Source organism: Sarcophilus harrisii, chromosome 3, assembly GCF_902635505.1.
Source record: "Sarcophilus harrisii chromosome 3, mSarHar1.11, whole genome shotgun sequence".
Lineage (NCBI taxonomy): Eukaryota > Metazoa > Chordata > Mammalia > Dasyuromorphia > Dasyuridae > Sarcophilus > Sarcophilus harrisii.
The window spans coordinates 591039384-591109124 of record NC_045428.1 but is presented as its reverse complement, the minus strand read 5'-3'; the positions used below and the strand labels follow the sequence as shown (position 1 = coordinate 591109124).

Here is a 69741-nt window from a genome sequence, read left to right as displayed (position 1 = left end):
GGAGTGAGCGGAAGTGCTGTGGGTGCATGGGTATCCTGGGTACGTCTGGGTGCGGTGTGTTCTGTACGTGCCAGTGTGTGCGCGCACATGTATGTAGGTATCCTGGGGGGTGTGTGTGTGCATGTGCATGTAGGTGCGTGTGAGCATGTGTACTTGGGTGGGCTGTGGGTGCCTGTATTCTCACGAGAAGGAAGATGACATGTGCCCGGCAGGGGCTCAGGAGGGCGTTTCCATCTGGGAAGTCACAAGAACGGTGGCGATGACAGCCGCATTGACGGCATTTTCACATCTCATTTGGTCCTCCCAACAGCCCTGGGAGGTAGCTGCTCTCACCCCCATTTTGCAGATGAGGAAACTGAGGCAGAGAGCGCTTCAGTGACTCCCACAGCCAGGATTGGAGCTCGGTCTCCCCAGCTCTGGCCCATGAGGCAGAGGCAATTCTCCGAGGCCCTTTCTAACAACAGCAGTAGTGTCGGGGCAGCGGGGTATCCCAGGGGTTAGAGCGCTGGGCCTGGAGTCAGGGAGGCTCATTCTCCAGAGGTTGGATCCAGCCCCAGACACTTCCTGGGGGGGTCTCAACCATCGTTTGCCTTGATCAGGGACCCTCAAACTTCTTAAACAGGGGGCCAGGCCACTGTGCCTCAGACTGTGGCAGGGTCGGACTAGAGCAAAAACAAAACCTTTGTTTTGTGGGCCTTTAAATAAAAAGCTTCACCAACCCTGTGAAAGTAAGAAGGGAATAAACATCCTCACTTTACCACATCGCCCCCATGAACTATGATTTGAGAACCCTAGCCAATCCCACTGAAAAAAATATCCAAAATTAAGCAATAAAAATTTGCTAAAACAACCAGTCAGAAACAATTTCATGGAGCCACGAAAAGTCAAACCTAACCGCAATACTAAATCACAAAGGCACAAGTAAAGTGTTAGAAATCACCCACAAAAGTATTACTCATTAAAATTAATAAAACAACCATTATCTAAATTCAACCTAATTTCCATAGTGTCCCAATCCCCTACGAAACATTTATAAGCAGAAACAACAAAAGCACTAAGCCAAAAGCCAAAACAACCATTCATCTAATTTTACTTTTAATTTAATCCACCACAAATAATATAATTTCCAGCCAGCCAAAACATTTCTCAGCCAAACAAAACCACCACTCAAACCCAAAACACTCACAAGAAAACCACAAAACCCACCAGCCCTCCACTTGGCAAAATTCCCTTCCCATCTTACACTACACATGGCACAACTAAACAAAAGCAAAGCAAAACAAACACAAAAACTCTTAGAAAAACATACAAATTTACAGCACTTCCATTTAAACAATTATTACCCAAAACACAAACAAGCACACACAAAACCCCAAAAACACTCCCAAAAAACACTCCTATTACAAAAAACACCACCACAAAAAGAAACACAAAAGCAAAATGCAAAAAACAAGAAAAATTATCTATATCACCAAAAACAACATCCAACAAAACACCACAAATCACCTCCCAGGCCACTTTCAAAACCACTAACACAACACCCACCCCAGAAAAAACACGTCAAAACAAAAGCAAAAAATGCCAATATAAACCACCATATCAATGTGTAGAAACCATGCCCACACGCAAAACAAAAACAAACACGTAAACCCATCTGTCGCAAAAGCAAACACAAGCAGTAGTAGAAAAACAGCAAAAGCACTAGCTGCAAAAACACAAGAAACCCCACCAAAATGGCAGAAAAAAACCATGAAACACAATCACTTGCAGTAGCAACCCCTTTCTCCCACGTCTAGTCTACACACCCCTTGCCCCTCCCATTACCCCACCAGCACACCCCACTGCCACACACGAGGCAGCCCAAAAACTTGCCAAGGCTTGCAAACAGCAAAACACTTGCACTCTAAACGTCCAAAACACTCCACATAATACTAAACAGCAAAAAACAGCAAAACACAAAACAAAGCCCGCTCTAGTCCTTACTCCCCCTAAAAGCCCACACAAACATCACCCCATGCAACTATATTTCAAAAACACACCCAAACCTCCATCACCGCTTACACCACCCAAAAATACATCCAGCCAACACCCACTCCCTCCTCTACTCACCCCTCTCCCTCACCTCACCACCACCACCCTGCACTCCCGCACCACTCCCAGGCACAAAACACCTACTTTCGCCCCATACAGCTACCACAAAAATTTGAAACCCACTTACCCCGCTTTGGCCAATCCCCGTGCATCACGCCAAAACAAAAAACACTCCACTTAAAAATGTAGCACCACCAAAAATCCACACTTCCAAGACCAAAAAGCGTAACGCCACCCCTTTGGCACCACTCCAGCCACCTAGAAAATTTGCCCTTCCAGCAAATTTAGAAAAAGAAACACATAAAAATACTTCAACGAAACACACAAAACACAAGAAAAATAAAACCACTCACAAAAATAAAAACCATTACCCTACTATGCCCCGAAACACAAATAGCAAACACCACAGCAGCCAAAACTACCCACAAAAAAATCTCCACAAAATTTGAGAAAAAAAACACAGCCCCAGCCTGCCATGTCCCCCACCCAGCCCCTCACTCCAAAAACTTTTCGCTTTTCACACTCCACCCCACCTTGTTCACACCCCGCTTTAAGCAACCCCTAACCCCAATGAAAAATAAATTCACTTTACTCCCCAACACATCCCATTCCCCAACTCACTCTTTATACCCCTTCCTCACCGCCCCAACACACTTCACACACCACACCCCGCCACACACAGCACAAGTAAACATGCCCCATACACGCTATACGTCACACACCCCGTAAAACACCCTCCACCAACCCCACATAAGAAAATAAAAAACTTGTAACAAATAAATCCATCCCACACAAAACACCCTACATACCAAAAACTCTAAAAAAACACCTAAAATCACCAACCCCACTAATACAAAACACCCCTAACATAATATTATATAAATATAATGCCATACATACCATGCAAAACAAACCATAGCAAAAAAAGCAAAAACAAAAGCCACCTTTCATGCCGTAAAATATATACCAAAATATAGCCATAAAACACTCCATCATACCAAACAATATATATACTTATATAAACAACTATAATACAAAACCATATTTATGCAAATAAAAGCATTATAAGCATTAAATGCCATAACAACCAAAATGTATAAATATATAAATATAAACATGCCATCTTAAACCATGCAATGCCAAAACCACCAAATATAAATATAAAATATATAAAAATATAATATAAATATTTATCAATATGCATGCAAAACACATATAAAACAATGCAATATGCAAAACATATTTATACAAACAAAACAATGGCCGTAAAATGCATTTATAACACATAAATATAAACCATATAAACCATTATAAATATAAATATATATAAATATAAAAAACACTCCAATGCAATGCAAAACAAAGTACTTATAATGTAAAAATATTTATATAAACAATACATAAAATATTATAAATATTAAATATATATTTAAATATACACCATATATAATTATATATAAACACCGTAAATGCAAAACCACCAAATATAATATAACATATAAATAAAATATAGCGCAAAGCATTTATCAATACCATGCAAAACACAATGCCACCAAACAACCACCAAACAAGCCATAATGCCGCCATTGCATGCCACCACCATGCCACACCACCATGCCACCGCCATAACCGTATAAACCACCAATACCGTCTTTTACGCCATGCCATGCCGCCGCCATGCCACCGTACCACGCCGCTTTGCTTTTATCCAATGCCATGCCAAAACAGCCGCCGCCACCACCACAACACCATGAAAAACCGCCACCAAACCGCCATAAAACCATTGCCGCCATGCCGTACCACGCTAAATACCACCATGCCGCTTACCACCATTGCCATGCCGCCATAACACCGCAAACCATGCCGTACCATACCATATGCCACTTAAATGCCGCACCGCCGCGAAATACCTGCAAAATGCCGTACCATAAAGCATTTATAATGCCATGCCGGCTTAATGTGCACCACCAAAACAGCCACCGTATGCAAAACATATTTGTGTAGATGGTAAAATGAGGTGATTGTAAATGGGAGTTAGTGTATGTGTGTGACTGAGTGTGCATGAATGTGTGTGTAAGAGTATGTATGAATGTGTAAAAGTAAATGTATATGAATGTAGGTGTGAGTGTGAGTATGAATGTGTAAAAGTGAGTGTGTAAGAGTATGTTTGTATGTGTGAGTAAATGTATATATAGGGATGTGAGTATAAAAATGAGGCGTTTGTCAGTGTAAGAGTGTGAGACTGTGATTATGTATAAGAATGACAATGTATGTATATGTCAGAGTGTGTGTAAAAAAGTATGTGTATGTATATGTGTGAGTATAAGAGTAATGTGTGAATGTATGTGTAAAAGGGAGAGTAAGATGAAATTTGTATATGTGTGAATGTGATTGAGTGTAAAAATGAGGTGACTGAGTGTGTAATATAGTATATGTATATGAAAGTGTGTACTTCTGTATAAGGATGACTATGAATGTGTGTATAAAAATATAAGTGTGTAAATATATTGTATATATGAATAGCAGGTAGGTAGGTATAAAGTAGTATATGTATGACTAGTATGCATATATAGAATGACAATATATATATAAAGTATATGAATATGCACAAAAATATACATACATAATATATATAAGTATATATATGAATATGAATATGATTGAAATTTCTTAAAATAGTATGTAAATTACCTAGTATGCCCCATGTAATGTAATGTATGTAAGACTATAAATATATTTGTAAATATGATTGAGAAATATGTATAACTTATAAAAGCCCTTTAAGTATACATAAAAGTATGTAGCTACTTTTAGCAAATAACTAAAGATAAATATGTCAATGTATTAATAAATATAAACAACATGAATGTATAAAATATAAAATGCATGCCATGTACAGCAAATACACTTAGCAGAAAGTATGTGAAAGTAAATACAAGACCCTCACCTCCCTCTCCCAAAACACATCCCTCACACTCCCTAGAACAACACCAAAAACACTTACTAATATCCACCACAAAAACCCTATACTCTGTAACCCCAACCCCATGGTATCCCCACTTGCTCACTTACACAAGTGCAAGTCCCTCAGCAAAAATCCCAAAAGCCCATGCCCTCCCACTCCCAAAGCAAACCCCTACCAAAACCCCACAGAAAGAAACATACTAAAACAAAATAATCTAAAAGCAAAAGTCAAAACCTACTACCGTGGCACCACCATGCACCCCACCAAGCACCACCCAACACCACCCCTCTGTAAAACCCTACCACTTTCCCAGCTCTCCACGCCCCCACCCTGGCACAACCCCTCCCCTTCCCTACTTCCAATTCCCAGCAGCTTATCTACACGCCCATACACCCCACCCACTCCCCTTACTACAAAACTCTCACACACACTACTCCAAAAGCTTCAAAACAAAACACGGCAACCACAAAACACCCCTACAGAAATACACTAAACACTACTACTCTCCCACCCCATATTCCCAGAAAAATAAATACACTCCCTCCATGCCGTCAAAACTTACGGCAAAAACACAAACCCCTACCTAAAACACCCCTATAAAATCTTAATTCCCCACTGCATGCAAAACAAAACACCCCAACCCTGTCCTCACAAAAACCCCTTTAAATTTATATACACAAAAAACAAACACTTAACATTTATAAGCGCCTACTATGCACAAAATACTGCACACAACGCCCTGAGAAAAAGCAAACACAAAAGCAAAAGTCACACTCCAACACACCTAAAACACCTCCCTACACGCCCAGCAACACCCCCACCCCACCGCTTTGCTGAAAACCAACAAAACACTTAAAAATACTAACACAAAACTCAAATTCAAAACTACTTATTTATATTCCATTACTAACACACAGCAACACTCACTCATGCCCATGCCACTAAAACCATGTCCCCATTGAAACACCAAAAAATTAAGCAAAAGAAACAACCTAAACAAGCAAAAAACACAAAACATCCTACACTCCTCTTCCAAAAACGCCCACTCTCACTCACTCCATCCCAACCCCACCACCCCCAAAAACACTTGCCCACTTCCAAACCATTCCATTTAGCCATTGCTACACACTTTAGTAAAGAAAAACAAAACAATAAAATAAAACAAAAATTTCAATAAAACAAATTTAAAACAAACTAATAAATCCGTAAAACCATTTTAAACATAAAAAAACCATCAAAACCGCCCTCCAAAACCCCACCGTCTCATCCCCATCCAGCCGCCACCAAAACACCATCATCCCCAAACCGCCAAAACGCCACCGCCACCGAAACGCCACCGCCACCGTCTATAAAAAACTTCATAATCCCACCCCACCACCCCGCCCCCAACCCCACCACCCACCACCACGGCAAAAACCACCAAAATAAAACCAACCCACAATAAAAACTAACCCCATCCATCATAGCCACTTCGCCGCACAAACAATCCACCAAAAAAACACTACCCCACCCACCACCACCCCCAACACGGCAAAAACATCGCACCGTCGCCTCCGCACCACGCAAAACCCTATACCACCGCCACGGCTTTCACCGCGAAACATCCATTACACAAACCGCCATAAAAACTCTACAAAATCCGTAAACTCGCGAAAAAACAACCCCACCGGCAATACGCAACTACCGCCAACAAACCAACACCATCCACACCCACAAAACGCCACACCAGCAGAAAAACAAAAACACAAAAACATCCGCACCAGCAAAACACCAACGTAAACAAAAAACCGTCTAACACCACCACCGCTAAACATAACCGCCCACCCCACCGCACCCCGCCCATCCCAACCGTAGCAACTCCACCGCTCACAATCCACCATCCAAAAACGCCACTACAAAACCACTCCCACTACCGCACCATTCCGTACCCAAACCTCCACCACCTACACTCCATTTTACGCTCCGGCAACGCCACTTTCTCTTTAACGGCAATGCAAACAAAACACCGCTTACCAAAACACCGCAAAACACCACTAAACACCGCTTAACTCCCACAACAAAACCCCACTCTGGCCGTACCGCAAAACAATACCATCCCAAAACCTCCATAACATAAAACAAAAATTACGGGCCCATAAACCACTTATCCCTACAACCACCAAAACACAAAACACTCTGCGCCCTCCCCACCCCGCACAAACCACCGTCCGTCCGCCAAACCCATTCTAACCCTGTCCCCATCTCCCCACCACATCCGGCCCAAAAACAACTCCACCCACCCCCCTCACTTTCCCCATCTCCACTTCCCCCCCGTCACCACCCCCATCACTCCCACCGCCCTCCCCGCTTTCCCTTCTCCCTACCAAAAAACAAAAACAACCACTACACTTATCCCCCAACACCCCGCAAAACAACTATCCCATCACTTCCCACCCCTCCACTTTACCCTACCAAACCCTCCAAAACAACACTACTTCCATTACACCGCAAAAACAACACTTCTACTACTAAAAACTCACTAACTATCCGCACAAACTCTAAGCGCCTACACACTTCCCACCCCAAACCCAGCACCAAAACACTCCCACACCACTCCCCACCACTCCCACTCCCTCCCGAACAATATTCTGCAAAAAAAATAAAAACACACCAAACCCCACCACCAGCCATCCACCACCACCCCTCACCACCACCCCATACCACCACCACCAAACCCTCCCCTTTCCAAAACCACCACCCCACCCCACTTATCCCTTCCACCGTTTCCCCAACCCCACAACACGCCCCCTCCCAGGCATGCAGTTTAAATTCTCCCTCTGGCCCTCCGGCGTGGGCCCCTCCCCCAAGGCCTCTAGCCTGGCTGCGGTGGCTCCCACTCCCTAACCCCAGGCCAGGCCAGCCTTGAGGGGCTGGAGGGTGAGGGGCCGGGGGTGTGGAGGATTGGGGGGTGGGGGGCTGGGGGTGAGCGGCTGCCTCCTGCGGGGACCCCTGCTCTGCCGTCAGGATGACCTTGGTCTGCCCAGCTTTGCCCCTGCTGCATCACCTTCATCTTCACCCCCTAAGGCCTCAGTTCCATGAGGATGTGGGGCTTCCTCTAAAGCCCCTCTGCCCCCATGTCCACGAGCATATTCGGAAGATTTAAGGGTCCAAGGGGGCTCAGCCAACCTAATAATTTTGCAAATGTGGAAACTGAGTCTAAATGGAGGCTGTGTTCAGGGCTGTGGAGCTGGAGAGGCCTCAGAGGTGGCCCCAGGTCATCTGGGCTAGCTCCAGGGTTCCTCGAAGGCTCCAAGGTCACACACAGGGGGGAGGCCCCTCTTGGAGGCCCAGGCTCAGGTCCTGCGCTCCCAGAACGATGGCCACTCAGGGCTAAGCACCCTCCAGAAGGCAGCGTGGGGGAGCCGCCTGAAAGGTCCCCCCAGGGGTCCCAGGGGGTGGCCATCGGTGGGGGGGAGGTGGGCACCGGTGAGCACAAAGCGCCCAATGGCAGGGCCCAACGGCCCGTGTGAAGCCATGGTGACGGCTCTTGGACACTGTTGGGTGTGCCCACCTGTGTCCACTTGGGTTTAGATGGTTCCCTGGGCCACTGGTGCGGTAGGAGAGACACTGCTTGGTTGGGCAGAAGAAGCGGGTGACGGCTAGCTGGTGGGCCTCGGGGACCACGGGCCCAAGCTCACTTAGCAGAAATTCTGGATGACTAGCTAGCAGGTCAGTGGCCAAGATGGCTGCCCCCGGGATCAGCAGAGGGCATCTCCTGCAGCCCAGCGTGGAAGCTTCCTGCTTAGGGTGTCTTGGGAGCTGCCCCAGCTAGTGTGTAACAAGGGCAGGAGCTGGATGCAGCGTTCTGTGGTGAGGTCGGCGCTCTGTGGCGGGGGTCTGCACTCTGAGGTGGGGGTTGGCTCTCTGTGGTGGAGGTCTGTGTTCTGTGGTGGGGGTTGGCTCTCTGTGGCGAGGTCGGCGCTCTGTGGTGGGGATCTGCTCTCTGTGGCGGGGGTCAGAGCTCTGAGGCGGGGGGGGGGGGGGGGGGTTTGCTCTCTGTGGTGGAGGTCAACACTCTGAGGCGGGGAGCCAGCTCTCTGTAACAGGGGCTGGCGCTCAGAGACGGGGGTCAGCGCTCTGGCTCCACAACCTCAGTCCTACCCCGTGGCACGCGCAGACAGCATCCGAAAGGCCCGCCAGCCGAGCCTCAGCCCAGCCTCTCATTCACAAAGCAGGCGTGGAGGTTTCCCAGAGACTGGGAGGAGATGAAGATGGATGGGGGGAGAGGAGACGGCTGGGGAGGAGACTCTCCCCCTCCAGGCGAAGGAGGGCCCTTTCCTTCTGTGCTGGGAGGGGGTTCTCTGGCTCCCCTCCCACCCACTCACCACGGCATCCCTTCCAGATCTGCTGGCTGCGGGGCCTAGTTAGCGCCTGCCAAACACCCCGCCGCCGTTCCTGGGGGGAGACGGGCCGAGAAGCCTGGTGCTCTGCCTGGGGGCCGCCCTCCCCTGAAGGGAGAGTCTGGGGGCAGGCCTTGGGTGCACCGCTACCTTCCAGGAACGAAGTGTCTGTTCCCCGAGAGAGGTTGGAGATGTGCCTGGCTCTGCCTGGGGGCAGGGCTGATTTTAAGGGACAGAGGACAGACTTGGAGGCCCCAGAGCTCTCCAGGAGGTTCCTCTGGCCAACACCGGCCTTGGGAATAAAGCCTTGGAAAGACTCACCAGCGGGCAGAGCACTGTGGGAAGCGGAGGGGACAGACAGACGGGGCCTGCCTTCCAGGGGCTCGCAGCCTAGTGGGGTGGGAGGGGTCTCCAAGGACAACGGCAGATGCGGGCCCAGGACTCTCCTCTGGGGCCTCGGCAGCCGGGGCTGTTTCCCAGGGTCACGCATCCGTAGGGAGGTGGTGGCCCAGGTGGAGCGAGCGGCTCGATTGCCCGGCACCCGAGGGCCCTTTTCTTTCAGCTTGGCTGCCTTGCCGCCCGTCCCAGGACCGGTGGCCATCTCTGCCGCCCTTCCCGGGTTCTTGTGTCCATCTGCCTGTGGCCAACTTCCCTGCTCGGCTCAGTTTCTTCTGTAAAACGACAAGACTCTCTAGGGTGCTCTCCAAAATCCCACGTCAGGAGCCCACGATCCAGCACTGAGTTTCATTAATGCAACGATTCACTTCTACGCATATTCATTAAGCATTTGCTTACTCTGTTCCAGTAAATGGGGCCACGACCCCCTGCCAAGTGGAGGTTCAGCTCCCTGGGGGAGCCCGTCCTGTCTCGGCGTCCCCACATTCATGTGAAGAAGGGGAGAAATCCGGGCAGGCTTGATGGAGGAGGCGCCTCCGACCTGTATCTCACTTTCGCTACGTGAACACTCTCTGGTTTGATTTCCCAAGTTCCCCTCAGACTGAGCTCTGTGTCCTCTCTCTGGTTGATGGAGGATGCAGGTCTCTTTCTAGCCTCTGAGCCTGCCCCTGAAACCTCCCGTGGGACTTTGAGGCAGCAGTTTGAGGGACACCCATCTGTCTCAGGGGACTGGGGAACGCTTGGCGTGAGAGGAGTTTATGGGAAGACCTGAGGGCCGAGAAAGGAAGTGGGGAAAAGCCTCTACATCTTTGGGAAGACCAACGTCCAAGACTTAGGAGATGCTCTTTTTTGGACTAGCTTGGGCTGAGTAGACTCTGCCCTCTCTTCTTGGAGGGTCAAAAGAGCAAATCTCTGGGTCAAGGACCTGGCCTTTCTCTGGACACTGGCAAAAAGTCCTGGCCTCAACATGCTCACCCCCAAAATGGGTCCACCAGGCAGAAAGTAGAGCAAAAATGAGGAATTCTTTCTCCTTTCCGTACGACGGGCTCCTGGCCCCTTGCATCTCCTCTGACCATTGGTTCATTCCCTGCTGCTTTCAAATGTCCGAGTAGCCTTAGAAATCTTCAACAGATCCAACTGTTCTCTCAAGCTATCATCCTGGATGTGCCTTCCTTTCTGCAGCCAAACTCCTGGAAAAAGCATTCTATTCCTGTGGCTGCCAGTCCCCTCCTCCCCACAACTCTTCCATCTGGCTCCCGACTTCATCACTCAGCTAAAACTGCTCTTTCTAAAGTTACCCATGAGCCTCAGGTTTGACGGTCTTTTCTCAGCCTCCATCCTTCCGACCCCTTAGCAGCTTCTGACTCGGTGAATTACCTTCTACGCTCAGACACTCTCTCCCTGCCAGGCTTTTGTGACCTGGTTTCCCTTCTACCGTCGGGCCATTGTTCAGTTTCCTCTGGGCAGAGCACTGTGGGAATCTGAGGGTGCAGACAAGCAAAGGGGTGCTCCCTCTGGTGACCCAGTCAGCTCTCATGAACTCAATGTCAGCCCTCCTGATGACTCCCCCATTGCCCTCCTGAGCCCTGGGTCTGTAGATGTGCTGCCCTCATCACCAATGCGCTGTGTCCCAAACAGAACTCATCGCCCTCCCCCACAGCCCTGCTCTCTGAAGCTCTCTTCCCTGCGGGGAGCACGGCCCTTTGCGTTGCCTCTTCCGACATCCCGTCTCATCCCCCATCAAACGCTCCCCATCTTGCAGCGTCGTCCTTGATGCGTCCCATTGTTTGTCTCCTCCTCTGCTTTGACGACTGCAGCACCTGTCAGGCTGCTCTCCCTGCATGGGCCGGGGCCGCCAATGTCATCTTCCCCGTCTCCTTCTTTCACTCCTGAAGAACTTCCAGGGCTCCCTTATGGTCCCTCTGCAGAGTCCCACTGGAACAGACTCTCAGGAGCAGAGTGTTACATTTTCAGGGTGAACATTTACCTCAGAAAACCACAAGTTGTGGTGTCTCTTCTTTTTTATAATATAATGATTCTCTGGGAGCAGGTTTCTTGGGGAGGTTTTCTGGAGGCAGCCTTAGTATCAGTTCAGCTCAATAATCACCCCAAATGCAGCCAGCTGCAGCTGATAAAATCCAAACGTTTATTTTCTCCTTCCTTGGGCCCAGGTAGCTTTCTTAGAGGCCTGAGCTCTCCTTGGTTCCGAGAGCTGTCACTGCTAATCTTTTGCCTCCGCCAGCTTCAGCTTCTCTTCTTCCCAATGTCTCCAGCCAGCACTAAGGTGAAAGTTGGAATGAATATGACTCTACCTCCGAGAGTGGGCTTGTGGACTTCCTCCCAGAGTGCTCCGTGTCTGTCCCAGAGTCCTTTTGTGTCTGTCCCAGAGTCCTTCTGTGTCTGTCCCAGAGTGCTCCGTGTCTGTCCCAGAGTCCTCCTGTGTCTGTCCCAGAGTGCTCCCTGGCCCTAAGAGCTTCTTGCTTATATGAGCTCTCTAAAGGTGGAAACACAAGCATTGTTTCTATCAGTTCCACTTAGTACCTTGTTTCAGGTCCTGGCCCATAACATCTCTTTGTAAGATCAGATCAATCATATTGAACCATGCTGAATTAGATAATTATTGTCTCTATCAACTCTAACAAGTTAACACTTTGTAAGGATTCCAACATCAAGTGGCTTAAACCTGGGCTTTGTGTAGTTATTGTTCGGTTGAGTGTTTAGATGTAGGACAGTGATGGAGGAAGAGGACGATAATTCAGATTAAACTCCGAGGCGTATTCTGCTGTATGTTTTCCTAGAGAACTGGTTGTTAAACGCTTATTAGACTATTCCTATCTCTGGTCAGAACTGGAGGAATCAGAGCTGGGAAGGACAGCAGAAACCTTGGATTCAGCCCCTAACAGAAAGGAACATCCATGACATGTCCGGCCGCCCCTGCGGGACCTCCTCGGGGGTTCTTGGAGTGAGGTGCCCTTTCCTTCTCCAGCTCCATCTACCCAAGAAGAGAACAGGATGAAGTCACTTGCTCAGTTGTGCTCCAGGCTTCCTGACTGCAGGCCCAGTGCTTTATGCACCACGGCACCACCTAGCGGCCGTCCCTTTGAATATGGCTGCTCTGCTGGCTGAGCACCCCATGCTGGGTGTTCCTGTGTCAGGGTCTCCTGTGTCAGGGTTTCCCATACTGGGGTCTCCTGTGCCAGGTCTCCCGTACTGAGGTCTCCTATGTCAGGGTCTCCCATGCCGGGGTCTCCTGTGTCAGGTCTCTTGTGCCAGCGTCTCCCGTACTGGGGTCTCCCATGTCAGGTCTCCTGTGTCAGGGTCTCCCATGCTGTCTCCCGTGTGTCACAACTGATCTCAAAGTTCTTTAGTGATATCTGGAGGGTGTCCTTGAATCGCTTCTTCTGCCTGCCCTGGGTGAGTTCCCCGTAAGGCGGGCTCTTTGTCGGACGTGGTTTGGACCCCACGGCCCGGCTTTGCTGGGCGTTAGTTGTTAGGCCCAAATGAGCCCAAGCAGCAGGGAATCCATCTGGACTCTGTTCTCTGGGCCGCAGAGGCTGAGCTCGGTGCTCCACGTCTAGGACCCGTGGCTACAGACACGCACTTTCTCTCCCTGCACTTTCCTCTTGGCCGTGGCCTCGGAGTGAGACCATCTGCCACCGGCCAGGAGCTGATCTCAATGCCGTTGTCATCCTCCCTGAAGGAACCTGACGGCCTAAAAAGAATGGGAGCGAGCACCCAGCCTTGTTTCACGCCACTGGTGATTGGGAAAGCGCGGGAGCTTCGTCCATTATCCCATTATACCCAGGGGAGTGTGCCGGCACGGAGCCGACAAACACGCCCGTGAGCTTCCCGGGCACCCCGAATTTGCTATGAACTTCCATTAGTCATGGTACTTGACCATTAGTCATCCAGTGTCTGAGGCAGAATCCACTGCCTCTCAAGGCAACATTTCACTTTTGGATTGTTCTAATTGTTTAGGAAGTTTGTCCTGAAGATACGCCTTAACTCGTTTTGTCTTTTCTGCAATTTCATCTATAACTCTGGGCCTGTAGCTAAGGCAGCTCCGTGGACACAGTGCTGAGCCTACAGTCAAGAAGCCCTGAATTCAAATTTGCGCTCATTTACTACCTGACTGTGTGATTCTGAGCAAGTATCTTAACCTTCAGCTGCTTCAGTTTCCTTAACTGTAAAATGATAATATAAACATGTGCATAGTATTGATCTACTCATGGTTGTTGGCTAGACAGATGGCTCATGGAGGTATGGGGAAGATTAAATGAGATATTATTTGCAAAAGTGTTTATCACCATGCTTGGCACACAGTAGGAGCTCTATAAATGCTCATTTCCCCCTTTTTTTCCCTCCATACCAAAAAGAATACCAATCCCTCTGTTATATGGCAGTCCCTGGGCCTCTTCTCCCAGTCTGCTATTTCCAAACTATCTATCTATCTAGCTTTCTACTCATACAACCAAACACCCATCTATCTATCTATCTATCTATCCATCCATCCAAACATCCATCCATCCATCTATCTATCTATCTATCTTTCTATCTCTCTATTCATCCATCCAAACATTTATCTGTTTATCTATCTATCTATCTATCCATCCATCCAAACATTCATCCATCCATCCATCTATCAATCTATCTATCCATCATCTATCTATCTATTCATCCATCCAAACATCTATCTATCTATTCATCCATCCAAACATCTATCTATCTAATTATTCATCCATCCATCCATCTATCCATCTATCTATTTATTCATCCATCCAAACATCCATCCATCCATCTATCTATCTATCTATCTATTCATCTATCTATTTATCTATCTATCTATCTATTCATCCATCCAAACAGCTATCTATTTATCTATCTATCCATCCATCCAAACATTCATCCATCTATCTATCTATCTATCTATCTATCATCTATCTATCTATTCATCCATCCAAACATCCATCCATCTATCTATCTGTCTATCTATCCATCCATCCAAACATCTATCTATTTATCTATCTATCTATCTATCTATCCATCCATACAAACATCTATCTATCTTTCTATTCATCGATCCAAACATCTTTCTTTCTTTTAACAACACACTTTCATCTGTTCTCCTCAAACATCCATCTATCTATCTATCTATCCATCTATCTATCTATCTATCTGTCTATCTATCCATCCATCCAAACATCTATCTATTTATCTATCTATCTATTCATCCATCCAAACAGCTATCTATTTATCTATCTATCCATCCATCCAAACATTCATCCATCCATCTATCAATCTATCTATCTATCTATCATCTATCTATCTATTCATCCATCCAAACATCCATCCATCTATCTATCTATCTGTCTATCTATCCATCGTCAAACATCATTTTATCTATCTGTCTATCATCATCTCATCCACAGACATCTATCTATCTTTCTATTCATCGATCAAACATCTTATCAACACAACACAACAACACTTTCTATCTATTCATCCATCCAAACATCCATCTATCTATCTATCTATCTATCTATCCATCATCTATCTATCTATTCATCCATCCAAACATCTATCTATCTATCTAATTATTCATCCATCCATCCATCCATCCATCTATCCATCTATCTATTTATTCATCCATCCAAACATCCATCCATCCATCTATCTATCTAACTATCTATCTGTCTATCTGTTCATCCATCCAAACAGCTATCTATCTATCTATCTATCTATCCATCCATCTATCTATCTATCTATCCATCCATACAAACATCTATCTATCTTTCTATCTATCTATTCATCTATCCAAATATCTTTCTTTCTTTCTTTCTTTCTATCTATTCATCCATCCATCTATCTATCCATCTATCTATCTATCTATCTATCTATCCATCCATCCAAACATTCACCCATCCATCCATCTATCTATCTATCCATCCATACAAACATCTATCTATCTATCTATTCATTGATCCAAACATCTTTCTTTCTTTCTATTCATCAAACATCTATCTATCTATCTTTCTATCTATTCATCCATTCAAACATCCATCCATCTATCTATCTATCTATTCATCCATCCAAATATCTTTCTTTCTTTCTTTCCTTCTTTCTATCTATTCATCCATCCAAACATCTATCTATCTAATTATTCATCCATCCAAACATCTATCTGTCTATCTAACTATTCATCCATCCAAACATCCATCCATCTATCTATATCTATCTATCTATCTTTCTTTCTATCTATCTATCTATCTATTGATCCATCCATCTATCTATCTATCTATTCATCCATCCAAATATTCATCTATCTATCTATCTATCTATCTATTCATCCATCCAAACATCTCTTTCTTTCTTTTTTTCTTTCTTTCTTTCTATTCATCCATCCAAACATCTATCTAGCTATCTAACATCTTTCTACCCATTCAAATATCTATTCATCCATCCAGCACTTATCTATCCATCTAAAAATCTATCCAAAATCATCAAAGGATATGAAGAGACAATTTTCTGATGACGAAATTAAAACCATTTTTAATCATATGAAATGGTGCTCTAAATCACCATTGATCAGAGAAATGCAAACTAAGACAACTCTGAGGGACCACTACACACCTGTCAGATTGACTAAGATGGGAAAAGATAATGACAAATGTTGGAGGGGAGGTGGGAAAACTGGGACACTGGTGCATTGTTGCCTAAGATGATTGCTGATGAGGTGATGGGGAGAAGTATAAGTAGGCCTCCTATTTTGCGAATATCTTGTTCATCATTAAGGCGGTGAATGATAGAGCCGGAGCATAGGAAGAGTATTGCTTTAAAGAAAGTGTGTGTACAGATGTGTAGGAATGCTAGGTGTGGTTGATTTAGGCCTAGTGTTACTATTATTAGACCAAGTTGGCTAGATGTGGAGAAGGTTATGATTTTTTAAATATCGTTTTGTGTGATGGAGTTGTGAATACATCCAGCCATTCTGGAGAGCGATTTGAAACTATGCTCGAAGAAAACTATGCATACCTTTTCACCCAGCAATATCACTACTGGATCTGTCTCCCAAACAGATCCAGAAAAAAAAGGAAAGTTATCTGTACAAAATATTCATAGCAACTCTTTTTGTGGTGGTGAAAATTGAAAATTGAGGGGATGGCCATCAATTGGGGAATGGCTGAACAAGTTGTGATATATAATTATAATAGAATACTATTGTGGGGCTTTAAATCACTATTGATCAGAGAAATGCAAATTAAGACAACTCTGAGGTATCACTACACACTTGTCAGATTGGCCAAGATGGCAGGAAAAGATAATGACAAATGCTGGAGGGGATGCGGGAAAACTGAGATACAGACACATTGCTGGTGGAACTGTGAACAGATCCAATCATTCTGGAGAGTAGTTTAGAACTACACTCAAAAAGTTGTCAAACTGTGCATATCCAGCAGTGTTTCTACTGGGCTTATACCCCAAAGAGATCTTAAAGGAGGGAAAGGGAGCCATATGTGCATAAATGTTTGTGGCAGCCATTTTTTGTAATGGCAAGAAACTGGAAACTGAGTGGATGCCCATCAATTGGGGAAGGACTGGGTAAGTTATGGCCTGTAGGTCATGGAATATTGTTGTTCTATAAGAAATGATCAGCAGGATGATTTCAGAGAGGCCTAGAGAGACTGACAGGAACTGATGCTGAGTGAAATGAGCAGAACCAGGAGCATGTGGCAACAACAAGATGATCAGTTCTGATGGACCTGGCTGTTTCTAACAATGAGATGACCCAGGCCTTGTTCCAATGGTCTTGTAATAAAGAGAGCCATCTGCACCCAAAGAGGGGACTATGGGAACTTAGTGTGGATCACAACATAGTATTTTCACTCTTTTTGTTGTTGTTCGCTTGCATTTTATTTTCTTACTCATTTTCTTTCCCTTTTGATCTGATTTTTCTTGTACAAGAGAATTGTATAAATATGTTTACATATATTGAATTTAACATATATTTTAACATGTATAACATATATTGGATTGTTTGTCATCTAGGGGAGGGAGTGGGGGGAAGGAGAGGAAAATTTGCTTTTTTTTTTTTTATTTAATAGCCTTTTATTTACAGGTTATATGTATGGGTAACTTTACAGCATTGACAATTGCCAAACCTCTTGTTCCAATTTTTCCCCTCTTTCCCCCGACCCCCTCCCCCAGACGGCTGGATGACCAGTAGATGTTAAATATATTAAAATATAAATTAGATACACAATAAGTATACATGACCAAACCGTTATTTTGCTGTACAAAAAGAATCGGACTCTGAAATATTGTACCATTAGCCTGTGAAGGAAATAAAAAATGCAGGTGGGCAAAAATAGAGGGATTGGGAATTCAATGTAATGGTTTTTAGTCTTCTCCCAGAGTTCTTTCTCTGGGCGTAGCTGGTTCAATTCATTACTGCTCCATTGGAAATGATTTGGTTCATCTCCTTGCTGAGGATGGCCAGGTCCATCAGAATTGATCATCATATAGTATTGTTGATGAAGTATATAATGATCTCCTGGTCCTGCTCATTTCACTCAGCACCAGTTCGTGTAAGTCTCTCCAGGCCTTTCTGAAATCATCCTGTTGGTCATTTCTTACAGAACAGTAATATTCCATAATATTCATATACCACAATTTATTCAGCCATTCTCCAACTGATGGACATCCATTCAGTTTCCAGTTTCTAGCCACTACAAAGAGACCTGCCACAAACCTTCGTACACATACAGGTCCCTTTCCCTTCTTTATGATCTCTTTGGGATATAAGCCCAGTAGTAACACTGCAGGAGAGGAAAATTTGGAACACAAGGTTATGCAAGGATCAGTGTTGAAAAATTATCCATGCATATGTTTTAAAAATAAAAAGGTTTAAAAAATAAACATCTATCCTTCCATTTATCTATCTATCCACCCATCCAAACATCCATCCATCTATCTATCCATCTATTCATCCATCCAATCATCCATCTCTGTCTATCATCTTCCCACCCATCCAAACATCTATCTATCCCTCCAGCTACCTACCCATCTACGCAGCCTTTCAAACACTTATTTGCCTGCTATTTGCAAACTGTCTCCAATCTCCCTCTCCACACTTAATTCCCGGAATCTTTTTCATTCTATTTCTGGCCAAAGCAGCCCATTTGCTGTCCCCGGGAGGTGCATTCCCACCTTCCTCCCTCACCCCTGCCTGCCTCACTCCCTAACCTGTGTAAAGCTCTCCCCCACTGCCTTTTCCTCTGTTTTGGACATTTTTCCTTATACCACCCAAATTCCCCCAGGGATGGATCCCCATCGTTCTTCCCAGAGGGCCATCCCAGACACCGGTTCCTTTTGAGAGGTGAAGGGCATGGACATTGGAGCAATAGCTGTTCCACACTTGCACCAAGGCAGGTGTTATGTCTGCATCAGCCACCAGGTGGCAGCTGAAGCCCTGAACTAAGAGCCAGAGTAATTGTGCATGAGTGGGCTGCAGTTAGTGGAAATCCGCCCACCGGAACTGAGCGAGCTTAAGGCCCAGCTGCCCCCCTACCCCCCACCCCCCACCCCCGCTCCACTTGTCTGGATTCTTTTTAGGCCCTGGGCACGTCCATGGACGAAAGAGCCGCCCCCCCTGGTCCCTGCATCTCTCTGGCGTCTTTCACCGTCATTCTAGGGGTGTGTGAGTAAGCAAAAAATGACGAGTGTATCCATGGCAACGCAGACTTTATGCGGCAGTTCTGGCCCCCCGTGGCCACAGGCCCTTAATCGCTTCCCTGCAGCAGCCAGAAATCCAAAGGATTGTTCAGTTCACTTCTAGATTAAAGGGCATTGCGTCATTTAAATTGAAAAGAGAAAGGTACGGAAGGAGAACTCCAGAGCAGCAGGTCTGAAACCTCTTAGGGGAATCGGTTTTAATATGAGGGAAAGTAAGGAGCAAATCGCCTTAGTCCTATTGCAGACCCAAGTGATTTGGGCTTGATGAATTTCACTGATAGCCAGCCTCAGGAAGCCCATCAAGGCCCACACCTTCTAGACTTCCTGCCTGGGTCCGCCAGCTGCTTCTCCCCCTCTCCTCCCCCATCAGCGTCATGTCTTTCGATAACAGGTGCCATCCTGTCCTTCCTTCTTTGTTGGACTTTTCCATGTTAAGTATCATGACCTTTTAAAATGATCCCTACATGGGGCAGCTAGATAGAGCACTGGCCCTGAAGTCGGGGGGGGGGGGGGGGGGGGGCCTGAGTTCAAATCCGATCTCAGATACTTAACACATCCTAGCTGTGTGGCCCTGGGCAAGTCTCTTAACCCCAACTGCTCCATGGGGTGAGGAGGGGGAAGAAATCCCACATGAGGTGACCTCAGGCAACTCTCCTTCAATTAAATGCCCAGAGGCCATCCTAGCATTAAAAGAGTGAAGATGTTGTAGGGGGAAACAATAGGTGTAGGCTGAAACAAGTGGCTTCCGACAGAGCTGACCTTTATCTAACTCTAATTTATTTCTCCAGCCACACGTACCTATCTATTAATCTGCTGATATCATCTCTCTGTATTTTTATTTATCTAATCTATTCATCCACCCATATTTATATCTCCGATCTATCTCTACTTATCCATCTACATTTAACTCTCATCTATCTACCCTTCCCTCCACTTAGCTATGTTCTATTTATCCATCCATCCCCATCCAGATATCTATCTATCCACCCATCCAGACATCTATTCACTCATCTGTGTATCCAAACATTTATCTATCTATGCATCCATCCAAACATCTATCCATCTATTTAGCCACCCATCCAAACTGGTTCATCTATCTTCCCTCCCACCCAAACATCTATCTACCCATCCATCCATCCATCCAACACCTATCTATCCATCTAAAAACCCATCCTCCCACCCAAACATCTATCTACCCATCCATCCATCCATCCAACACCCCATTCCTCCCCCCCCCCCCCCCCCATCCATCCAGACACCGATTTATCCATCCTTCCCTCCATTAAAACCTCTTTCTAGCCATCCTATCCATCCATGTTATCTGTCTTGGCACATGCAACCCCCCAGCAGAATGTAAAGTCCCTGAAGGCAAATGACCTGTTAAAAATCTTTGATGCTCAGTGGAACAGGTTAGGTTCACAAGACAAAATAGTCAACTATAACAATCTAGTGTTTGACAAACCCAAAGATCCTCACTTTTGGGATAAGAATTCATTATTTGACAAAAACCTGGGAAACTAAAGATGGAGAAATTGATGGACCCAACTTAAAATTAAAAGATAAGATCAAAATGAGTCCATGATTTGGTAAAGAACGAGATTATAAATAAATTGGGAACATGGATAGTTTATCTCTCAGACCTGTGGAGGAGGAAGGAATTTGTGACCAAAGATGAACTAGAGACCATTATTGATCACAAAATAGAAAACTTTAATTACAGCAAATTAAAAAGCCTTTGACCAAACAAAACTGATGCAAACAAGATTAGAAAGGAAGCAACAAACTGGGAAAAAATCTTCCAATTAAAGGTTCTATAAAAAGGCCTCGTTCAAAATATATAGAGAATTGACTTATTTAAAGAAATCCCTCCTCCAATTGATAAATGGTCAAAGGATAGAAAATTTTCAGATGATGAAATTAAACTATTACCACCATATGGGAGTGTTTCCAAATCCTTTGTCAGAAAATGCAAATTAAGACAACTTGAATACCCTACCCCTTCAGTTGGCTAAGATGACAGGAAAAAATAAATGAATGTTGGAGGGGATGGGAAAACTGGGACATTGATGATTGGGGTGGACTTGAACGAATCAACCATCCTGGAGAGCAACTGGAATATGCCAAACGTTATCAAACTGTGCTTATCCTTTGATAGCAGTGTTTCTACTCATACCCCAAGGAGATACTAAAAAGGAAAGGGACCAGTATGTGCCAAAATGTTTGTAGCTGTTTGTAGTTGGTAAACTGGTGGATGCCATCAATTGGAGAATGGGTGGGTAAATTTTATATGAATGTTATGGAATATTATTGTTCTGTAAAAACGACCAGCAGGATGAATACAAAGAAGCTTGGAGAAATTAATGAACTATGCTGGTGAAATGAGCAGAACCAGGAGATCATTATATACCTCAACAACGATACTGTATGAGGATGTATTCTGATGGAAGTGGATTTCTTTGACAAAGACAAGATCTAACTTAGTTTCCATTGATCAAGGATGGACAGAAGCAGCTACACCCAAAGAAAGAACACTGGGAAGTGAATGTAAACTGCATTTTTGTTTTTCTTCCCGGGTTATTTTTCCTTCTGAATCCAATTCTCCCTGTGCAACAAGAGAACTGTTCGGTTCTGCACACATACATTGTGTCTAGGATACACTGTAACCTCTTTAACATGTATAGGACTGCTTGCCATCTGGGGGGGGGAGTGGAGGGAGGGAGGGAGGGAGGGAGGAAGGGGAAAAATCGGAACAGAAGTGAGTGCAAGGGATAATGTAAAAAATTACCCAGGCATGGGCTCTGTCAATAAAAAGTTATTAAAAAAAATCTACGATCCTGGTTTCATGTTTCATTTTTGTCCTTTTAACATCCTATTAGACCCTTAATACATGCATTAGAACACATTAGACACTTAATAAATTAATTGGAACGCACCAGACGTTTAAACGCGCGCTGATTGATTAAAAAAAGGAAACTTATTGATTCCTCTGTCGTATTCCGCGGCCAAATGTCGTTTTCCTGCCTTGAGCGCAGGGACTGCTTTATTTTTGACCTCGCAGCTAGTCGACAGTTACTTAGCGTTACCAGAGGCAAACAGTAGGGAGGCAGCATGAATTGGATTGGATTTCTGGGCTGAGGCTACCTGGGAGGGAGGGGTTTCATGGGGAAGGGTTAGGGGGAAATGGACCCAAAGGGAGGTTTTTTTCCCGTTTATTGGAAGGGAAAATAAAAACCGGCGCCACTAACGGGAGAAAGGGAAAAGGGCCCGGGCTTTTTTTCCCTGCGAAACATTTCATGGGAGATTTGATGGCCGCCCGTTAAAGGCCCTACGAAGGGAGGAGGGCGGGAAGACTTTTCCCGCCCCTCACCTTCCGAGGCCAATCCGCGGGTGGGCGGGCCCGGGAAAGGGGCGGGAAACCTTCAGACCCTCGGCGGGGGCAACGGCCCGGGGAAGGCAGGCCCCGGGCCCCCCGGGCCAATCCCGCGGTCGGGGCGGGACTTTCCGGGGAATTGGGGCGGGGGCCGCGGGGGCCCAAGGCCGGAGCCCGAGGCCCAAATTCTCCGGGTGAAAGGGCGGGGCGGAGGGCTGCCGAACCAGCGCTCCGTGGGGGAGGCGGGAGCTTCCGGGCGGCCCTTTTGGGGGCCAGGCAGGCTTTTGAGGCCCGGGGGCGGAGCTAAATGGGGGCGGGAGGGAAGGGGCGGGGCCAAGGCGATGGGCAGGGTTATCGGTTTTCAGTTAACAGCCTGTATACATATATAGACACATTTGTATCCGCATGTGATACATACTTACGCATGCATATGTATCTTTTTAAGATTTGCAAACCGCTTTAAAATGTCCTGAACCTTCCGTCTCCGGAAGGTCTGCCCATTTTATCATGCAGAGGCCGGGACCTGCCCAGGATTACAGAGCTAGGAAGCCTCCGAGGCTGGATTTGAACTCAGATCTTCGAGTTCGTTGGGATCTGGGGCTCTGCCCACTTAGCTCCCGGCTGAAGCCATGACGCATTCGTTTTGCAGATGAGAAAACAGACCTGTGGCCGGGCACAAAACCCCAGGGACATGCCCAGGGCCAGCCCCGGGTCCGGCCACTGAATTCCAGGGGCTTCCTTCCTGGGCCTCTGACACCTGTCCCCTCCCGGGGCCATGGCCGAGGTCCATGTCATTGGTCAGATCGTTGGGGCAACGGGTTTTTCTGAAGACAGCCTCTTCTGCAAGTGGGGTATCCACACAGGTACGAATGTGGGGCAACCTGGCGTCGTCTGCTGAGACCCCCAAATAGGGACCTTGGCCTGCCTTGTCTCTACAGCTGAGAGATTGGGGACAACCTGGTGTCATCTCCTGAGACCCCCAAATAGGGACCTTGGCCTGCCGTCTCTACAGCTGAGAGATTGGGGACAACCTGGTGTTATCTGCAGGGACCCCCAAATAGGGACCTTGGCCCTCCTTGTCTATACAGCTGAGAAATTGGGGACAATCTGGCATTATCTGCTGAGACCCCCCCAAATAGGGACCTTGGCTCTCCTTGTCCATACAGCTGAGAGATTGGGGACAACCTGGTGTTATCTGCAGGGACCCCCAAATAGGGACCTTGGCCTGCCTTGTCTCTACAGCTGAGAGATTGGGGACAACCTGGTGTCATCTCCTGAGACCCCCAAATAGGGACCTTGGCCTGCCTTGTCTCTACAGCTGAGAGATTGGGGACAACCTGGTGTCATCTCCTGAGACCCCCAAATAGGGACCTTGGCCTGCCTTGTCTCTACAGCTGAGAGATTGGGGACAACCTGGTGTTATCTGCAGGTACCCCCAAATAGGGACCTTGGCCCTCCTTGTCTATACAGCTGAGAAATTGGGGACAATCTGGCATTATCTGCTGAGACCCCCCCAAATAGGGACCTTGGCTCTCCTTGTCCATACAGCTGAGAGATTGGGGACAACCTGGTGTTATCTGCAGGGACCCCCAAATAGGGACCTTGGCCTGCCTTGTCTCTACAGCTGAGAGATTGGGGACAACCTGGTGTCATCTGCTGAGACCTCCAAAATAGGGACTTTGGTCCTCCTGAGAGGAGCTGAGAGAGTGTGGGTGGGAGCATGGGATAGAAGGGCAGGTGCTGGGGTCCTTCCACTCCAAAGTGGGGGTCCATCCCCCGTCCCCCACCTCCCCCGCCCCAGCTGTGAGCACATGGACCAGCCCTTAGCCTGAGGGGAGAGTGCTTGGTTCTACTGGGAGCCTGCTGACCATCAAGGCCTTTCTGAGCAGACTTGCTTAGGAAATAGAAGCCAAAGGCCCCAGAGTTCTCCCCAAGAAGCTTGTTTGCAGTAGAAGCCCAGGCCTACTTAGGCCGTTGAGGCCAGGATTTGACCCGGCTCTTTCAGGGGCACCTCCCCTCCTCTTCAGTGCCTCTTTCCTTCCCAACTGGCAGGTGGAGCATGGAAGCTGTTGTCAGGTGTTCGAGAGGGCCAGACCCAGGTGGACACTCCTCAGTTGGGCAGCATGGCCTACTGGTCTCACCCAATTGACCTGCACTTTGCCACCAAAGGCCTTCAGGGTAAGGGCAGGGGCCCCGGGGTTGGAAGGGGCGGCTCCCAGACATGGGCCGGGTGAGCAGTCCTTCAGGCTGGAGGGGAGCCAGGCCCGGACTCTGGGGCTGGCTCTGCCTACAGGCTTCCCTGGAGGGGCTGGGAGTCCCACTTGGGCCCCTGAAAGACTGAAGACAAAGAAAAGGAGACAGAGGCAGAGTTGTTTATTAGGGCTGAGGCAGACTGGTCACTTCTGAGTGGGGAGATGGGGATCCTGGCGGGAAGGGGGAGACCCTCCAGGGCTGGGGCAGACCCAGAGGGTGGCTGCAGCAGTCTGAGCAAAAACAGGGAAGGCTCGGAAGGCTGGCCCACCCAGGCCCTTCTCCCCTCCATAGGCTGGCCCCGGCTCCACCTGCAAGTGTGGTCTCAGGACAGCTTTGGCCGGTGCCAGCTGTCCGGCTACGGCTTTTCCCATGTGCCCAGCAGCCCCGGGATCCACAGCCTCCACTGTGTGACATGGCGCCCCTTGGGCGGCTGGCGAGAGCAGCTGGCCAGGGCCTTCGTGGGTGGTGGGCCCCAGCTGCTGCACAGCGACGTGGTCTACACCGGCGCCGACCGCTACCGGCTCCACACGGCCGCGGGGGGCACCGTGCACCTGGAGCTGGCCGTGATCCTGAGAAACTTTTCCCGCTACGGGGTGGAGTGCTGAGCACCTGGGCGGGCTCCCAAGCCCCGTCTCATTTCCTCCTGTCCCCTTCTCTGTCCATCCCGGACTGCTGCCCTCAGCGGTCAATCCGCACACTTCCTGAGCTCTCTCTGGGGGCCGGGTGCTGGGATGAGGAAGGCCCCGGGAATTGCCAAGAAACTAAGAGGCTTTCCAGGGGCGTCCGTGTGAATGGGGGCGACCTTGCGAAGGAAATGCACAAATTGTACATCCAGGAGTCCTACAGAGAGCAGACATCGCCGTCCCCTCATCATGTTAAAGGGAAACGGCCTCAGCCCCGAGTCCGGTCCCTTGGGGGGTGTCCAGGGACAGCACCTTGAGTGATTGAACCCCAATGCCTGAGTTAAAAGGAGCCTTATTCACTCTCGATGTGGTCTCATTTATTCTACTCTTTGGAATATGGGGAAACCGAGGCCCAGAAAAGGAAAGGCACCAGCCTAAGGTGGGGGGCTCGAGCCATTGGGGAGCCACCTTCCTTAAGCCTACTTCCTGGCCTCCATCTTCCTTCTTGGGCCTCTGGCCTCCCTGTACTTCTTCCCTTAACGACCTTCGGCTGTCCCTGTGGCTGAGCCCTGTCTCTTGGGGCCCATGGCTGTTCAGCCCCTCTCCCTGTGTCCCCCCAGCCTTGTCCCCCCTCCCAATAATCTGGATTGTTCTCTCCCCACCCTCCGGGTGCTTTTCCCACCCCCAGTGAAGCTCTGGCTCTAAGTTGGGGTCTTCCTGCCCCCAGAGAACTCTTCATCTGGGGTCCCGGAGGATGAGCCCGTAGGTTCCTCCCTCCCCAATTTCTTTCTCCTGACCCTTTTCCTATAAGCGGCCTGGGATCGGAGGTTAAGCCCCTCCCGCGGTGTGTGTGGCTGAATGGGGGGAAGTGCCAGATCGGGGCCAGTGAGAGGCCCAAGCCTCCAGTCGGGAGGGGTATCCCTGGCCCCCCACTCCCGGAGGAACAGAATCCGGGCCGAGAGAGCCCCGGGCGAGGTCTCCCGGCGCTTCGCGGCCCCTCCCCATTGCGGCCAGGGCCCGGGCAGACGGCCGCGGGGGGTGGGGGGAGCCCCTAGACCAGCCCGCTATTCCCACCCCGCCCCCCTTTGCCGGCGTGGGGAGGGGGTGTGAGGACGCCGGGGTCCCGGGGGCGGGGCGCCATCCCCCGGCCTCTGGGCAGCTGGGGGAGCCGCGCTTTCCTCCCTCCCTCCTTCCCCTCCTTCCCCCCGCCTTTCCTCCCCGGCCCCCGCGCGCGCTTCCTGGGTGGGGCCGCAGCCGCTTCAAAAAGCTCCGAAGCCCGAACCCGGCTGCCCCGCCGGAGCCGTCGCCCGCCCCCTGCCCCTGCCCTCCGCCACCCCCGAGCCGGAGCCGCGTTCCCGGGGGGCGCCCCCCGCGCCGTCTCACCCGGAGCCACCGCCGCAGCCTCGTAGCCCAGCCCCGCCCCGGCCCATGCGGGGCCCCTGGGGCCGGCCGGGACCCCCCCGGCTCTAGCGGAGCCCGGGCCGCCGGCCCCAGCGGGAGGAAGGAGGAAGGACGAGGAGGAGCCGGGGGCCCAGGAGCCGCTGTCTCCAGAGCAGCCGCAGGAGCCGCCGCCGCCGCCGCCGCCGCCGCCGGGAGGAGGGAGGGAAGGGAGGGGGGAGGAGGAGGAGGGAGGAGGGGACGGGACTTGTTGCCCAGAAGTTGAGACTTTCTCACCGGCCGAGCCGGAGCGCCCTGCCTGCCCCCGGGAGCCTGGGCCACCGCGCCCCGGGCACTCCGGACCCAGCCGCCCGCTCCCGCCTCCCCGCGGGACCGCTGGTCCCTCGCCCCCAGCGGCCCATCCCCGAATCCAGGCAAAGCCGCGCGGACCTCGGCCCTCTGGCCCTCCGGACAGTCGGGGACGCCTGGCCCCCAGCTCGGGCTCCGAAGTTCTCACCCCGGCGGCCAGTAGTCGCATCTCGGATCTCGTCCCTAGTTTCCCCCTCCTCCCCGCCTTCAGTCTCAGACCCCCCCCCCCTTCCGCGACCTCCCCGAAGGCTTCTCCCCTCCCCTCGGGGACTCCTGCCCTCCCCCGGCCGCCGGCCCCGAGGCCAGAGCAGCCGCCGCGGGCGCCTCTTCCTCCATGCCGCCCTCGGGGCTGCGGGCGGCGGCGGCGGCGGCTGCCCTGGTGCCGCTGCTGGCGCTCCTGCTGGCCCCGCCGCGCCCGGCTGCGGCCATGTCCACCTGCAAGACCTTGGACATGGAGCTGGTGAAGCGGCGGCGCATCGAGGCCATCCGCGGGCAGATCCTGTCCAAGCTGCGGCTGGACAGCCCGCCAAGCCCGGGCGACGTGCCCCCGGGCCCTGCCCGACGCCGTGCTCGCCCTCTACAACAGCACCCGGGACCGCGTGGCCGAGCCGGGGCCCGAGGCCGAGACCGACTACTACGCCAAGGAGGTCACCCGGGTCCTCATGCTGCCCCAGTCGGGTGAGCCCCGGGGGGGGGCGCCCAGCGGGGGGCCGCCCGGGAGGGCCCGCCCGGGCGGACGGGGAGGGGCCTGGGGCCCAGCCCCGCGCGCCGGGCAACGGGGACCCCGGCCCCACGAGGGCGGCCACACGCCGTGGGCGGGGCGTCCCTCTGCCGGCCGGGAAACCCCGGAGTCCAGCCCCCCGTCCCTCCCTCCCGCCAGTGGCCCCGGGGCAGGGAATCGGCGGCTGGAACCTCAGGCAGAAGGCGGTTCCGCCGTTCCCCCTTTCCCCCCCCGAGCCGGCCCGCTCCCGGTCCCCTTCTCTGCATCCTGCCCCCTCCTCCCCCTCCATCTCTTCTCCTGTCTCCCGTCCTCGTTCTCAGAAAGTGCCCTGCTTTAGGTCAAGCCCGGGTTGAACCAAACCCCCCACTAACTAAGGGCGGGGCAGGATACCCCTTCACCCAGCGCTTTGGCCTTTGTCCCTCCTCGTTTCGGCCCTCCCATTTGTCTCCCCCTCCCCATCCAGCTCCCTCTCTCTCCCCCTCCCCATCTCCCTCTCTCTCCCTCTCCCCCTCCCGCTCCCTCTCTCTCCCCCTCCCGCTCCCGCTCCCTCTCTCTCCCCCTCCCCATCCAGGCTCCTCTCTTTGCTCTCCACACCCCCTCCCCCCAAGCAGAGGAGCCCTGGTTTGGAGTCAGAGGAGCCCCAGCTTTTTCCACTTAACACCCACCCACACCACATTGGACAAATCACTTATTTTCTAGACCTCCTCCGTCTCCTCGGGTACCCTGCAAGAGTTGAACTAGCTAGCCTCTAATGTCCCATCATCCCCCTCTAAGCCTGCGTTCCTATTGGACCCCGTCCCCCACTCTCCCCCCACATTCTGGTCCCTCGCTCTCCCTGGGGCTCGGGCCACCCAGGGACTGGCTCTGTGGTTTCCGAATGGCTCAGCCACAGGAGTTGTTGGGAGGTGGGGGGGTGGTCTGTGTGTGAGGAGAGGGCACCGGATCAGGAAGCAGAGGGGGAGGGAAGCAGGGGAGCTCCCGGCGTGGAGGGGCCCCGGGCCTCTGCCATCTCTCCTCGGGCATCCCTCGCCTCCCTGCCGAGACAGGCCCGGAGATGCTTTGGCTGGGGCCGGCGAGGCCGGCTCCCCCTGACCGCTGTCCTGCTCTGCCCCCCAGATGTTGAGAAGATCCCCCATAGCGTCTACTTCCACTTCAACACCTCGGAGCTCCAGGAAGCCGTGCCCAACCCGGCCCTGCTGTCTCGAGCCGAGCTCCGGATGCTAAAGACCAAGTCTACGGTGGAACAGCACGTGGAGCTCTATCAGGTGAGCCTGGGCTGCTGAGGCCTGTGGGGCTGGCAGGGCCTGGGGGGGGGGGGAGGCCTCCTCCGGGGCTGCCGCCTCACTGCCCTCTGCCCTCCCCCAAGAAATTTGGCAACGGCTCCTGGCGCTACCTGACCAACCAGCGCGTGCGGCCCAGCCAGGGCGTGGAGTGGCTGTCCTTTGATGTCACCAGTGTGGTGTACCAGTGGCTGAGTAGCAGAGGTGAGGTTGGGGAAGGAGGAGGGACGCGGCTGCTGGGGGAGAAGGAGGCTGCTTGGGCCTCCGGGGCCAGGGAACCTTGTGCTGAGAAACCAGGGAGCTCGGCCCGCACCCGTCCCAGTAAAGTACGGGTTAGTTCTCCAATGGAGATCCCCGCCTCCCCGTGACTATTCTCTTTCCGCCCTTTGGGGACCCCGTGGCCCCCAGCCCTGTCCTTTCCTTTTGCCTGTCCCCACCTCATCTCCCCCTCTTCTCGTGACTCCCAGAAAAGACCGAGACCTTCCGCCTCAGCGCCCACTGCTCGTGTGACCAGAAGGACACCCAGCTACATATGGACATTAGTGGTGAGTGCCTGGTCTGGGGGCTGACGGCTGGGGTCAGGCCGGAACCCAGTGGCCTTGGGCTCACCTCTCTGCCTCCCCCGTCAGGTCTGAACAATGTCCGCGGAGACATGGGCATCATTCAGAACCAGAACCGTCCTTTCCTGCTGCTCATGGCCACCCCGTTGGACAGGGCCCAGAACCTTCACACCCACAGGAACCGGAGGGCCCTGGACACCGACTACTGCTTCAGGTGAGAATGACCTGTCCCTCCTGCTCCCAGGACCCACCTCTAGCTTCTCCCCTCTCTGACCCCTGACTTCCCGGCTTCTCACCTCCTTGGTCGCCCCATTCCTTTTCCCCGACCCCTCCGGACCGCTCTCTCCTGTCCCCTGAGTTTGCCTCCCCCCCACAGCCCCCTGCCCTCCGAACTGAGACTGTCCCCCCTCCCCGTAGCTCCTCGGAGAAGAACTGCTGTGTCCGGCAGCTCTACATCGATTTTCGCAAAGATTTGGGCTGGAAGTGGATCCATGAGCCCAAAGGTTATCATGCCAATTTCTGCCTGGGGCCCTGTCCCTACATCTGGAGCCTGGACAACCAGTACAGCAAGGTGAGCTGCTGCGGCCCGGGGAGGGGACAGGAGGGGGGGCGAGGGCCGGGGGGCCAGGGACCCCCATGTCTCATCTCCCTCCTTGCAGGTCCTGGCCCTCTACAACCAGCACAACCCGGGGGCCTCGGTCAACCCTTGCTGCGTGCCCCAGGCCCTGGAGCCCTTGCCTATCGTTTACTATGTGGGGCGGAAGCCCAAGGTGGAGCAGCTGTCCAACATGATTGTCCGCTCCTGCAAGTGCAGCTGAGACCCCCGCCCTGATCCCCGGGGACCCCCCGGCAGGCCCGGCCCCCTTCCCCCCACTCCTCCCGCTGGACCCAGGGAGGGGACCCCTGGGGGTTGTGTTTAAAGCCCGGCCCCAAACCCTGGGGAAATTGGGTGGAGGAAAACTGGGATCTTTTTTGAGGGGGCTGTTTGGGATGAGGGGGGGCCGCCCATTGTCTGCCTTCCTTATCCTGGGCTCCTTCCATCCCTAAAGAGCCTCTCCCGACACATCTCGGCCTCCTCGGCCTCTGGCATTCTCTGGCATCTTTCCCCGGTCTGTGGTGCCCATCTCAGTGCCCGACCCCCCCACGGGTTAACCCTGCTCCTTGCTCCCCAGTCTGGGGCTGAGGGATCCCCCATTGAGGCCGAGGCCCAGGCCCAGGCTCCTCCTCCTTCCCGCAGCTACTTCTGAGGGGCCGGTGGGTAGCAGCGTCGGGGGCTGGGGTTTCCTCGGGCCTCGGGGGCATCACTGGTCAGGCAGGGGCACTGGCAGACCCAAGAGCCGCGAAGAGCCCCCTGCGAGAAGCAGCCGCAGCTGTGCCACAGGGGCAGCCGTTTCCCCACCGCGGAAGGGCCGCCGAACCGGGGTCACCGCGGCAACATGGAGGCTCCTCGGAGTGTGCATGTGTGCGCACACAGCCCGGGCCGATGCCTCTTTCCTCCTCTGAGCCCCTCCCTCTGCCCCCGGGCTCGAGTTCTCGGGCCAGGGATGCCCAGTGAGCTGGCAAGAGGAGGGGGCTGGGCCTCGGGGGTGCCCGCCCTGCCCAGCCTGGCCGAGAAACTGCAGCTAAGCACCTTCCCCTTTCGGGAGAGGTGGTGGGTGGGGGGAAGCCCCACCCCTCTGTGTGCCACCCTGGCATCTCCAGAGCCCCTCCTCCCTCCCCATCTCGCACCCGGGGCCCTGCCCTACGCCCGGCTCGTGCCTGCCAGGGGCCCCCGGCTGGGTGGTCAGGCTAAGTCGGGGCACGTCTGCCCCATGCCCGAAGCTGCTGGCGGCTGCGGGTGGGGGAGGGGGAGAGGAGGAGGTGCTGGAGAGGTGGCTGCTCCCCCAAAGGCCCGAGTCCCTCCCCTGAGGCTGGGGCCGGAGGGAAGTGAAGGGGGGTACGGCTGGGTTCCGGCGAGGCTTCCTGTCCGGCCCCCACAGGGGCAGGAAACTGAGGGCGGTAGGGACCCTTCCTGTCTCTGCTCCCGGTCTTAAACAAGGGCTTGTCCCTGCCCCCTCCCGGCCCGGCTCCTTCCCCGGGCCAGCGCGTGTGAGAGGCTCGAGGGGGGTCAGGGCGGCCCGGCCGAGTCTGTGCACATTCACATCTGAGTGGGCGTGTTTGTGTCTTGGAGCCTGGGTGTTTTCCCTCCAGCTGGTGTGTTTTGTGTTGTCTGTGGCTTGGGGTGTGCGTTTGTGTGCCCACCCCTCCTTCCCCCTTCCCTGGGGCCTCTCTGCTGCCACGGTGGCAGGCGGGCGCCCGCGGGCAGGGGCTGCGGTGGGCGTTGGCACCAAGCCCAGCCCACTGTATAAATATCCCCGGGCCTGCTGTGTTTACACGGCGCATACCCTGGGGAGGGGATCCTGGGCAGGGGGGCCGGGCGCCGCCGCTGCCTCTCCCCGGCTCCTTTCTCCCGGCTTGGGAGGGGAGAGGCAGAGCCCCGCGGCTGGGATGCCTGGGTCCCTGAGGGGGCGGCAGGGGGCAGCCCGGAACACAAATATTTTCTCTGACTCCAGGGCCGTGGGCGAGACAGGGCCCGGCCCAGCACGCAGACGCAGACGCAGACGCAGACTCACTCCCGTAACCCCCACGGGGAGACACAGACAGACTGACCGACCCCCGACCCCCGGCCCCCCGTGGGACATCAGTCATCCTCTGCCGGGAATCACCGGGCCCGGCCCCGGGGTCGGGGTGGGAGGTTGGAGCCACCGGGTACGAGGGGATCGCAGAAGCCCAACGGTCCGGAGCCGGCCCATTTCCCCAGGGGAAATGCAGGGAGGTCCAGCTGCCCATCCCCGGGGTTCACACCGAGCCGGGGCCCTCCCCCCTCAGTCCCCGCGCCTGTGCCCCGGCTTTCTCTGCCACTAGTCTGAGCCTGGCTTGGGCTCTCTGAGCCTCAGTGTCCCCCTTTGGCTCTCGGGACCTGGACCCTGGGCTTCCACTGGAGCAGGGCCTCCCGAGCGTGGGCCCTCATCCCTTGGTCCCCTGGGCCCCGGCAGGCAGAAGGGGAGGGGTGGGGCCCGTCTCCCCAGTCCTTACTCACCCCACTTCCCCCCGTGACTCAGTAGGAAAGCCCCACTGGAAGGGGAGAAAGCGGGGGCAAGGCACCTAGGTGGTCTCTTTCCCATGGCTTCGGCTATCTCGGGAGCGCCGGGGCCGACCAAGCCAAGGGTTTGGGGGAGGCCGGAGGGAGAATCGGAGCCGTCTTTTCCTTTGGGGGAGGGGAGCCGGGGGCCTGGGAAGGCAGGACGCCTGGGTTCCCACACAGCCGGCTGAGTCACCAGGGTCATCTGGCTCCCGTTAGGCACCGCCAGCTTGCCATCTGCGCCCCCCACCCAGACGGGCCCCGGGGCTGGGCTGAAGGGGTGGGAAGGCCCTCCGGGGGAGGGGAGGGGAAAGGCAAAGGATGACTCAGGGCCCATGATAACAGGCTGCAAGTATTTGGAGAGTGTAAACAGGGCAGGAGGAAGTGAAGGAAGGGAAAGTTGCGGCTGTGGTTGGGGACGCGAGGGGAGCCGGGGCGGCCTCTCCGAGCAAGCGCCGGTCCTCAGGCCAGTCCTGTTCTGAGCGACCTTGACCAAGACGGGGCCCGGGGGCGGCCGAATCCCGAGCCGCTCGGGGCCCGGAAGGGGGAGGAGCCTCGGGGAGAGGCAGGATGGGGACGGGGCGTTAGCAGAGGTCGGAGGTCGCGCACCGAGAGGCGGAGGGATCCCGGGGAGGGGGCGCTGCCCTGGGCCCCCCCCACAAAGCACCGGAGGCTGCGCTTCCTCATCAGTCATGTTCCGGGTGGGGGATGTCTGCGCCTGGCAGGGGGCGCCCCCTGCTGGGGTCCGGCGGCCACCGCCCGGGGGACCAGTTTGGGTCCGGGTTCTAGCTAGTCCTCCTCATCTGGCTCCGCCTCCCCCGGCTCCTCTTCATCGAAGTAGCGCTCCTCCTCGTCCCGAGTCACAATGTCCAAGTTGTCAAACTCCGGGTTGTCGTCCACCTTACTGCGGCGGGGGGAGGGGAAACGGGGCTCGACGGGCGTGTTCCCCGAAACCAACCTCAGCCAAAGGGAGAGAGGAAGGGGAGGGGGACCGCGAGAGGGGGCGGGGCTTTTCCGTCCAGGCCAATGCTTCCAGGTCCGTCCCCCACTTCAGTGCTCCCCACCTCCCCGGGCTGCTTCGGGGACAGTGCTCCCCCCTCCCCCCCGAGAGCCTCCGTTCCTGGGGGCGGGGACAACGGGCCCACCTGTAATCAAAGTCTCCGTCTTTGCCGTCCAGGAAGCGCTGGTGCATCCTGCTGGTGAATTCCTCCCTGAGGATGACCTTCTCCTCTGAATCGGGGACCCAGGCTTCTTCCTCCTGCCCAGGCCCGCAATCTGTTGGACAGACCATTGGGGTGGTGGGTGGGGGCTGCCTCCGGAGCCTTCTGCAGCCCCTCCCCGGCCCGATGGGGGCCCCTTTCTCACTTTCTTCCTCTTCTTCATCCTCCTCCTCTTCATCTTCGTCCTCCTCCAGGCAGGCATCCTCCTCCTCCTGTTGCTGCAGCAGCCTTCGCTGGAGCACCCCCTCCTGGTAGGACTGGAGGAGCAGGTCTGCCAGAGGGCAGCCATCCGGGGCCAGGGGCTTTGGGGAGCGGGCGGCCAGCTCCTCTTCGCTCAGGTACTGTCCAATGTACTGCTCATACAGCAGGGGGTCCCGGGCCCGCATCTGCTCATCGCTGAAGTACTCCCCACCTGGGGCACAACAGGACACAGGTCCCGATGGGGCCGCCTAGAGGCTCGGCTCCCTCCCCTCCCCCTTCTCTGCAATACCCCCAGCCCCCCAGCTTCGGGCAGGAGGGGGCGGTGTGGGTTTCTTGGAGCAGCCGGGAACTGTATTGAGTGAGGGACCCCATCCTGTGTTTGGAGGCACGGAGTTGTCTTGGGGGGGGGGGGGCTAGATGTGTGCTGATATGGTCCAGACTTTTCCAGTGTATCTGCTGCCGTGTCCCTGTCCTGGCCTAGAGCTGGCCGGCGGCCATCTGTAGGAATGACCCTGGATCGGGCCCTGTCCCAGGCTCTGTGCATGTCCCCATTACTATGTTGGTTTGTGTTCCTGTCTCTGACCCCATCCCCGTCCCCGCGGGGTCCAGCTCCGCCTCTCCATCCCCATCCCCGTCACTGTCCCCTGTCCTGCTCCGTGTCCCCTTCGGGGTTGGGCTGTGTCTCCCTATCCCCATCACTACTGTCCCGCTCCGTGTCCCGTTCCATGTCCCTGTCCCCGCAGGGTTCTCCCTCCATTGTTCCGCTGCGTGTCCCCGTCATTGTCCCCTGTCCTGCCCCCTGCCCCCTTGGGGGTTCGGCTGTGTCTCCCTATCCCCATCATTGTCCCGCTCCGTGTCCCCGCCCCCGCGGGGTTCTCCCTCCGTGTCTCCTCACTGTCCGGCTCCGTGTCCCCTCGGGGGGCCGGCTCCGTCTCCCTATCCCCAACGCTGTCCCGGGCCGCGGGGCCCGTACCGCGGATGAGCTCCTGCAGGGCTGCGTAGCGCCGGTTACGCAGGCGGGTGCGGGAGGCCCTGCCCCGGGCGGCGGCCCCCCGCAGCACCTCGGCGCAGTAGAAGTCGGCCCGGTAGTCCCCGCGCAGGTGCTGGAAGCAGGCCAGGTGCTCCTCGCGGAGGCTGCTGCGGAAGCGCTCCAGGAAGACCAGGGGCTTGTCGCGGTAGAGGCGGCGCAGGATGGCCACCTTCTCCCTCTCGGTGAAGTCGGGCTCGTCCTTCTGCTGGCTGCGCACGGGGATGCGGCTGCCGGCCACGGCGCGCAGCATGGCCCGGACGCCGGGGTCCTCCTGGACCTCCTCCTCGTCCTCCTCCTCGGCCTGGGCAGGGCCCTGCTTCTGGGGGGCCTGAGGGGGCTGCGCCCCGCTCGGCTCCCCCCAGTGCAGGGCGCCCCCTCCCAGGCCGAGCTCGGGGGCCGCAGAGGCTGCTGCTGCTGCTGCTGCTGCTGCTGGGGAACAGGAATGACCACGCCTGCTGGGCGGGGCCGCCCCTCCCCCCGAGGCAGCCTGCCCTCCGGGCGCTTACACTCAGCAGGAGAGGCGGAACCTACGGCTCAGACCTGAAGGCTGGGATTCGAATTCAGCTCCTCCTACCCCAAACCCGTTCCTTCCCCCGCCCTGCTCTAGGTGGGGACTTAACTAGTCCGGGATAGGGAAGCAGGCCAGGTGAGCCTGTGTGCGCAGGCGCAAACGCGGGATAGGTGCGCCTATGTGCGCAGGCGCCTGCGTGGGCCTGTCCCGTCCGTGTGCGCAGGCGCCGGCAGCGTAGGGCCCGGGACAAAACACTAAGGAGGGCGGGGGAAGGGAAGCTCCTCGAGGGCAGCGTCCGTCTCGCGCGGCTTCTCGATAAACGCCTGCGGACGGGGAGGGGGGGGGCAGGGCTCCGAGAGCGGGGGGAGATGCCGTTTCTAATGACCCGCCGCGGCTTGGCACCCCATTCCCTGCACCCCAGGCCCGATCCTCACCTGCTCGGGAACCCTGAACCGCTTCCGTCTCCATCCCGAGTCCTCTCGGCGGCGATCCGGGTTCTCCGAATCCACTTCCGGCGCTCCCGAGTGCGGCCCCCAAACGGTCCCTGCCTCGGCCTGCGCTTCCGGCCCTTGGTTCCGGACCGCACAATGTCCGCCCCAAGGCAGTGTCCCCAGAAGGGGCACCGAGAGGAAAGAAAGGGAGGCGGCTTCCACCGACGGAAGCCTTGAATCCGCCGAGCCTTTAAGGATGCTAACTTAACGGTGCTACCTATCGAGGCCGCTAGATGGCGCCGTCAAGAATTCGAACGCATCTCAGAAACACTGCGCCGCCTCAGTCTTCTCATCTTTAAAATAGGCATAATAATAGCACCTGCTAGTACGAGCTACGTGCAAAGTGCTTTTGCACCCTTGGAGCTCTATGCAAGTCATTTTTATTGTTGGCTTCAGGCCAGGGCCACGCAGGGATAAAGGAGGGGAAGTCAGTGGCCCCTTGCGAGTGGAGCCGAGTGTATATTAAGGGGAATGGGACAGAAAAACTGACGCCCCTGGTCTCTCCAGAGAGGAGGGCTGGGGGCGGGTGTGTGGAGAGGGACTAGGACAGGGGAGAGACAGGAAGCAGGGAGACCGGGGCGATCCAGGTCGGGAGTCAGCGCCAGTGGATGGGATGGCGAGTCCTGGCAAGCCCTGGGAGTGAGAGCTGGGAAAGCTGTGTGTTGGTTCCGGAAGTGTCTGAGAAGCTGAGGAAGTTTTATTATTATTTTTTTAATATTACCTAAATTTCCCTCTATACACCCCCCCCCCCTTTTCCATTTTTCTTTGACAAAAATCAAACTGAACCAAATTTAATTTCCCGGATCCAAGAAGCATGTAACCCGCCCCGTCGGGGGAATAAATAATGGCATGATTTCCTGGGAGGTAACAAAGGGGAAACCTCTCCCAAAGCAAAGAAGGGGCCAGGGGGGTTAGAAGAAACGAGTCAGATGGGACTAGAAATTTAAAACCGGAAGTCCTTTGGGACGAAGGCATCACCAGTGCCGGGGCAAACGGGTGGAGGTTGGAAAATGGAGACATAGGGAGGACGGAAAGGACGGATGGAGGAGAGCTGGGAAGAAGTCACAGATGAGCGGAGGAGGCCCGGCAGGGGACGTGCCCCGGACCTGCAGGAAAGAGAATGGGGGGGTTGGGGGGGGGGACAGAAGGCAAGTCATCCCGAAAGGGGGTGGGGAGGTGGGGAGTGGGTTGGGTTCCACGGCGATGAGCCCGCTGGGGAGCCCAAGGGGGCTCCCCAAGTAAATGGCGCAGCCCTGTCTGTTTTGGGGCAAGTGATCCCACTGGCTACAGGACAATAAGCATTAAGTGACATGACTTCTCAGACCTGTCAGCTCGTCAGCCCCTCGTTTTCAGATGGGGGCAGGGACTCAGTGACCTGTCCTAATTCTAATTAAGAGGAAAGGAAGGCCTAATTTTTATCATTCGGGTACATCATCCTTGGCCTTCCTGGGCCCCAAGGTGCCTTGTCGCTCTTTGTCTTGTTCCACTGAACAAGGAAATGGCAATCCACTCAAGAACCTCTGCAAAGAAAACCATGGACAGATGGTCCACAGGGGTCAGAGTTGGGTACGGCTGGCATTCTAATGGGTTCAGAATCGACAGTGAAATGCTAGTGATAAATCTGGCTTCCCTGGGACTGTGCCCGTGCCTTTTGGGCTTTTCTGCCCATTTGGACCGCTGGTTTTGTGCTTGAGGATTTCAGGGAGGCCCTGGAGCAGTCTTTAAGTGGCCCAGGGCGGTCATGAGGAAGGGCCTGGATGAACAACCACTTTTCAGATGTTCCGGAGCAAAGCGCCCAACTCGCAGCTGTCACACTGCCCAGTGCAGCCTCCGCCAGATCCGAGGAGGTTGGACGGTGGGGCTCCCAGGGATCCTTGCCTCCGGTGGAAGGGCTCCTTTCCAGCTGGGCAGCCCTGGACGAGATGTTCTGTGGGTTGCGATTCCCTCCCGCTGCCCTTGATCTCAGGGAGTCTCATGTTTTCACCCATTTGAGAGCTCGCCCAAGTACGAGGCTGGGCTCCCCAGAAGGACTGGTAGAGGCAGCCTAGTCTAGCCAGACAACCTGGAAGGCCCCTGTGGAACCCCAGCTCCAAGAGCTCCCAGTCCTGAGGAGGCTGAGGGAGGCGGTTGAGGAGGGGCTCTCCCATGGTCCCGGAGATCAGAGTGCCCTTTACTTCCTGGTGAGGGGCTTCTGAAGGCTGGGGAGCCCGTGCAGGATGAGGGCAGGGAGAAGAGGGCGGTGAGCCATGTTCTTCAGGACTTGTTTCTCTGGAGGAAATCCAGTTCCTTGGTCCTTGTGTCTTCACAGCAGGGCCAGGTCAATTTACTTGAACCCCTTTCTCCCTCTGAGAACTGGGTGTGCAATTTACACTATGTTTCTTTTGAGGAAAAGGGTGTTTGTCTTAAGGTACCACCTGGTTGGGGTGTTCGATGGGAAGAGGGTGAAGAAACGCAGCAGGGGGAGCTTCCAGGTCAGGCTGGGCCCAGTGGCCCTTAGGAAATGGCCCAAACCTGCCCTCTGTGGGAAGAGCGTCCCTGCTTCAGATTCCTCCTCAACCAGGAAGGGATGGGTGTGCACATGCCCCGCCTTGGTCACATACACCCGGACCCACATCACACACACCCCCCCCCCCCCACTTGCTCTCCTCCCCAAACCTGTTCATTTGTTTGAGAATATTTCCAACTTCCAGAGAAATAGCTATCACTAGCACCCTAGTCCAGGCTCCCCCTTTTCTTCCATACACTCTAACTCACCTCTCCCCATCCCCAACCCTACCTCTCCAAGCCCTGGTCCCCCCAGACAGAAGGGTCCCAGCAGGGGGCTAGCCCTGGGTCCTTGCCTGGCATGTTGGTTGCTGCAGTGGTGCCTGACAGCAAGGCACCAGGAAGGATTTGGGGGTGGGGGGGGCCTGCACACAGGCTTTCTGGCCGAGCTCTTGGGAGGTGGGTTTGGATGTCCTCTTGCTGAATTGTGACCTAGGGGAGGGGCAGTCCCTCTGCCTGAGGCGGTTTTTCCTTCTGAAAAGTGGGCTTACTGGCACAGCTCCTACTTCCCTGCATCCCCCTGGGGCTCCCCATCTCCACCTGGGTCCTGTACACACCAGCTTCTCCTTTTCTTGTTGGCTCCAGCCCCCCACCCCCTGCTCCATGGCGTCTTTGGAGACTGCCGCTGGGACGTGGCCTCTGGACCACTGGGGACCCTTCTGCTGGTGAGGGCTGTGCTTGTGCCAGAGGGGCCTGGGGCCCGCTGCGGCAAATCATGGACCAAGGCGGCCCGACCCTCTTCATCGTTCTCCCAGCCCACAGCACATATTGGTGGCTTGGGTACTTGGCTGATTTGGGGTGAGGGGGAACTCCCAAGGGGTGGCAGTCACACAGTTTCCAGCAAACTGCCACCCAGCCCAGGAGGCCATGGGGTCGGGGTCTTTCCCAAGACCTCCCATCCCTTGCCGCTCGCTCGCTCTCCCTCCCTCCACAAGAGACCACTAACACGTCTAGAATAAAAGTTTTAAAGTTCAATAGTCACTCTCTCCAAATACAAAAAGCAGTTACAATTCAACTCAACACAGAAGCGTGTGCAAAGTTACGGGAACTTAGACATTGTATAAAAAGTTAGGTTAAAGATGATTTCGTGGTTTTGTTTCCCAAGTGGATGCGTGCTCTTCCTCAGTCACCTGAACTCAGCAAAGAAATTGTTACCTTGATGAAATATTAACAGCCGTCCCACAGTAAAAACTGACATAAATTCTAAAAATTAAAAAACAGCATAATTACCATAAAACATCTGGCTTGCCTCTTCCTCCCTCCATCTTTTTTCTTTTTTTTCCTTTTTTTTTTTTTTTTTTGGTTTTTTTTTCTGCAAAGTCTCAGACAATAAAACATCTCCAGCGGGGGTTGGTTCCAAGAAGGCCTGGAAAGCTGAGGGGGAGGAGGAGAAATCCAGGGCGGCAACCACGGCCCCCTCCTGGGCTCTCCTCTGGCCCCTGGAGCTTCTGAGTGCTTTCCCCTGGATCCCCTGGAGGCCCGCAGGCCTCCGAGCGGGGGAAGGAGCAGGGGCGGGCGGCAAAGGGCTGGTGTTCGAAAGTCAAAAAGAAAAAAAAGGAATAAAAAGCAAAGGGGGGGGGGGGTGGTTTTTTTTTTTTTTTTTTGCTGCATTGTGGAACTGGAAAGAGTGGGAGAGGACGGAGGAAATCACGCGCCTTCTCAGTGGGAGGATGGGCAAGAAAGGCAGGAGCTGAGGACAGACAGACGGACAGACGGACGGAGGCGGCCGGGCAGACTGACTTGGGAGAGTAGGCCAGGCCTCTGGGGCAGCCCCAGCTACTGCGTGCTCGAGCCCCCCTGTGTGTTCCCCGAATAGCTCCCGTAGTCATAGTTGCCATAGTATGGTGGCCACTGGCCCTGGTAGTACTGGTTCCATTGCTGGGCGTACTGGGGGGAAAAAAGAAGAGAGGGCATCAGCACCTGGGTCCCAGTGGGCCGCCCCCAGGGGCCTGTGCCTTGGTCCCTTCCCTCACACATGACCGCAGCCAACATTTAAAGGGCCTGTCTTCTTGGGCTCCGGCGCAGGAACGGACTTTGCATGGCGGAGCGGGGCTGGGGGTTACCGCACTGTGGGCTCCCTCCCTGGTCAATTTCTTGAGGGCACAGACCATATCCATCCTCCCCCCTTTAGGGTTTCAGGCCAACAGCAGGGAAGGACGAGTGCCCCCCTCCCTCCTTCCCGGGGCCTACCTGCTGATACTGGTTGTAGTTCTGTTGATTGTAGGTCTGTGCGGTAGGGGGTGGCGGGGGGGGGTGTAAGGGGGGTGTGGGGTGTAGCTCCCATAGTTGTAGGTGGGAGGGGGGGCGGGGGCGGAGGCGCTGTGTAAGCTGGCTGGGTGTACCCTCCCTGGTTATAGGTCGGGGTATAGGTTTGCTGCAAAGAAAAACAATGGCTTCTAGATGGGCCCAGATCTGCCCCCTATGTGGCCTGATGGTCCCTGCCTCCTCCAGGACATCATCAGGCCGGGCTTGGAGGGTGGGCCAGGCCCTGGACGGGGACCGACTGCCCTTTCTGGCTACATCGGCAGAGGCTCTGCTGACCTCAGAACCCCGGGTCTGAAGGCTCTTCCTGACATTCAGGGAGCGGTGCCTATGGGCAGTGGGCACAAGGCAGCCCATCCTCCTGGACTGGGAGTCCTGGGTGGGCCCCTCCTCACTGACCATGTGACCAATGTGAGGGAGGGGCAGGTCCAAGTTTCACTCCTTGGGGACCTTGGGCAGGTGACCCTGTCTCAGCCGCCTCCTCTGGGAAGCGGAGGACACCCAGGGATGGGGTGGGGGTGAGATCACTTTCCTCATTGGCAATTGGGAAGTGGGAGGGGGTGCCCCAGCCAGGCCAGCCCAGTGAGAGTAACAAGGTTTGGAGGAGCCGCTTTCCCCTCTCTTACATGTTTGGCTTCTTTCAGAACGGCCGCTTACAAGGCAAAGCGTTGGACCACATTTTATGCCTTCGAAGACACTGTCCAAGAAAGGGCCCAGACCCGCTGCTCCAGGGTCCGAGCCCCTGCTCTAAATCCAGCCGCCTTGTGTGAGGGCACTGGCTGGTTTGGGCTCATACGAGGCAGAGAGGGCAGCTCAAGGCACCCCCAAGAGTAAATGGCTGAACCCGGGCCAGAAATGGCCAAGGACTCCTGGGGGCCACAGAACCCTATGTCTGGGGCCGGTAGGGGCAGCCGAAGGCTCTGATCGCCCCTGGAGCGGTGCCTGAGCACGCTGCCAGGTGGGGGGGCTTACCTGGGGGGGGCTGTAGCTGCTGACAGGAGGGTTGCTGCTGCCGCTGCCAGCCCCCGAGGTGGGGATGTTGCTGCTTTTGTAGCTGGTGACACTGGGTCCGGTGTTGCCGCCGGCGCTGGGGGGCTGGCTCCTGGCGGGGGGGTAGCTCTGTGGCTGAGGGGCCCGTGTGTAGCCACCTCGATTGTTAGAGCTGGCGTCCCGGTTATTGCTGCCCCAGCGGTTCTGGGGGTAGCCCCCGCCACTGTTATTGCTGCCACCCCCACCTCTGTTGAAACCTGGAACCGGCAAAAAGGTCATTTGGTTGGGTGATCATTCAATTCCCTCAGGGCCTACCATGTAGGCAAAGTTTTAGGTGGGGGAGGGGGAAAGGGGGGGAAACTAATGGGGGCAGGGGATGGATGCCGAGCTCTTGTTTCCCAAATGACAAAACCTTCAAAGTAGAAAACTTGGGCACTGTTCTTATTCGTTAACCAGATATGTACCTTAAGTGTGGCCCAAGAATTGGATATTATAATTGTTCAATCCTGCCTGACTGGTCATAAAGACACAGGAAGGGCTTGCCATTTTCTTCTCCAGCCCATTTTACATATGGGGAAACTGAGGCACACAGGGTGAAATGGCTTGCTCAGCCTCTCATGGCCAGTAAATGTCCCGAGGCTGGATTTGAATTCAGGTTTCCCAGAGTCCAGGGATGGGTTCTGGATCCCTGAGCTCTCGGATCTTTCGGTGAGTTTGAGCAACTGTGAAAGACGGGCAGAAGGGATGGCCAGCCTCCTGAACCCAAAAGGTGCCGCTGTCACCAGCTGTGCAGAAGCAAAGAGTGTTGCCTCCCTTGTGAAACAAGGGCAATGACTGGCTCTGACCAGTCACCCAGCTCCAAGTGCCCGAGGTTGGACCTGAACACGGTCTTTCCCGCTCCCCTCCAGGTATGGCATGCTGGGCAGTGCACAGAGTTCAGGAGACCCGATTTTGGGGTAGCCCCAGTCGCTTCCTAACAGAATGACCCTGGGCATGTCATTTAACTGGCCTGCCTAAGTTTCCTCAATTGTAAATGAAGGATAAACTGCCCCCAGAGATCAGCAGAGAGCCACAACAGGCCATGCTGGAGACAAGGCCAAAGAAACGGCCTCAGAACAGGAGCAGGGAGCAAGGACCAACACTTCTGTAGCCAGGAGGGCCGAGGACAGAAGCAGTCCACCGCCAGCTCAGAGAACTCCTGAAGCTGCGCGTGCCCACGAAGGCTGGGCTGCTCCCAGGGACCCCCAAAGACCTGGAGGGCTGTGGCTCTGTCCTCGGCTGAGGGGGGGGTAGAGCAAAGACTTGGCCAGAGAGTCGGACTTTGCAGCCCGTCCAAGCTCCCTCAGTCTTCTCAATGATCAATGCAGAGAACCACAGCCTCTACCTCCCAGTGCGAGACCTCCTCTGCCAAGGTCTTGCATGGCAAGTGCCCACAATGACCGAATACTAGCTCAGATCCAGCAGCCCCGGCGAGATGAGACGATCAGGGAGGTAGCCGCCGGGCCTCTGCCAGTCTTTCTCTTGGTTTCTCTGACTGCTGAGTAGGCACAGGTGTGTGCACCCCCATCTCAGATAGACATTTGTGGGAGCCATGCGCCCTCCCAGAGGTTTTTAGAACCTCTCTGCCTCCCCGTGTCCAGGCCTTGGCCTGGAGCTCTGGCCGGCCAGCCCTTTAAAATGGGTGGTCACCCCCCCCAGGACTTTCAGCTGGTTGAAGAATGGGGCACGCCTGCATTCTCTGTCCACAAGAGTAGTTGAGGAATTTCTAATAAGCCAGAACTATCAGCTTTTTAAGGACAAGAATCGGATTTCTGAAAATCCTGGATCTGAGAAATGAGCCATGGGAGCATTTTGGGAAAAGAGGGAAGGTAGGGAAGCCCAGAAGTCACAAAGACTTCATGAACCAAGGGCCACGGTAACCAGCACCATTAATGACGCTGTGCCTTTGTTGGTGGGAGTCTCCAGTGCCACATCCCAAGGACTGCCTGCTGGCCCAAGGGTTATTGAAGGTTTTTATCAGTTTCCTGGATGAGAGCCGTAAGGGCACAGAATCAGGGCTGGAAGGGACGCTGCAGCTAACAATCATAAGACAGGTTCATGTGCTTGAAGGATAGATTGAATGGACAAAATGGAATATAATCAGGGAAAATTTTATGCTTATGTCATGTCCTTCATGTATGGTCAAAAGATCGGCTTCCCAGAGTCCAACTGGACTCTGTCCCGGCCACGTGTCTCCCGTTCTGCTGGGACCACTCCATGGCTCGCCAACAGAACTTCTCTGTCCCAGCTGAAGGAATGGGACTGAGGGAGGGATTTGGAGTTTGGAGTTGGATTTGTTCATCTCAGGCCCCGGGGCAGACCTGGCTCCGAGGTGCTCCAAGTATCTAGTGGATACGACTGAAGCAAGAGACTTGACTGCCCTGATGGTCTGACCACAGCAGGTTATGGTTTGTCAATAGACTTTTCCTTCAGTATTTCTGGGAGGGATACAGCTCTAGCATTGATTAATCATCCCATTTTACAGATGAGAAAAATTGAGGGGAAGGTCCTGTGACTGTATGAGACAGGACTCCTGACCCTAAGGACCAATGTTTCTTTGATAGACTGAGGCCTCAATGACAGAGGCGACTCCCAGCAAAGGGATGACCCACAGTTCCTTCCCTGCCATCGAGCATCTCTTGAGTGACCTGGAAGACTGACAGCACTCTGAGTAAACTGAGGTCTTCCTGGCCCTGTTCCTCATCTCCTCTTTACAAGTTTCCCATGTGTGTTTTGTCTTCCTGGCTAGACAACCAGCGGGGAGACCACATGTGGTGACCTTGGAAGCTGGGTCAGGGGCAGGGAAACACACTGGTGGTTGTCTCCCCTTTGGCTGAGTTGGGACATCCTGGCTACAGTCAGGAAGAGACAAAATGGCCTCACAAAGTCCCAAGGAATCACCCCGCTCTGCTGATCCGGGAGGGAAAGGGGGGACTGTTACCTCCTCGGTAGCTGCCGCCGCCGCCGCCGCCGCCGCCACCACCGCCACCACCACCACCACCGCCACTGCCGCCGCCTCGGTTCTGGAAGCCCCCACGATTGCCCCCAGGTGGTCCTCGGTTGTCATATCGCTGGAAGCCCCCAGCGCCCCCCCGGCCCCGGAAGCCTCCTGAGTTGCTGCCGCCGCGACTGTCGAAGCGTTTCTCCGGAGGAGGTCCGGCCTTCCTGCCTTCTTCGTTGTACTGTTTAACCAGCTTGTCAGCCTCCTCCCGTTGGAGTTCAATGAAAAGGACTTCATCCAGAAAGTCCCCGACATTGGGCAGTGTGAAGTTGGCTTCAGGGTGTGCCCAGGGAGGGAAGGAGGGGAATAAAGGAGACACGGTCAAATACTTTTAGGCCCCTGACAAACAAGCTCACCATGGGGCAGAGGACCAGCCCTCCTCCACCCAGAGAACATCCAGGAGGTCAATGGATCTGGGGGTAGTAAGAGAATGAAGGGGAATCCAAGAAAATGACCCTTGGAAGGACCATACGCCCCTCCCCAGGCCTTTCAACGGGGCTCTGTGAACGCCTCCTCTGATGTGGGGACACTTCCTGGCTGTTCTTATTTTGGTTTCATCACAGCTCTAAGGGAGGTTAGAGGGAAAGGGGGGAGAGGGAGTTCCTCAGGATATGTTGGGGCTCTTCCACTGGGCCAAGATGCTTAGAGGAAAAGACACCTTTTCTCCCTCTTGTTGGAGAACAAATCCCAGTTTAGGGGCCATCTCTGCTTGAGGCAACCATGGGGGAAAGGAGAAGAGAGGCCCAAGAAAACTCCTGAAGCAGAGGAGGCCCCTTCTAACCCGCCCAGGGCCAAGCTGGCCGGCTGCTTTTCTCCCCTGGCTCCCTACCTTTCATTTCTAACACGGCGTGATCAGGCACATCCTTCCCCTCCTCATCGGTGCGCCTTATCGTCCGATCTTTCAGGTCCTCGTCCGTGGGGCAAATGACAATAGCCTTGCGTTGGAAGCCTTCAAAAGGACGCATTTTTCGTCTCTGGGCTGATCCATAAACATTTGTCTGGCAATAAATGACAGAGAAGAGGCAAACGGCCGTTTGTTATATGTCCTTTAGCTTGGGGGTGCCTTCAGTAAATGGTCAATTGAGACACAGTGTGTGAAGCCTTCAGAGTTAAGGGGCTCATGGAGCCATAGCCAGAAGGGCTCTGAGGCACTCAGTTAAGCACATTTTATAGGCTAAGAACCAAGGCCCAGGGAGGTTGAGTGAACTGCTTAAAATCTGAGACCGTAGTACCAGAGCCTGGCTTTGAGAGGCCTCGGCATGCCAAGACGGTGTTCTAGTGACCACTGGCCTGGCCTCTCTCTGGCGGGGGGCTTCACATCTTCAGGATCCCCCTTGCTCCTGGTTATCAGGGTCAAGGGTCAGTCAGTATGTTTGGTGCTTCCCTTTACATTAGCACAGCCTATCTCTTGAGAAGGGGATACTCATAAGCACCAACTAGTCAGGTCAGGGGGAAACCATGAGTGATTAGTGAGAGGGGAGACTGCCTTCTGGGAAGAGTGGGTTTCAAAGTGCTCTTGATCAAGAAGCCACCAGGTGCTGGGGTACAAATGCCCCTAGTCTTGCCTGCCAAGGGCGGTCATTCTATTGGCCCTAGGTTGCAGGGAGAGCTGAGAAAGCTCCTTTGTACTCGATGACACAGAAACATGTCTCTAAAGCTGTCTTCTACCTTCCCTGACTCATGGGGAACCAGGGTGAAGTGGGTGCGGGTGACAGCCAGCTTCTGGTGCGCCCAGAGACAATTAGGGCTGTCCTCTCCTGAAGGGTTAATCGTGCCCCTCAGGCGGCCCATCCTTGGGTTCTATCAGGAAGGCCCTTCTGTAGGGGCAAGGAACAAGAGTAGAACGAGGATAGTTTCCTTTATGAGGTGCTCAAATCATCAGCTAGCCCAGGATGGAATGGCCCAAGGCCAGCTATGTCATCAGGAGTTTCCACTTCTTGGAAAGATGAAGAGTTGGCACTTTACATCATGTTTTGGAAGGACAGCCCTTGGCAAATCCTAAGGCACTAAAGGTGTCCGAGCTTCCAGGAGGTAAGGCTCTGCTTATCTGGTTCAGGGGCCGTTATCTCATTGAGCAGGTTGCCTTGGAAGGAATCAGGCTTCAGGAGCCGGCCAACACAGCCCAGTATTGATGCTCACCTACAAACTCTGGCACCAAGCCACTGTAGTAGGCCAGGCTAATGGGTATAACCAAAAGGGGACTCAGGTTCTGTCCCTGCTTTCTGGGGCTATCCTCTGAAATGTAAGGGAGTTTGCTTTTAGTTGAGACTTCTTGGGTTGTACCTTTTGAAACCAAGGTGAGAAGGGACAGGATGTTTCTTGAAGCACCAAGAAGTGAGAGGGTTCTGACCGGGTGGAGTGGCAAAAGTGGTAAAATAGCCTTAGTCCTCCAGGTGGATTCTGGAGGAGGGTGAACTCAGAAATGGCCACCTCCTTTCCTCTTCCCCCTTTAAGGGTACTTTTGGTCTAACAAGGGAGTGTTTTTGGTGGAACAGCAGGTCACTGAGCATCTAGAGGTATCTGACAGTCTTCAAAAACATCACCTTGCTGGCCTCCTGGCCACAGGACAGCTTTGTTGTACTGTTAACCACAAAGCTGCTGTAGTACTTTCTTTCCCCTCTGAGGTTCAGACATCTTTAGCACGGAGAAGAAAAATCTAGGGCTGTGATAAGATGCCAGGCAAGAGGGCATGGGAGGCAACTAGTAAACAGCTTCAGCCTCCACCATCTGGAAGATAGGGTCCATTCCTCCACGTCTTTTTCGTATCTCACTTTGGGGAACAAGGGATTCTTTATAGAGGAACTCTCCTTACATCTTTAAGATACTAGGGCCAAATCCAGATAAAACTCAGGCTCCCCGGAGATTCCAAAGCTGAGCTGCCTCAGAACACCTAGGGGGTTTCCTTGTGTGTATGTGGGACACACTGGGCCCTATGGGCTTTACAGAAAAGGTCTGGGGGTGGAGTTTCTCAGGGTTGTTGGACTTGGCAACTGTCTTTCTGCTTTAAGACTGGTGGGGCCAGGGCAGAAAACCATACCCTCCCCAGTGTGGCTAGAATCCCCCCGTGGAGTGAAGAAGGCCACTCACTGAGGAAGAGTGAGACAAGCCAAACTTTGTGGTTTGAAAACCATCCGAGGCCGAGATGCTTCCTAGCGACAATGGTGGCAAATATTAGAAAATTAAGCCGATGGCTAAAATCCAGCTGCAAGTGTGGGACTGAGGCTGTTTTTTGGCTATTCCCCACTTGGAAAAGGACAGGAAACAGTTCCAGTTCAAAGGCTGTTGCTACAGCAAACACAGCCTGAGCTCAGGGCCCCTGGGCCAGATGTGGCGCCTCGGCAGGCACCAAGGGACCACCGGGACTGGTTGCTAGGATATGCTATAGTTGCATTGCAGGGGTGTGCTGCCTGCAGTGCTGGCTCTTCCATCCACACAGGAAGCCAGTTCCTCCGACCTCTATAGTTTTTCCTATTGTAGCAATTCACATCCGTCCTAAGAAGCTCCTTGCACACACAAAATATGCACAAGATAAAGGATGCTCCCTCCCTGGAAGGTCAGGAGTCAGAGACTATCGCCTCCTTAGACTCGCTGCAAAGGCAAAGTGGGGGACCCTGGTGACAGATCTTCGGCCTGCTTGATTCCACAGAGCTGACTAAGGAGGAAACTCTGATTGATACTGAGTGAACCAGACTTGGCTCAGACTGAACTCCTGGCAGAGCTGCATTTGTGGGACGAAAAGCTGGCCTGTGTGGAAAGGCTCTGGCCAGGCCTGGGGGGCATGTGTGCGAACAACACTTTCCTCTGGCAAGCCTGCCAACAGCTGTCGGGAGCTTCCTCCAGGCCGTGGCTCTTTCCCAGCTTAACTTTCGGGCGAAGTTGAAGGTAGTGGACAGCTGGAGTGAAAACCACTCCTGGGCTCCTTTCTTCAAAGTGCATTTTGGGGGCCCTGAAGCCAGCTTCCTGCCTTGGAGAAGGCCCTCTGGGTCTAAGTAAAAGCTCCCGACTTGTCTCCTTGGTTTCCCTCTCAAATACAAATGGCTCCTAACATCCACATCAGAGCTGGTCATTCTTATGGGTCACTTTTTCTTCCCAATCTCCACCTTTCTTTCCTGCCACACAAAGGCAACAGGGACAAGAAGGTTACTAGATAATAATGGAGGAGATGAGGGTACCGAGGACCAGGCTTTTTCTGCTCAAGCCAGAAGGCAGATCAAACTTGATCGAGGGAAATGCTTCTGCTTTGGGACAGCAAGAGTCATGAACCATGTACTTCACAGACTCTGCTCTGGAGACCCTTTAGTAGCAGGCGGAGGCCTCCTTAATTGATTAGATGGGGATGCCCTCCAGAGGATCGAAGGCCTGATCAGCCGAAGCTTACGTTCATCTATAAAATGAGGGGATGGGTCCAGAAGTTGGGGAAGAGGAGTGGTCCATGATTCAAATCCTGACTCCTTAGCCAAGTCACTTTTTTTGGGTATCAAGTTTTTCACTTGTAAATGAAGGTGGGTGGATTAGATTCCCTTCCCTTCCAGTTCTACAAATTACTTTATTAACATTTAGTGTTGTATTTAAATATTTACAAAGCATTTTCTTCACAACACTGGGAAGTAAGCAGTAGATAGCATTATCCCCATTTTACAGACAAGGAAACCGAAGTTCAGAGAGGTAGAGAAGCTAGTTCAGGGCCTAAGTGGATATCTATGAGTACCCAGAGCTGGCTGTGGGTCTCTGAGCCTTCTCTCTTCAGGACTGTCACCAGACCTAATTCTGTCTCGGTAGGTTGGCCAGCTGGTAGGGGCCCCAGAGTGGTCAATACATCCTAATCCTTACAAAGGTCTGGGGAGCAGACAGTTGAGACCTCTCCCTAGATGCTTGGGGAGCTCCCTCCTCTCCCTCTCCTCATCTGGGGTCCCATTAGCTTCTCACACCAGCCAAGGCTCAAAGATTGTAGGAGCAGCCCCACAGGGGTGGGTGGATGGGTGTGTGTGTGTGTGTGTGTGTGTCCCAGATGGATATTTGCATACCCAGAAACCTAAGATCTGGCTCCTGAGAGCAAAGAGGCCAGAGACCACCCAGATGGGACAGGGAAATCATTACATCTGAATTTCAGTGGCAAAGCCCTGCATTTTATTGGATGTCCCGGAGACCATAATGTGAGGAACCCACTGGAATCTGGGTGGTGCCTCAGGGGGCCATGGCAAATTATGGTGTGTGCCCCTGACCTACTCCTGCCCTAACAGCTTTATGGGTGACGATAGGGCGGGCCACGGATGGACAAGCTGTTCAAGGTCGCAGCGAAGCTGAAATCTGAACCCACACCATAAGGCCACACCGCCCTGGGATCCCAGAGCTCAGGGAGCCAACCCTTTCCTTTGACAGATGAGAGAGAAGAGGCCCAGAGAAATGAAGGAACTTGTTCAAGGTCACGCTGCCAGGGAGGGGCTGAGGCTCAATCCGAACTCATCCCCACCCCCTGGGGATGGCTGCCCATTTGGATGGGGAAGAGGCTGGTCTTTCAGCTGCTCCAGCCAATTTCATAAGGAAAAGAATGAGGGTGGGGTGGGGTGTTTATGGGCAGAGAAGGAAACCCCAGAGGTGCTTGTGGTGGGAGGGTGGCCGTGGACTTCTCCTCCCTTGCTGACCTAAGTGGCCACAGCCCATCGTGCAGGCTGGTGCTGACCGTCACAGCCAAAGTGACCAGATTGGGGGGGGCCTTGCTGGGATCCTGAGACCACCTGGACTCTTGTCCCGATGGTGGGCCCTGGGTGGGAGCCCACTCCTGAGGTTCTCTCGGCTGTCTTTGACATGACCCGGTCTCCACCAACAAGACAACTACTCACCTGGAGGTACTTACAGTCACTCCTGGGGCCCTCACACAGACTGTCTAAGTGACCTACACTTAGCTGACCCTATCTTCAAGGCCTGAGAAGCTGAGAAGAGTGACTTCTCTACGGCCCTGGGCTTGGACAGAGCCACTTTCTATCAGTGACTCCCAGAACCATCCTGACACCCTCACTGTTCGGCTCGTCTGCTCCCTGGCCTGACCAAGGCAGCCCAATGGGCAGAGGGATTGTTCTAGAACCAACAACCAATGACTAGAACAACTAGAACCAAAGCAAAGCCACTGAAAGCTGGCTGTGGATTCGGAGGCTATGGGCATTTGTGACTCAGGGCGGGAAGGGATCCTGGAGGTAACAGGGCCCGGGTGGACCGCCTGCTGCCATTGTTTTGGAGCTAGACCATGGCCAGCCCCCCAGGGGTGGGGCAGGGCGTGTTCTGACAGGGCTCTAGAGTAAAATCTGCTACGTAAGCCCCCCAGGTTCCTCACTTATAAAACAAGGAGGCTGGAGGCTACATAACTGACCCCTTCTAGTCCTCATCTTAAACACAAGCGTAAGTGAGCTGAAAGCACTGGTGCTGACCCTGAGCTCACTGTTCTTTCAAAAATCTCTGATGCTGAGGTTGGGGTGTGGGGTGTATGTGCTCCCACCCCTTCCCACCACTTGTGGCTGCTGACAACGTGGTATTCAGTGGAGCGGTCCCAGGTGAGTTCCTAAGTTCTCGGAAAGGCAAAAAAGGGTTGGAAATGTTTTCACAACTCAAGAAGGTGGCAACACATTTAGGCTCAGGGGGGCTTGAAGCCACAGGTGTAACGGGCTGTGTGGACAGAGACTGCCTGGGACCAGTACCTGGTCTAAGATGTAGTTGCGTTTCTTGCGGGCGGCTATCTGGATGAGGCGGTTCAGACACTGAGTGGCCTGCTGGATGAGGACGTCCCATCGGCCGGCATAGTTGCGCTGGCGGCGGAGGCCCATCACCTGAGGAGGGAGCAAAGGCAAGTTGGCGGCTGTCCAGGACCAGAAGTGAACAAAGGGAGATGGTGGCCCAGCACACTCACCCGCATTTTATCCATGATGGCGTTGGTACCTAGGATGTTGTATTTCTTGGTAGGGTTGGCAGCTGCGTGCTTGACAGCCCACGTGGTTTTGCCGGCTGCTGGCAAGCCCACCATCATCAGAATCTAAAGAGAACCCAGGAGAATACCGTGATGGCACAGGAGCCGGGCTAAGAGGGCGAGCCATGCATCCTAAGGCAGAACAGACCGACAAAGAGCTTCTCCAAGGCCACAAAGCAAGCCTTTGAGTGGGGGAGGCCTTGGGGCAGGGGAGCAGAGAGCACAAACAAAGCCCAGACCCAGTGCTGCCTACCCTGCTGGTGGCTAAACAAAAACCTGGGGTGCCAAGTGACTTGAGCGCATGGGCCTTGCGGAGGCTGTGCTGTGTGGGCAGGGCCCTTGGGCCTCATATTCTGGTCTCAAACCCAGAGCTCTGGACCTTCCTAGAGAGCATCCTCCACACCATTAGAAGAGAAGTCCCTGTTACTGTTTCTAGCCAAACCCTTACCCCCATCCCCTTCTAGGCTAAGTAGGAGGCACGGCTTTTCAGGACCTTCTCTCCCCCCATCGGCCTGTAGTATAGAGTATTCCACAAGGTGCTCTCTTCAAATTCTGGTTCTTCCATTTTAGTCTTGGACAAATACAACAAAATGCCTGCTCCCGATAAGGTAGACCCCCCTCTGGGCACCCCAATTCCCTGACTTCTATTCCTGTGGCGTCCAGAGGTACCTCACCAAGTGGTCAGCGACTGCTCTTACCTCACAGTCTGCTTTGCTCTTTGGTCCGATGGTTCCCCGAATTCGCTCTCCCACAGGCACGTGCTGAATGAAGGTGAACCCTGGGATGATGGAACAATAGGGCTCTCTCCTCTGGCCAAAGTTGAACTCCACGGCACAGTTCTTCACGAGGACGTGGGGGTAGAGCGCCTGGCCGCCCAGGGCATCTTTCTGGATGCGGTAGGCTATGCCCAGCCACTTCCCGTTCTTGGTGAAAGAAAGCTCTATCTCATGCCCACATTCAAAGTCCTGGGAAAGGAGAAGAGATGACGACAGATAAGGGCTGAGTGGTGCACAAGCCAGAGCACACCTGCGGGCAGCCCCAGGGGGATCCCACCAAAGGAGCTCCCCACTTTGTCCTCAGAGGTCTGATCCACATGACCTGAGGGACCACTGGGACAATGTATGACCTCCCTGCCTGGCTCAGAGGCGCTCCTTGTCCTAATCTGGTCTGTTCAATGCAGGCAGAGGGCGCCATTAAGAAAGCCTCGCCAGCCCTTGCCAAGGACTACAGCGCCCAGATTGGTCAGTATCTGTGGCCTTGGTACCAGGAGCCAGCTCTGAGCCTGTCCCCACTTGCCCCTGTCTCCCCTCTACACCTGACATTCCATCCTCATTAGCTCCCACGTTGTTTCCTGCACAGAACCTCTCTGGGCCTTTGCTCAAGCTATGTCCCATGCTTGGCACACACCACTCTGTGTCACTTCTATCCTTTAGAATCCTAAACTCTGAGAAAGGCTCAGCTCCCACCTACCACCTTTTGAGGCCTTTCTCATTCTGCTCATCACCCCTGTAAGTTCTAAAGCAGCTTGTGGGAAGGGCCTGGTCCTTCGTGACATCCCTACCACCCGGGGCACCTCATAGCTATCTCTTAAAAACCAAAACCAAGACAAACAAACAAAAAAAAACCCCGCGTCGTTCTCACAGATGCATGGCATTTCATTTTACCCACATATGGTAAAACCCCACCCAATGAGATGTTTATTCTTACTTACCGCAAAACAGCCAATTACATCATTTTCAGCAAACGTGTCCCCATAGTTTTCAAATCTGCTGTTGGTAGATTTTTTTCCAGTGCCCCCATAACCATAAGAAAATGCCTCCTCACCTGAAAAGGAAAGGACATGTCACCTAGGGTGGTCTCTTTAACACTGTTCCTGACCCTTGGGGGCAGACTAGTTTGGAGACCATCCCCACTGATCCCACCGTCGCTCCAAAGGGTTGCCAAGAACCCAAAGCTGGGAATCGCGAGATGGTGCCTTTCAGATCCTGGGTAGCCCTCATCTCCTGGGGCTTCCATTTAACCTATCTGTCCACAGGGCTGTTATTTAAATAAAAAGATTCACATAATTTCCTCAAAAAAAAAAAAAAAAAAAAAAAAAAAAAAAAAAAAAAAAAAAAAAAAAAAAAGTGTTGTTCAGACAAGATAGGATAATCGTTACTTAGCATTGTGTAGCAGTGTTGAACATGGGGCTGTGACCTCAATATCATCTCTGAACCTCAGTACCCCAGTTATACAATGAGTTGGTTGAACTAGGCGACCTCCAGCTCTATATTGCAGGTGTGAGGTATTGGGGAGGGATGCATCCAGAAACCTGCCAGAGACCATGTTCCCTTTCTCTTTAGAGCTACCTGGATGGCACTTGCCACTCAATTCCCACTGTTCTCTGTGATTTGATCCTGGCTTTAGTCAGAGGGGACTGCAAAGACCCATGTGTCTCAGCACTCTAGGTCTAGGCAGATGAATGTTCCACAAAATAACGATTTCTGTTTGTTTTCAACTAGGGCTGAGGAAAAAGAATGACGAGCTTATGACTAAGGAACAGAAAATAAAGTGGACAATTTTGGTTATATAAAATTAAAAGGTTTTTGCACAAACAAAACCAGTTAATAGCTAAAAATAGACAAGAAACAGATGAGGGAGAAAAAAATCTACTCGGGTTAAAAAAAAGTCTCATTTCGAAGGTATTCAGGGGGGTACTTAGAAATTCAAGCTAAAATAATTTGAAGTCCCAGTTCATAACCATCAGATTGGCTAAGACAACAGAAAAGGAAAACAACAAATGCTAGAGAAATGATTGGCCTCAAATCATTAAATCATGCATACCCTTTGACATAGGGTTACGACTAGGCCCCTACCTCCAGGATTTCAAAGAAAAAGGAAAAGAATCCTAAAGTACAAGAGTACTTATAGCACCTCTTTTCATTGTGGCAAAACCCTGGAAATTGAGGGGACACCCATCAACTGCGTGATGGCTGAATAACTTAGGGCATAGGAACGGGACAGGATACGCTTGTGCTAAATAAAGTAATGATGAAGGAGATGGAGAATGTGGAAAGAACTGTATGAACCGATTCAGTGAGGTAAGCAGAACCAGGAGAACAATTTAAATATAAACAAGAATACCGTAAAGGCCAACAGCTTTGAAAGACTTCAGAAACAAAGACCAACAATTCCAGGAGTCATGATGAAACGGCCTAGTCTCTTCCTAACAAAGAAGGGATGGACCCAGAGGACAAACTGAGATGTGTATTTTTTTGGACATGGTCAGTGTGGGAATTTATTTTGTTTAATTGTGCATGATTGTTACAAGACTTTTGTTTTTCTTTTTTAATGGGAAGATGAGGGAAGTGAGGGAAGGCAGATTTTTGCTAATTGAAAACAATCAAGATGAGAAATTAATAGTGATAAAGCAAAGTGTAGAAATGTTTTTAAATGCTAGCAGTATAGCTAGTTTAGAGCTCTCTCTTCCAGAGTTAAACTTTATTTTGTTTTCAGAACCAACTTTTCTCTCTCTACCCAACCACTGCCATTGGAAAACACACACGTGTAATAGTCGAATAAAAAATGGCTAAGCCCAAAGAACATCTCAGGTGGTTACCATAAGTCTGATAGAGCTTTGTATGAGAAAACTGTTACAGGATGCAAAAAAGACTTGGGAAAATAAATATCTCCCAATATTATTTTTATTAATGAATAAATAAAGTAAAAAAAAATCTTTCAAGTTAATATGAAAAAAAAAAAAAAAAAAAAAAAAAAGAAAGAAAGAAAGAAAACTGTTACAGGGAAAACCATTCTCCTGGTTCTGCTCCCCTCCCTCCGCATCAGCTCACAAGCCTTTCCAGGTTCCTCTGAAGCCATTTTCCTCCTTTCTCATGATGCAAAAGCGTTTCATCAAATTCACATGATTCGTTCAGCAATGTTCCATTCACTTGCCACCAGACAGCTGCTACACACACTTTTCGTACATGTGGGTCTATTTCCTCTTATCTCTCCGTGACACAGACCTAGTATTAACCCTGCTGAGCCAAAGTGCAACTCAGTAGCTTCTGGGACAAAATTCCCAATCATTTCCCGAATAATCAGCCCAGCTGACAATTCCACCAATAGGGCATTAATGTGCCCCACCAGCCTTTGTTGATTTCTTTTTTGGTCTTCTTAGCCAACCTGCTGGGCGTGCGGTGGCGCCCCAGAATTGTTTGACTTTGCATTTCTCCGTTTACTAGTGATCTGGAGCACTTTTTTCATATGGTTACTGATGGCTTGTACATATATATGTATCTATGTATGTACAGGGGGATGGGGGGGTAGAGGAGGCTATAAACTGCCTATTTGTCTCCTTTGGTCATTTAGCCAATGGGGAAAGGCTACCAATGGATATCTACTCCCACCTCTTACCCCTAGAACCATGGTTAGAGAGCTACATTTTACCCAACTTTATCTTCTCAGAAACCCTGAGAGAAGAGATAAAAAACCTGAGCCTGAAAGATGAAGTCGCTAAGATCCAGAGAAGGGAAGCCAGATTTTCTGGGCTCAACCCTCAAGCTTTCCATGACCTTCAGTCTGTTTCTGGGAGCCCACCCCATACCAGGTGCCCCCAACAATGCAGGGGGGCGGGGGGCACATATCAGTCAAAGCTGGCTGCTCAGGTCACGTGGTCCACTGGGGGAGAGGAGCGCGGCCTTACCTAGCTGTGTGCTGCAAGAATCCAACGACCAGCCGATTCGCACAACATGGGGATCAGGCTCTGTGGAAGGAAGGTGCTTCACGGAGATTTCTTCATTGATCTGAGGAAGGAGAAAGCACATCCCGAGTTAAACAATGCCCATGGCCTAGAATGCACGCAACAGCTCTGTCTCTCCAGGAGAACCAATGACTTCAGGTGCCTCTTATTAGAGCTGGCTGTCACCCCACAGGTGCCCAAAGCTGGGAAGGTGCCCACTCATGGAGCTCGGTTTCCTTCCCTTGCAAAACAGAGTGTAGAGCAAACACACCACAGACTATAAGACAAGGGAGGGTTGGCTCCCTCCGAGCCAACATCTGGGCTCCGCCCGAGGCCAGTCCCGGGCCTGGGCTCTTTCTGTTTCTCTCTCCCTGGTTCCAAGAAATGGGTTTCTTTAGGAAAAGGAGGGCATCTTCCCTGGCCCTGGAATTCAGCATGGGCTCCCCACTGACATCTGTAAAGACCTGCAGGGGACTCTGAACCAACACCAACCCCCTGCTGACTTCTGCCCCTGGTGCTTCTTCCACCTCAGGGCCGGTCTCTGGGCCCCTGGGTCCATTTTCTGCTCCCTCTCAAGGGGCTTCACCTGGTCCTTGTCTAACAGTTCCTGGGCCTCTAGGCATCGCCACTGCCCATGCCATGCCGCAGAACCCCACACACATTGTAGGGCTGGCAGCCAGAGACAGCCCCACAAAGGAGTCTGCCTGGCCAGGTCAGAGCGCCTTCTTCTTGAAGGCTGAACATGAAGGAATATACAAGACTTAGAAAGGCCCCAGGAGTCTCTGGCTGCCAAGCACTGCCAGCCCCAGCTGCCCCTCTCTTCTGTGGGCAGCGTACCCCACCGTCCGGGGCCCCCATCCTGAAACAAGATCTGTCTTTCCTCGGGGAGCCCCAGCTGCCTTGCCAACAGGGAGGTGTGGTGATCATGACCCCCCTGAGGCCTGGCCAGGCTGGGAGGACAGAGACCAGTGAATGGATAAACCACAGGAGGCAAACAGAGCACAAAGTTCATAAAACAAGCGGTTGGGCCATAGGAGAGGTCACTGCTCTCCCTTGAGGATTTCTATCAGAGGCTGGAGGGTGAGTCGCCAGGGCTCACAACTTCCACGGGATTGGATCTACTCTCAAACTACATCATCCGGACCAATTCCTTCATCTTAAATGGATGAGGAAACCAGGGTCTGGTGGAGCCCAACTAGACTCAAGGTCTGGTCTCCAATTCTGGGCCCCATTACATTCCCGCTTGTTCTTTCAGGGCAAGGTTAAATGCCTTCTTAAGTTCTAGGACCCTCCTCTTCTCTCCCCATCCCCAGTCACTGCCAAGGTTGTCTGAGCCAACGCTGTCACAGCCCCCACCTCTGCTGCACATCTAGCATAAGGAGACTAATGAGATAAAAGAGCCCTCTGGCACCTCCCCTCATCTGTCTACATTTCAGAAACAAAGCAGTTTTGTCTCTGCCTTTGGGACGCCTGACTGAGTATCCTGGGGCTGGGCCAGACTGACCCACTCTTACAGTCCCTCCCCCCCCCCCATCTATCCCTCAGACACCACGCAGTCACTGCCAGGGTTTACCTTCATCTCAAAGCACACTCGGCCCCTCCTGACCCCATAACTGGCTTTGGCACCAGACCACAGGTATGCAAATCCTTCAATGGTGAGTGGGTAGCCACTACTCCGGTCCCGGGCTACTTTGAAGTGAAGATCACAATTATCTGGAAAAAGGAATGGGTGACCCAGTGTAAGGAAAGTGGAAGCAAAACCCTCCTGAGCACAACAGTGACGAGCAGTTCATTCATCTGTGGAGAGTTCCTCTAAGCAGACAAGCCCCAGACTTTTAAAGCCGGCTCTCTGACCTGGTCTCCCACCAGCCACTGCCTTTTGGACCCCTTCACGCCTAACATCCAAAGAGCTGCCGTTACCTCTCCCTTGCTCTTCCCCTGCCCAGGGCGGCTACTACCCCACTTCCCCCGAGCCAGCCCCTTGCTGAGCCTCTTGGTCCCCCCTCCGCTCTTGTGTGCTTCCCTGGGCTACCACCCACCCTGGGGCAGACCTTCATCTTCTCTCTCTTCAATCGTCTCCCTTGAATCCATCCTCCATCCAGCCAAGCGCTTCCCAAGCGAAAGCCCCAATGATGTCCCCTCTGTCGATGCCCCCGTCCTGCTGCTTGGCTTTTACTGCTCCTTCCAGACTCCCTTCCCTTCCCTGAAGTGGCCTCCTTGCACAAACCCCTCTGTCTTCCTGCTCCCACCTATCCTTCCTAAGCCCTTCCAGAGCTTTCCCTTCTCCATTTACCCTTTCTCTATCTCACAGGTACACTCAGTTGCCCTTCTCATTGGACTGAGAGCTCCCCGAGGACAGGGATCAAACAGCCTTTTTAAAACTCTGTATTCCGGGCACTTGGCATGAGGCCCAGGACACAGGAAGTAACTAATAATCTTGATAACCCTGAGGAAGGGCCTGGGCTCTTCCCATGCTCAGCTCCCAGCATGGGGCCTCCACCAAAGAGTGTGTTGCTGACTATAAGGTGGGCACCGCTCGCCTCACCAAGGGGTGAGGGGCTGCCGGTGAGGGTGGTCTCACTGGCGGCATCTCTGCAGTGGTTGGGCTGGGCCTAGGCCACCCCTGCCCCTTCCCAGAGAGCAAGGCTCCGGTCTCCTAGACATACTCTCTCTAATCGTCCCAAGCATGTGCCCTGAGAGGACAAGTGATTTGCCCGGGTCACCCAGCTCTCAGGTGCAAGGGGAGATTTAACCTCCGGTCTTCCTGACTTTAGATGGGATGCTAGCGTTTCTCGTGTAGACAAGCTAGTTTCTGCCTCCACAGAGGGAGTCGGTGGCAAGGTTCAAGTCTAGGGTCCTGGGCAGGACAGTTGCCCCTTTGGGGAGCCTGAATTTCTCCATTTGTGACATGAGCTCAGGGGGCACTGACAGAAGCACCTTGTGAAGGTGTGAGGGAATAGCTACAGAAACCTGGGATTACCATTCTGCCCCTAGAAGGTGCTCCCTGGCTTGCTGCTCCGAGTTCTGCCAAGCCCAGTTTGGGCTGGTCCCGAGGCTGACTGCCACTCAGGTGAAAGCCTCCTGTGGCCTCCCCTCTCCCCTGGGTCTGTAAACTCAGCCAGCGGCATACAAGCTCTGGCCTGGGGGCTGGGCGGCCACACTCTCTGATGAGCAACAACTGGGGATGTCTGCCATCCCAGCTTGGTGAACCCTGGCTGCTGGAGCACGTTCTAAGCTGCTTGCCTACTTCCCCCTCACTTATAGCCGTGTGTACCCAAGGTCAGCTGCATAGGGTGTGAAAAAGCCCTTCTCTACTCCTTCAGACTACAAGGTAAGACCCACGGGCAGGGGCTGGACAGGCCAACACGCAGGGCCTCTGAGGAGCCTGGCCCCGTGCATCTCAGGAGAAACACAACCGGTCAGTGCAAGCTGCTAGGGTCCATCAATCACCTGCCAACTGTGGCCCAAACTCTCCTGCCGATTGGTCACAAGAGCCCAGGTCAGCCCCACCCAGAGGCCCAACTCAGTTAAAGTGACAGTGTCTGTCATCAGCAAAACCGGGACCGATTCCACTTTGGTATCAAGACTTCCTCCCACCAGATCAACCCCACAGAAGCCCACTAAGGCACTTCTTTTCTCTCTGTTCTCCCAGCCCAGAAGGCCATCCCCCTTACAGAAATCACCCCTGCTCAACAAGATCCAACTTAGCCAGCCCTGAATGTGTCTACAAGCTTGCCGTGAAGACCTCCCGTGGAAGGGAATAAATCTTCCTTGGTGGAAAAAAACCAATTCTGAAGAAAGCCTAGGATCCATGAGGCTGGAAGGGCAGGGGGTGACAGGGACCTCCCAAGGGTCATCGGAACTCACACGTGTCGATGGCGACAAGGGTGTCATCAAACTCTTCCTCATCCTCTTCAGCAGGCGGCTGAGGTGAACGGCCCCTGTGACAGAGAGACCAGCTAGCTCACAAATGCCACCGTGGCAAGGAGAGCGGACTGAGGAAAGCTTCTCCCGAGACACGCTGCCCAGCAGCCCACAGTCCAATCACCACCACCGCCCCAAAGCAGAGCAGGACCGCTGGCTGGGATTCTGGGAGCAGCTCCTGCCTGCCCTCCGCTGGAGGTGTGGATAAAGCAGTGACCTGGTCTGCAAGGCGGCCAGTAGAAGGAGGCCACAGAGCCAGGCAGAGGAGGCCTAGCTGGCAAGGGCCGCTGCCATGGATGCCCAAGGGAGCAACGATCATCCGGATTCCCAATGACTCGGTCCTAAATCGTGAACTTCTCGGAGGCTTCCACAAGCCTCAAGACAGACTTTGTTCTTTCACAAGGGAGAGGAGAACAACAGGGACTAATTGCCCGCGCTCTCGGGGCACGGCAGAGGCGCCAGCTGCCAGCCTGTCCTCCAGTGGCTTCTGCTCCCACCCCGGATCTTCTGCTCCGGTGGCGCCGCAATGCCAGTCCTACACAATCCGAGTCCTTGCTTCCTCTGCCACTGAATGCTTTCCACCCCCTGGTCTGCCAAGCACTAGAACTCAGCACTGTGGGGGACGGCAAGGCAGCCAGGCCTGAGAGACCAAGCGGGTGACTACGGGAGCCATGTGTTCTGGTCCCGAGCAATCGCCTGGTTTATAAAGCCCCATGACAACGAGAGGGACAGCCTAGACTTCGAATGAAGCTGGAGAGGGAGCTGGGACATTTGCAGCTGAGAGAAGAGGTTTTGTTGGGAGAGCTCAGACTTGATGGAGGCCTGAACCAGGCAGTGAAAAGTAGGGAGATTGAAGCGTCCCCAGCACATTTCCAAGGCAGCGCGGTCATGGCTTCACCACTGACTGCTTCCCCACGTGTGAGGGGCTGTGGGAATCCTTCCCCCTGAGAAGGTGGGAGGAGGCTTGAAGCAAGCCTGGGAGAGGAGTACCTGACTTACCAAAATGGGCTTAGCCTAGAAGTAATGGGGAGTCACCGAAGGTTCTGGAGAAGGGAGTGACATGAGCAGAGCAAAGCAAAGCAAAGCTTTGGCCCAACTGACAAACTAGTGGAGGGAAAGAGCCTGGGGATGGGATTCTCACAAGCACCTGTCCTCATCCTGGGCCCCGACTCTAGGACAGGCTGCTTCCCATCAAAGATAAGGCTCTCTACAAATGGGCTGGACCCTCAAAGGGACCAGCCTCCTCCCCCCACCCCAGCGTACCTTTTATCCTCTCGGTGTTCATAGTAACCACGTCCCCGGTTGTCTTCAAAAGGCCTTTTGCGACTCTGGTAATGTCTATTGGACAGGTGAGGCTGTGAAGGATTAGAAGGGGGGAAACCGGCAAAGGAGTCTTCCTTCTTTATCCCAGGCTTTACTTCAACTGCAGAGACAAACAGGGAAAGTCATGACAGACAGACTTTAGGCGCCAATTTCTGTCACCAGGTATTAACTTTTGTTCTTTGTAAGTGCCTGACGACTATTTCGATACAGCTGCTTGTCTGTGAAATACTATGCAGCTTGTTTTTTAATGCATTTAAAAACATCATTCTGAGAAGGAGGCACCAAGCTGCCAAAGAAAAAGCAAGCTAAGGACCCCTGCAGAAGCTAAACTCTTCAGTGGGACTCTGAAAGAGAGACCCCACAACTCCCCATGAGGCCTCCAGACCCAAGTCTACTCCTTAGGAAGCTAGGCCTGCCGCACTGACTTGAAGTCAGTCTCTCTCTCGGGGGTCCAAGAAACGTTTTGGGGTTAGGCATTGCTTCAGAGAGGGCAGAGTGACATTCCCTTCCTTGTTTCTTTATCACTTTCTGTCCCTTCCCCAAATAAGCAGGGAAAAGTTTTTACAGAAGAGGAAACGAATTATGTTGCACAGGACAAAGACCAGGCTGTGTAGAGTGGAGTGTCAAATTCAGATAGGAACAAAGCCCATTAAGGATTTGTGGGTCACGTACTGACCAAAAAAACTCATATTAACATTATCTATTTTTCATAGTTGTTCGCTTGTTTTTAGACATGTCTTACAAGCTCTTCATTGACCTATTTTGAGGTTTTCTTGGTCAAGATATCGATTTGCTAGTTCTCCTCCTCATTTTATGGTTGAGGAAATGAAGGTAAACCAGGGCAAAGTGACTTGCTCAGGGTCACACAATTAGCATCTGGGTCCAGATTGGAACTTCGGAAGACGAAGCCAAGCCTGGCACTTGATCCGCTGTGCCACCTAACTGCCGGGGCTTTATATTATTTTTGATTAGTTTTGTTAAATATTTCCCAATTCCATTTTAAGGTAGGTTGGGCCACAATCCGGTCTAGAGGACTTTCTTGGCAGCCCCATTCTGGAGAACTACCTTCAATCAAAACAAACCTCAAACTAGAGCCGCAGACAGATGATGAGCCTTGTAGGCTGGCTCAAGTTAGGAAATCGTGCAACCTTCTGGAGGTTTCCAAACTGCTCACTCCCCAAGTTCTCTTGCTGGGGATTACACAACAGAACCATCTCAGAAAGATGGCCCAAAGGGCAATAGCCAGGCACATTCTGGTAGGATCAGGCTGTAATACACACACTCACTACCCAACAGGACCTGGGTATGCTAAGTGACAAGATACTGTCAAGGACACACAAGGCTGGAAGAGGAGGGCTACATTAGTCCCATCAAGTGAGAGCGAGTCCTGGACAGCTGCAAGGGTGTCCCTGAGAGAACCAGCCAATCGGCCAGGCGGCCACTCCTCTGCTGGGACCTTCCAGCTCTAATCCCTGATCCACCAACATATCAGATTCGCAGGGAGGAAGGCAGCCGAGCGCGGGACAGGTTCTTTAGCGGTGAGGACGCACGGAACCCCCCCACTGACCCCACTGCAGTGCCTTTGCTTCTCTAAGACCTGCCTCTGACTCAGTGACCCTCTATGTAGGTGGCCATTTCCTTGGCCCAGGGCCACCTCCTTGAAGATGTGACTCAATCACCAGTCTCCATGAAGCCTTTCTTCGCCTGCACAACTGCTAGGTGCCTCCTTCCCCAACTCCGTGGTCTATCGTGCTGGTTCCCTTTATGTTCCCCTTGGATGGGTCCTTCTGTGTCCTTGCTGTTTTGCTCCTTAGGAGCAGGGATGGCTCCCCCTTCTTCCAATGCCAGGCCCAGCAGAACAGATGCTAGTTCTCCATCTTCCCAAGTGCAGGAGGATACAGCCACATCAGCCTTTCTGACCCTCAGGCCCAAATCGCCCGACACACTGTTTCCCAGGAAAGGATAGTTTGTTCATTTGAGATCTCGGTACCGAGTCCCTCTACTTGTGCAGAAGAGAACACAGGAAGCTATGTGTCCGTAGGTCACTTACAGCCAGCTGATTACCAAATCTCAGAGCAGAAGCGGGGGAGGTCTTCTTAAAATATCCTTGAAACTCCCCCCCAACCCCAAGTGTGCCTGGCCACCGGTCACTTGGATTCTCCTGAGATGGTTCTGTTTCCTCATTTCCTGTCTTGAAGAATGGGCCGGAGGAACGGCGAGAAGCCAATGCGTTCCGGCGGCGGCAACAACAGCCCGGCATTGCAGGTTCTCGAGGCACCCGACTGTCTTTGGTCGGCTGGGACCCCACGCCGAGCTGGGCCTTTCTACCCACAGGGATCAGGTCAGCCTGAGCAGCGCGAGTCTGAGGTGTTCTCGGCTTGAGGGGGCAGGCGGAGGCTCTCCCTGAACTTCCTTCCCAGACAGTGCCCGCCAAGCCTCCTCAGGCACCTCCCTGTCCTTTCGGACACCTCAGCTTGTCCAAACCCATCAAGCGAGCCCCAGCACTGCCTGGCAGCCCATGCTAACCGTCCGAAAGGAGACCAATAACCAGAGGCACTGACATGCAGGCATTCAAAGTGTCCTTCCGGCGGACGGAGACAAAACGCCCAACTTCTCACCTGGGTAGGAAGGCAGCTGCTGTTCCAGCTCCAGCTCTGGAGGCTTACTCTCATAGCCCGATTTCTTCTCCTGATGAACCTTTGTGGTCTCATAAAACTGATTCTGTTCTGCAGTGTTGCCAGTGACATCTAAAAACAGGGGGGCGCAATTAGGGGGAGAGGTCTAGAGACCACACGTGACCCAGCCCCCCAGTGAGCCCTGGACAAAACGAGAAGCACAAAGCCCGTCTCCACAGCACCGGGCTCGGGAAGGGCCGCCAGACACAACTCTGGGCCCGCTGCTCGGTCTGAGCCTGGAGAAGCCCCGTGGAGCCCGTCTCACTCCCAAATAGGGCCGGACGCTCAAAGTTCCCGCCAAGCAGAGCGCGGCAGCAACTCGCTGACCAGAGAAGCGGGGAGCGCCCGCCGCGCTCTCGCCCAAACGGACCCGGAACCAGAAACCACGTGACCAACTTCACAAACACCAAACCAAACTCCTCCAAAGATTCTAACTGGGGTCAAACTCGGGTAAAAGTCCAACAACAGTTGGAAACCGAACAGGAGCTCCAGGAGGCGCAGAGCCGCCCCCGCCCGCGCCCCAGCAATGACAGGAGGACCCCGGTGACGTCACGGGGGAGCCCCTGGCGGCGCAGGTGCAGCCGAGGAGCGCGGGCGGGACGCGCTTCCTGCCCCCGCCCGCCCTTTCCTTGCCTTCTGGGCCCGCGGGCTCCGCAGCGCGCAGGGGTTCGCGGGAGCCATCTGGGTCCGCGACCTCCGGGACGGGCAGCGGCGGCTCGGCCCGAGGAGTCTCCTGGACGTCCTGTGGCGGCCCCGACGGGAGTCCCGGCGGCGGCTCGGGGGCTGGCGCGGGCGGCTCGGGCTGGGCCTCCGGCTCCGGCTCGGGCTCGGGCTCGGCGGCGGCCTCATCCAGTGCCGCCTGCAGCCGCTCGGCCAGCTCAGCCTTGAGGCCGCGCGTGTCGAGCCCGCGCCGCTGCAGCTCCTCCCGGAGCTCGTTCACCTTAAGCCGCTTCACGTCCATGGTCCGGCACCTCGGTTCCACTCCGCTCACCGTTCCTCCTCCGCTCCACCTGACCCGGCCCCCGGCCCCGGCCCCGGCCCCAGCCCCAACCTAGTCCTCGGCCCCACTGACGGGCTCCGACGGCAGTGGCGGCAACGACGGCACTAGCGACGGCGGTAGCGGCTCAAAATGGCCGCCACCACCTCCCCCCCACCTCTCCGCGCGCCGCGGCGCGCGTCCTGATTGGCCCGCGGCCCGGGCGGCCGGCGCGCGAAGAGGCAACGGGGGCCAATGGGAGCCGCAGAAATCGCTCGACACCGCCCTTCATTTCCGACACCGCCCTCCTCCAGGCCCCTTTCCCCTTAGGGCGTGGAAGGGGAAAGGGCGTTAGGCAGGGCTCCGATTGGCCCGAGTACGCTCGCCCGTACTCAATGAGAACGGGGTGCCGCGCTATCGACCAATCCGAGCCTGCCTCGCGAACCGCCTACCGGCTCCCCGCCCACAGAGCTGCCCCTCGAACTTTCAACCTGGCTTCGATGACGCGCATCTCAATAGGCTGACTCGCCCGCCCCTCGGAAGGAATGGCTAAACCGGGGAAGCCATTTCGGCCAATGGACGAGGCGGAGCCTGGGACCCCGCCCCCTACAGCGCTTTTCAGCCACTGAGGACCCGGAAGGAGGTTGATTGATTAAGAGGCCTGCACCTTCCCAGCGCCGCCAAAAAATCCCCCCCACCTCCATCGGCAACAATCAAACCACCAAAATGAATCCCCCCCAAGACCCCTCAATCTTCCCCCACTAATCTATGGACCAATCGGAGCGACCGATTTGTCCTGAGGCGTTCGACTGCCGGGCCATGCTAATGAGCGCGGATCGGATTGGTTAAATCCCAGATGACGGCTCGGGCCGGCGGCTGGGGGGGGGGGGCGCATCTTGGGCCGCGGCGCAGACAGAGGCGAAAACTGCAGGCTTTACCTGAGAAATACTCGTTGGCGTCCATGGACGAGCGAGTCTGCCGACGGGGAGCCGCAGGGAGGCCTGGGCCGGGGGGCGAAGCCCGGGACCGCAGAGCAGGTGCACACGAAGTTCCCCCTCAGTGGTTCGCTCCGCCGGCCGCCTTTCCCCGCCTCCCCACAGCGGCCGAGATCCGCGCCCGATTGCGGTTTCCGAGCCAGCTCCACTCCCCTCGACGACGTCTCTATGGTGGCGAAGCCTGACGTAGCGATGACGCCGCCCCGCCACCATAGAGTCTTCCGGGAGGAAGTGACGTCAGCCGGCTGGAGGGGTGGGCGGGGGGCGCCCCCGTGCTGAGACCCCCGGCAAGTGACCCCGGACCTCCGAGCTTTGCAGGTGGCCCGGCGGCCACACAACGGCACCCCACGTGGGACATAACACAGTATCACACCTGTGACACACAACACAACTGTGAACTCCACACTATCACAGCCAGGACACACAACACAACTGTGAACTCCACACTATGACAGTCAAAACACACAAGTGTGAACCCCACACTATCACAGCCAGGACACACAACACAACTGTGAACCCTACACTATCACAGTCAAAACACACAAGTGTGAACCCCACACTATCACAGCCAGGACACACAACACAACTCTGAACCCCATAGTATCAGAGTCAAAACACAACACAAGTGTGAACCCCACACTATCACAGCCAGGACACACAACATAACTGTGAACTCCACTATCACAGTCAAAACACACAACACAAGTGTGAATGTCACATTATCACAGCCAGGACACACAACACAACTGTGAACCCCATAGTATCACAATCAAAACACAACACAACTGTGAACCCCCTACTATCACAGCCAGGACACACAACACAAGTGTGAACCCCATAGTATCACAGTCAAAACACAACACAACTGTGAACCCCGCACTATCACAGCCAGGACACACAACACAAGTGTGAACCCCACACTATGACAGTCAGGACACACAACACAAGTGTGAACCCCACACTATGACAGTCAGGACGCACAACACAAGTGTGAACCCCACACTATCACAGTCAGGACACACAACACAACTGTGAACTCCACACTATCACAGTCAAAACACAGAACACAAGTATGAATGTCACATTATCATAGCCAGTACACACAACACAAGTGTGAACCCTACACTATCACAGCCAGGACACACAACACAAGTGTGAACCCTACACTATCACAGCCAGGACACACAACACAAGTGTGAACCCCACACTATCACAGCCAGGACACACAACACAACTGTGATCACCACACTATTACAGCGAGGACACATAACACAACTCTGAACCCCATAGTATCACAGTCAAAACACAACACAAGTGTGAACCCCACATTATCACAGCCAGGACACACAACACAACTGTGAACCCCACACTATCACAGCCAGGACACACATCACAATTGTGAACCCCACACTATCACAGCCAGGACACACAATACCATCACAACAGCATTCTACCTAGGACACACAACAGCATCCTGCCTGGGACATACAGCATAACTGTGAACCCACCACCATCCTAGTCATGATACACAACTATTAACACAACATCACAACTGTGACAAACAAAAGAACCTGAACTGTAATCATCACCTAACACCCCCATCGTGACACAACAGCATCATGACTGGCACACATAAAATCATCTCCATGACACACAACAGCATCATGAACGTGACGCACAACACTACCACTGAGATACAAAAACATCACAACCATAACACCCAATACCACAAGTGCAACAGCATCACAACCAAGACACACTACACAACTGTTATGCCGTGCAATCCTGCCACCAGGACAGATAACCACATGGGATCCTATCATGCTGCCATGACTCATACGTGACACATAGCGCCACTATGACATACAACGACCACTCAATTCTGCCCCCCAAACAGCCTTGCCACACACTGCCACAAATGGCTCACACCCCACGGCTCAGGGCCATCAGCGCGTCTTGTCGTGCCACAAACACACCAACGCCTCCCATGACGCAATGAGCCGGTAACTGTGCCATGAGATAACCCAGCTGCAGCCCCCAGATCACAACCGAGCCATCCAGAACCAGGGTTGGGATACACGACGTTACTCACGTGCCATGACCTTGCTACACAGCACCGGGGCTCTACTGTGACACGGAACACCAGCCGACACCATGACCACTAGACCACTACAAAACCACGCTAAGCCGTGCGGGTCCACAATCACTTTGTGAGACTCCAACCGGGCTGCTTACTACAGTGTTCTCGCTGTCACAGGGCACCATGACCCGAGCAGAGGTTCTGCCATCACTAACACTACTGCACACAATTATTCCGAGCAATACAACTATGGCTTGCAGCAGGGCTTCTTAAACTTTTTCCTTTTCTCCTGAGAAATTTTTTAACGTGACCCCGGGCATATAGGTATATAAAAGTTATATGAATCAAACATTTACTGATAATAAATCATAATTTTGTGACTCCCACATTCAATTACGTGACCCCCATGATGAGTAGCGGACCGGTTTTAGAAGCTGGTTTTTGGAATTATAACCATTATACAACACCACAGCCATGCCACACAACATCACACCAGGTCACACCACACCGCACTACAAGCAGGACGTGGAATGGACCTGTCCCATCTGAGATCAACAGGCAGGGCTG

General features: G+C 53.5%; 4 protein-coding genes across 5 annotated transcripts; 2 read left to right on the top strand and 2 right to left on the bottom strand.

Moving 5' to 3' along the window:
• Positions 1-23262: 23262 nt before the first annotated feature.
• B9D2 (B9 domain containing 2) lies at positions 23263-26173 on the top strand. The gene is made up of 3 exons (XM_031963902.1): positions 23263-23796; positions 24986-25111; positions 25478-26173. The coding sequence occupies exons 1-3, from the start codon at positions 23709-23711 to the stop codon at positions 25789-25791; spliced, it is 528 nt and encodes a 175-aa protein (XP_031819762.1). The 5' UTR covers positions 23263-23708; the 3' UTR covers positions 25792-26173.
• Positions 26174-27812: 1639 nt separating this feature from the next.
• Positions 27813-31000, top strand: TGFB1 (transforming growth factor beta 1). The gene is given in 9 exon segments (XM_031963910.1): positions 27813-28110; positions 28112-28228; positions 28890-28897; positions 29393-29541; positions 29643-29760; positions 30024-30101; positions 30186-30330; positions 30534-30687; positions 30776-31000. Coding segments are annotated over 9 exon segments (1149 nt in total). The 5' UTR covers positions 27813-27889; the 3' UTR covers positions 30935-31000.
• Positions 31001-33473: 2473 nt separating this feature from the next.
• On the bottom strand, positions 33474-36875 carry CCDC97 (coiled-coil domain containing 97). 2 transcript variants are annotated; one of them, XM_031963890.1, is made up of 5 exons: positions 36634-36875; positions 35632-36117; positions 34603-34869; positions 34383-34512; positions 33474-34141 (listed from the first exon to the last, which is right to left on the bottom strand). In XM_031963890.1, exons 1-5 carry the CDS (start codon positions 36665-36667, stop codon positions 34027-34029), a joined length of 1032 nt encoding a protein of 343 aa, XP_031819750.1. In that variant the 5' UTR covers positions 36668-36875; the 3' UTR covers positions 33474-34026. The 2 variants fall into 2 exon arrangements, with proteins under 2 accessions (XP_031819750.1, XP_031819751.1); XM_031963891.1 differs by having other exon boundaries at positions 35632-36114; positions 36634-36858.
• A 4135-nt stretch (positions 36876-41010) lies between these two features.
• HNRNPUL1 (heterogeneous nuclear ribonucleoprotein U like 1) lies at positions 41011-66258 on the bottom strand. The gene is given in 17 exon segments (XM_031963840.1): positions 41011-41121; positions 41425-41484; positions 41487-41539; positions 41542-41608; positions 42469-42743; positions 45467-45799; positions 46356-46524; positions 52216-52344; positions 52425-52547; positions 53180-53446; positions 54193-54305; positions 57166-57265; positions 58775-58914; positions 61069-61142; positions 62389-62548; positions 65067-65195; positions 65757-66258. Coding segments are annotated over 17 exon segments (2631 nt in total). The 5' UTR covers positions 66085-66258.
• Positions 66259-69741: the final 3483 nt, after the last annotated feature.

Excerpts from the sequence above, each read along its gene's own strand:
- CCDC97 (XM_031963890.1), bottom strand. The coding sequence starts at position 36,667 with ATGGAGACGGAAGCGGTTCAGGGTTCCCGAGCAG. Across the intron at positions 36,118-36,633 it reads GGTTCAGGGTTCCCGAGCAG|CAGCAGCAGCAGCAGCAGCA; the intron begins GTGAGGATCGGG and ends CCTGTTCCCCAG. Across the intron at positions 34,513-34,602 it reads GGATGAAGAAGAGGAAGAAA|ATTGCGGGCCTGGGCAGGAG; the intron begins GTGAGAAAGGGG and ends TCTGTCCAACAG.
- B9D2 (XM_031963902.1), top strand. The coding sequence starts at position 23,709 with ATGGCCGAGGTCCATGTCATTGGTCAGATCGTTGGGGCAACGGGTTTT. Across the intron at positions 23,797-24,985 it reads CAAGTGGGGTATCCACACAG|GTGGAGCATGGAAGCTGTTG; the intron begins GTACGAATGTGG and ends CCCAACTGGCAG. Across the intron at positions 25,112-25,477 it reads TGCCACCAAAGGCCTTCAGG|GCTGGCCCCGGCTCCACCTG; the intron begins GTAAGGGCAGGG and ends TCCCCTCCATAG.